At 41.1% G+C, this 72,089-nt stretch overlaps 1 protein-coding gene across 1 annotated transcript; it reads left to right on the top strand.

Annotated features, from left to right (window-relative positions):
* The first annotated feature begins 21,603 nt into the window (after positions 1 to 21,603).
* LOC118833231 (inner centromere protein-like) lies at positions 21,604 to 46,303 on the top strand. The gene is made up of 8 exons (XM_036740594.1): positions 21,604 to 21,682; positions 25,761 to 25,870; positions 25,995 to 26,100; positions 26,797 to 26,981; positions 30,915 to 30,969; positions 31,184 to 31,261; positions 43,111 to 43,225; positions 44,611 to 46,303. The coding sequence occupies exons 1-8, from the start codon at positions 21,674 to 21,676 to the stop codon at positions 44,763 to 44,765; spliced, it is 813 nt and encodes a 270-aa protein (XP_036596489.1). The 5' UTR covers positions 21,604 to 21,673; the 3' UTR covers positions 44,766 to 46,303.
* Positions 46,304 to 72,089: the final 25,786 nt, after the last annotated feature.

The raw sequence follows: 72,089 nt of genomic DNA, 5'->3' as shown, positions 1-72,089 counted from the left end.
GGAATATCATATTCCAGGCCCTTTAATCCTTTAATGTAGAAGCTGCTAAATCTTGTGTTATGGTGATTGTGTTTCCACAGAATTCAAATTGTTTCTTTCTGGCTGCTTGCAGTATTTTCTCCTTGATCTGGGAGCTCTGGAATTTGGCAACAATATTCCCAGGATTTTGCTTTTTGCGATCTTTTTCAAGAGGCGATCGGTGGATTCTATCAATTTATGTTTTACCCTCTGGTTCTAAAATATCAGGGCAGTTTTCCTTGATAATTTCTTGAAAGATGATGTCTAGGCTCTTTTTTCAATCATGGCTTTCAGGTAGTCCAATAATTTTTAAATTTTCCTTCCTGGATCTGTTCTCCAGGTCAGTGGTTTTTCCAATTAGATACTTCACATTGTCCTCCATTTTTTCATTCTTTTGGTTCTGTTTTATAATATCTTGATTTCTCATAAAGTCACTAGCTTCCACTTGCTCCAATCCAATTTTTAAGGTAGTATTTTCTTCAGTGGTCTTTTGGACCTCCTTTTCCATTTGGCTAATTCTGCCTTTCAAGGCATTCTTCTCCTCATTGGCTTTTTGGAGCTCTTTTGCCATTTGAGTTAGTCTGTTTTTTAAGGTGTTGTTTTCTTCAGTATATTTTTCAGTATTTTTTTGGGTCTCCTTTAGCAAGTCATTGACTTGTTTTTAATGGTTTCCTTGCATCACTGTCATTTCTGTTCCCAATTTTTCCTCTACTTCTCTAACTTGCTTTTCCAAATCCTTTTTGAGCTCTTCCATGGCCTGAGACCAATTCATATTTTTCTTGGAGGCTTTTTAAAATATATTTAGTTTTCAGCATTGATTTTCACAAGAGTTTTAATTACAAATTTTCTCCCCATTTCTACCCTCCCCCCAGTCCAAGATGGTGTATATTCTGGTTGCCCTTTTCCCCAGTCAGCCCACCCTTCTGTCACCCCACTCCCCTCCCATCCCCTTTTAACTTCCTTTCTTGTAGGGCAAGATAAATTTCCACGCCCCATTACCTGTGTATCTTATTTTCTAGTTGCATGCAAAAACTTTTTTTTTGTTTCTTTTTGAATATCTGTTTTTAAACAAAGTTTGAATCCACTGGATCCATGATATCATTGATATGGGTATTCCTAACTTTTCTCATCCTGTGCATTTCTTGACTTCATAAATTCCATAAATCTTCCACAGAGGTTCTACCCAACACACTTTTTTCCTGCTCCTCTAAGTCTATTATTATTCTCTGGGTAGTAGTATGGTACTTGGATATTGTCCTCTGATCCTTTGCTTTCAGTACATGACATACTTACCTCTTTTTTCTTCTCATACTATTACAGAGAACACCAGAAGAAATTTCAAATGTTTGTCCTGGAAGAGGAGACATAGGTGGATGTGGAACATTTGCTATCTTTAAATATTTGGAGGACAGTCATATAGAAGAAGGACTAGACTTTTTCTGCTTGGCCTCAGAGGGCCAAGCCCCCAAGTAGTGAGTAGAAGATATAGAGACTGATTTAGATTTGTTGTAATGAAAATTTCCCAGTAATTAGAAATATAAAGAAGTTGAATGGATTGCCTTAAGAGATAGAAGGCTTCCTTCACTTGTGTTCTTCAAGCTGGGTAACCACTCATTCAGGATGTCATAGAGGATATTTTGGTGAGGTACTCACAGATAGTAGCTGAGAAGTCCCTTTCTTCTCTGATTCTGTCCTGATTATTGGATATCTCTGCCTCTGTGTCCTACCGACTCCTCAAACTCAGCATGTTTAAAAGGGAATTGGGCTTCCTTTCCCCTGAGTTTACCTCTCTTCTAGCTTCTTGAAATGTATCAATCATATTGCTAACCTATCAATCATTTAATGCTCTGTTTCATGATATCATGAGGTTTCATTCTTCCTCATCCCTCAGTACCCTACCCAGTCATTTGCCAGGTACTGTTGATTCTACCTCCAAAATAACTTTTGCCTCTTATTTCTCTGCTCCAGCTGCTTGCACCCTGGATCATATAATCATCACATTTTAATGGTTATACTTTCCCAACTACTATTTCTCTCCTCTTCAATCCATCCTTTACACAACTGCCACAGTTCTTTTATGATTATCTTTAATGCTCAGGGTTGACCATATTAATTCCCTACTCAGAAACCTTCAGTACATATAATTTAATGCAAACTCCTTAGCTTGGCATATTTAAGACTTTCTGTAATTTGTTTCCATCTTACACTTTTCAGCTTGATTTCATGTTCATTGTCTTCAGGTACTCTATAGTCTAGCCAAACTGAAGTTGTAGCTATTCCCTGATCATATTCTCCTATTTATTAATTCCATTCTTTAGTACAGTCCTTTTCCTTTTCCTGGAGTGTCTGCTTATCTCTACTTGTCAAAGCCTTCTGTTTCTTCGAAGCCTCTTGGATGCCACCTGCTCTGTGAAGACTTCACTAATTCTCCTCCTTTCTTTGTGTCTCCCTTCCTGCCAGTTATCTCTCTCTCCTCAAGCTTTCCTAGAGCTCATTATTTTCATCTTGTCTTTGCCCCAGTTGCACCCTCTGTTGTATCATAATTACTTGTATGCTTGTGTGCTCCATTACTACTAGCACCAACCTGGCCAACCCTCCTGCCAGGTTTCTCCTCACCTTGAGTTCTCTATGTGGATGGAACTGCAGATGTGGTTTTAAAAAAGTCTCATCACCTGGTATAGTGTATGCACACAATTGCTTAGTCAGCATTTGTTTGAATTGAATTTTCAAGATGTGCCCATTCTCTATTTTGAGATACCCCAATAAACTTCTTCTGTTGACATGCAAATTAAAACATCATCAGAGTTATTTGACAGAAGTGTATTCTTCTTTCTTTGCTTTGACTTAGGTTTTGCAAATGGATGATGTCACAATAAAAATAAGTGCTCTCAAGGCAGTTTTGGACCAGCTGTTGTTGTTTGGGACTGAGCCACTTAAATCCAAAAAAATCAAGGACCTTGAGAGTGGAGAAGCAGAGATAACTGAAGGCGGTGATCCTGTCCATGAGCTAAAAATAAAAGCTGTGGAAGAAGAGACTACCTCCCCTAAGAACATCCTGAAGCTTCTGGCTGGTTTTTTAGACAGTGAGGCAAGGAACAATTGTCAGCCTGTTATGAAACATCCTTAGAAAGTATTGTTATTTTTTGTTTACATTTATATGTGGACTCTGAGTAACATGTGTATTTCCTGCATTGTAGAGTGTCTTTTAAACCAAATGTTATTTCCCCCCAATATTTTTGTGCTCTTATTTTCAGAGGAATGAATGATACCAAAGGATTTCTTCATTTCCCTTTCTCTTGCTTTTCGTTAATGTAATTTGACAATTTGGGGACACAGCCAGTGTTTCTTCCATATTCTTAGGTATTTAAATTGCTTTGGACACATTTCTGATCACCTCATTGTTCATAAATTGTTTTGGGCATGTGTGCATTGGTCTCATCTCCCCCAGAAGAATTATAAGCTTTTGAAGGACAGCAGTTATGTCAGATGGTCTTAGATCTCCCTCAAACCTAGTAAAGAGTTGAACACATTGCAAGCACTTAAGAAGTACTTATTGATTGCATGGTTTATTCACATTAATAACTTCATACTAGTAAGTACAGAAGGTCAAACATTTTGTTCTTCTTTTCTTCCAAGAGGAATTTCAACAAAATACAGATTGATTTGGTAATATCTCTTCCAAAGGATTATATTGTATGGTCATTCATTAATTTAGCAAGCATTTATTTAAAACCTCCTACATGCAAGATATTGTGTTAGGTACTGGAGAATTAAAAATAAAACTGAAACAGTTCCCACCCTCGAGGAGCTTATTGACTGGGAAAAATAACATGAACATAGGTATATAGAGAGTAAATATGTACAGAATAAACACAAAATAATTTCCATAGCTAATATAACAGTGAACACTATAGACTGAAAAAAAATATATTATTAGGAACTAACGGGGAAAATGGCTTTTGAATACTTTCTACTGTAAATTCTTTGGGAGTAGGGACCCTTGTCACTTACACAGTCTTCCTGAGTACTCGGCATAGCCCTGGTGAAGTCCAGGCAGGCTAGAGCCTTGGTTAACTTTAGCTACATTTTCCAAACCTCTTTTCAGGGAAGCAGTAAAGGTTGTAGAACTGATTAGTGGAGACTGTTTGATCTTGCCCAAAGGATATAAGAAAACAACATGGTGTAGTATAAAGGCCTGGATTCAAGTGTCACCTCTGACACTACCAGCCGAGACTCAGGACACATCATTGACCCCATTCTGCAAAATGCAGCAACTGAACTTGACCATCATTCATTTCCTCTTGCTCTTTCCTTCAACTCCTCTTTAAAGACTTATATCTGAAGCCCCACCTTCTACATGAAGCCTTTCCTAATCTCCTGTACTTCTAACCTTTTCCCTAAACTAACTTGTATTCATCTCGTATATATTATGATATTCTTCTGTAAGTCCATGTCTCCCTCAAGAATGTTAGATTTTTGAGACAGAGACTGTTTGAGTTTTTTTCTTTGAATCCTCCATCATGTAGCACAGTGCCTGGCATGTGGTGAACACTTAATAAATGTTTTTTGATTTGGTTGATTGACAAGCAGGATTGTTAAGACAAGCTGAAGAGTCACTCATAGGATCACAGATTTAGAGGTTGAAGGTAACACAAGTCACCTAGTCCAACCCCTTTGTTTTATAGATGAGGAAAGGAAGGCCCAAAGAAGTTGCCCAAAGTCACAGAGTAAGTAGCATAATCAATAACCACCGTCCTCTTTATCCAAATCCAGCACTCTTGGCCCTATAGCCATATGCTGCCTAGACCCCTTGTCTGTCAAACCTTGCTAGAAGTCCCGGTAGTTTAGTGGTCTTTATCTCTTCTATGCTAAGACTAAAAAAAAAGCTTCTCCAGTGAAAAAGCAGTTTCATGACATTGAAAAGAAAAACTCTTTAGTGCACAAGTTAGACTGCAGAGATTTACTAAATCTAAAGACTAAAGCACCAAAGGCTTCCTATACTAAAAATGGTTTGAGCTATAGTAGGTGGCTTCTGACATCAGTTTCAACTCCAAAGAATCTAGGATCTAGAATTTAGTTGTATTGTAAAGTAGGAAACTGAAAATTCTTATGATATATATATATATATGTATATATATATAGTCATTCCACAATTTTTCAAAATTTATACACCTACAAATATTGTCTTTGTCAGTATAGTTTGGATAGATATTCATGTATGAATTCATTTTCCAAATGATTTTGATCTCTTTGAGCTGCCAAAAAGATATTGCAAAGTTTGGAAACAATTTCTTCATTTTAAAAATAGGAATACTGATGCTCTTCATAGTAGTGGTATGAAGAAAACACTTTGTAAACTCTGACTCCAAAACTCCCGGTTTATACACAGCTGATCCAAGGTTATATTATGAGATGAAAAAAAAATTATCTTTTGTGCCCTTTTTTACACTTCATTTCCCATAACATGTTCTTTTAAAGAACTGCGTAGGTAGGTGGATATTGAACATTATCTTTAGATAGTAACAAGGTCAGAGATGACTCCTTGTCTATTTTAGAAGTAAGAAATAATTGCAAAAATATCTTCTCTGTCAGAAGGAATCACCAAACTGATGTTCTCTGGACGATTAGTTAGTAGCAGGCTTCTTTCTCATCTTGTCTTGTTGTGGTACAATCCTGTGACTGAAGAGGATGTTCAACTGTGACATTGTCTAGAGGTCTAGAGGTGTTCTTCCCCATATTTGCTTATGCAAACAGGTATTTGAATCAAATTAATATATTAAAATGTAATTGGAAATTGATTTAATTCATTATTTGAATTGTGAGCAAGATGAGGGAAAAGAAAGATACTATAAGCACTTAATTACTACTAACTTTATAGAATAAGTACATTTCAGCAGAGGCTGTTTTAGTCAATTTCTGTGAAATAAGTCATCATTTCCCTTATAAAATTAAATATATGCTCCCAATAAAATTATCACTAAATGAAATAAGAAATTTTAGTCAGGAATCTTAAAATAGCTGTAAGCAGAATGGCCTTTGTTTACTTTGAGTGACTCAGTTTATCTCATTGAGCCTTGCTGGGTGCTGGGCCCCAGGCCCAGAGCCCTGTTAGGTGTGGAACCTTGGTGGGGTAAGGCTAACTCCAGGGAGGGCCTATGTTGGATTAAAGTAAGCTTGTCAACCCCTTCACCTTGCTTCCCTTGGTTAAGCAGATCGAAAGAACCTGTGCTTTCCCAGTGTGCCGGCTACACCCCCACAGAAGCTGCTAGCTGGATGGTTAAAAACAGCTTCCGTTGGAGCCAGAGACAGCTACAGCTGAAGCTGAAGCAGGAGCTGCTGGTAGCAGAGCTGACCTACGTGTGGATCGAGGAGTGCTGAGCAAGGACTTGAGGCCAGTGGGTGATCTTTTTACCATAGATGGGAAGCATGTATATGATTTTGCTTTATACCATCATGCTTCTCTGTGGCCTCCTGGTTACTCTTGTGAGGCGGACTTATTGGGCCTGGAGGCTTTTGATCCAAATATCAAAATGGGAATGCTGGTTTGTGGGTCTGTTACTCTGGAGCTTAAATACATGCTTTAATTCTTCTGCCTCCTACCCTGAGAATTCCTTATATCCTGTGGTTCCGAACCTTTCAGACATATATATGATTCTCTTTGAAATTATAAATTCTGCCTTCGTATTACAATAGCTCAATAAGAATTTGAATGTTTTTCCTAGATATTAATTTTTCCTGTTTAACATTTTCCTAAAACCCATTTAAAGAAAGCTTGGTAAGACTAGTCAAAGTTATCCCAAGGCATTTAAGGACAAAAAAGATGGAAGGTAGAAAACATACTAGAAAAAAGAAAAATATTTATAAAAAATATTATATCAAATCATTTTCTCTGTCATGGAGCCAGCACTCTTGAACCCCTACATCATGGTCAAAGGTGTTTTTATAAGTGAGGTAGATATGGCATTGAAGAGAACAAAGATGGGAAAAGTAACTAGATGAGACCAAGGAGAAGAGATCTTTGTTGGGGCAACAATTTTGAAGGCATCAAAGGATCAGTATGAAAAGTATCTGAAAGAGGGTATGGTAGCAAAGATATGGGGGGAAAATTCAGGGAGAACATCAATCAAAATATTTGAATTATCTGTACATGAATTAAGGGTATTCTTGATGAGAGTTGGCAGGGACCAAGAAGGCTTTCCCAAGCTATTTACAGCACTAGAGGACATCTTTGCCATCTCAGTCTCCTGAAGGAAGTAGAAAATACAAGATCCCATTTTGCTTATTATTTTTTTGGAGGGGCGGGGTAAGGCAGGGCAATTGGGGTTAAGTGACTTACCCAAGGTGACACAGCTAGTGAGTGTGTCTAGTGTCTGAGGCCAGATTTGAACTCAGGTCCTCCTGATTCCAGGGCTGGTGTTCCACTCAGTGCACCACCTAGCTGCCCCATTTTTCTTATTTATTTGTTGATTATTAATAAGCACTTATTTTGGCAGAGCAAAAAGGTGACTTATAGGCTCTTTAAAAACAAAACACCTCCTCTCTATATACCAAAATTATTTGATTCATTGTTTAAATAATAATAGCTAATATATATTCACAATTTTTGCCCTGACAATCACCTAGGAGTTAAGTGCTATTATTCCTAAAGAGGGGCAAATTGGCCTAATTTGGAAATGGATTCGGTCAGAAACTCCTAAGGTAATTAGCAGTGGATTCATTACCACCTTCTGTACTTCCTGCTTGCCAAGGAGAGGGAGACCTGGTTAAAAAAAAACGCTACAAAAACCATGTTTATGAGAGAAGAAATTCAAAAAATATTTCAGTGACTGTTATTTTGTATAAGTAGTTGCCATCTACATTAATGACAAACATGATCATAATTGTTTTTCTTTTTTTTTTAATTCCTTCTACTAGTCTGATGGAAAAATATTTTTGTAAACCTTTGGGAGCAATTTCTCATTTAGTTTTTCTCCCTTCATTGAAGATAGTTAAATTCAGAGCACACTTATATAAGATTTATGAGTAACAAGGTTTGGATTTGAAAAATGACATTGTAATTAATAAAAAGAAAAATAAGAAATTACTTTTCAATACTCTTTTACTATAGGAAATGAAGAGCAGGATGCTCTCAGAGAAACCTGGAAATACTTATATGAGCTGATGCAAAGTGAAATGGAATGTGTACAAAGTAACAGCAACATTGTAGGGTAATCAGCTGTGAATGACTTAGCTATTCTCAGCAATACAACAATCCAAGACAACTCTGAAGGGCTTATGATGAGAAATGCTATCTACCCCAAAAGAAAGAAAAGATGGTGTCTAAATGCAGATTGGGGCATACTTTTTTTTTACTGTATTTTTCTTGAGTTTTTTTGTTTATGTTTCTTTCACAATATGACTATTATGGAACTCTTTGGCATAACTATGCATGTATAACTATATCGAATTGTTTGCCTTCTCAATGAGGGGGGTGGGGAGGGAGGAAGGGAGAAAATTTGGAACTCAAAGTTTTAAAAATGAATGTTAAAAAGTGTTTTTATATGTAACTGGGGAAAAATAAAATACTAAATAAATTTCTAAAAAAGAAAAAAAAATTACATTGGACATTAATCCAAAATGTTCACTTTACAGATGAGAAAATAGTCTCAGAGAGGTTAAGAGCTTACCTGAAGTTGCTCAGGCAGTAAATTATAGAGCTGAGATCCAACTAAAGGTTCCAAACTTTGCTCTTCTCATTGTACTGCACTGCTCCATTTTGTGTGGTCCATAACACCCTACCAATTTCAACTAAGCTCTTCATTTTTATTGAGGGGTGGTAGGCTCAGATAAAATGACCCTACCCAAGATGTTTAGATAATGTCAGACTAATTTATACATTACTTGAGTGAACTTTATAGGTAATATTTATTCATTTCATTTGGTTTTCTTCTGTTATTAAAAAACTTGAATTTTATAATATTTTAATAATGCCTCATAACTTTTTATAACAAGACTAATCAGGAGTGCTTTGAAGACACTTTTTTCCCAACTCTGAAAACGCTGCTTAATGCGCCTGCATCTTCTCCTTTAGCTGAAATAGATATTGCTAATGTAGCTGAACTACTTGTAGACTTGACAAGACCAAGTGATTGAACCCTCAAGCCAGAAATTCCCAGGACTACCAGGTAAATATGTTAGCACAGAGGGAGAAGGTTGGTAACTGATGCACTAATCAAGGTATACCTGTTCTGGTTATGGTACACTTTAGAGGCTTGGCCCTTATGGTCAAGACACAGAATTAAAAAAGGCCTGCAGAAATCAAGTTTGCCTCTGGTTCCATGTGAACTCCCTGAAGAAATTACGTTCAGATGTTTGCTAGCAGTCACTTTGGTTTGTTACATTGAGACCTTTGAGGAGATAACAAGTAAAGAAGGTCATAGATCTTGCCCTTCAGGAGCATAGAACTAGTATCATAAAATATAGGCCCTTTGAAGACTCTTGCTGATGGCTGTTCTGTTTGAGGATTAGAGGTGACATTACAGAGCCCCTGCACAGCAACCCTATGAGCAGGACAATTTTTTTAGCCATTTTACAAATGAGAAACCCGAGGCATCTAGTGGTAAAATGACTTTTCCCCAAGGTCACAGAGTCAAGAATTAAATCTAGTGCTTCTGACTTTAAGTCCAATGATCTTTACACTCTGCCACACTGTAAATTCAGCTTAAGGGTTCTGAAGTTGGACAAAATCAATTGGATCCTTTTATAGTTACCATGAAACATAGAAATTCAGATGTGAAATGTCAAGTGGTTAAGGTGAAATAAAGAATTCACACAGTAATCAGATATGTATTGAGTGCCTGCTGTGTGTAAGGCATTGTGCCAGTTGTCACTGGGTACTAAATTTATGAGGAGATAATAATGATAGACACTCAGAATTGAAAAGACCTGAAAGGTCTTTTTACCTTGCCCCTTTACAAATGGAAGGCCTGCTTCCTTAAGGAGTCAGTTCAGCCTTAGATAGCTGTAGTTGTTAGGAATTTTTCATTAAATTGAACTGAAATCTGCCTCCCTTCAGCTTCCCCTTATTGCTCCTAGTTCAGTCCCAAGACCAAGCAAAACAAGTATCTCCCTCTTCCATAGAACAGCTTTTCAGATAACTGAAAGTAGCAGTCAAGTCCTCCCTACATTTTTTCTTTTGCTACTTAAACATCCCTAGTTCTAAAACTCATCCTTTTATGGGATGCTTTCTGATTCCTTCATCATCCTGGTTGCCCTCCTCTGGGCCCACCTTCCCTGCTCTTCCTAGAATGGAATGGCCAAAACAGAGTCCATTCTTCCAGGTGTGACTCATGCAGAGTAGTAGCTTGTCACTTGTCTTGTTTTGGATATTGTGCCTATATTAATGTAGCTTATGACATCTATACCTGAAACTGCTATAAAAGGTGTAGTATAGGATTTGTGAGACACAAGTGATGCTGTTAAGTCCTGTGGGAATTCAGGCAGTGAGAGAGAGATCATTGCAACTGAGATGGGTAATGCAAATTTTTGGGAGGAAGGCATAGTACTCAGTTTGATATTTGAAGGATGGTTATTCCTCAGATAAATGGACAGAAGAAGAATGATGTTCTAAAAGGAAATATGCAAAGGAATAGAGGCAAGAATGTGCAAGTTTTTTTGAAACCCTGGCTGGGATTATTTGGGGGGAATAATGTGAGATATTGGAAAATTAAGTGGGATAGATTGTAGAGGGTACTGAAAGGCCTACTCAAGGAATTTGGACTTCATCTTGTGAGCAGAAAAAAAGTTGATGAGGAGAGTGTGATGGTAAAAAAAATATTTTATGGAAATTGATCTTCCTACACAGTGTAAAATAAATTGGAATTAGGAAGGCATTAGAAGAATCCAGAAGAGATATGAGAATCTGAACTAGGTAATGTAAACAGGAATCACCAATGAAGGAATGGATAAAGGTATAAAGAAAGACTTGATCACTAACTGTATACAAGGGGTCAGGGAAGCACAGAAGTGTGAAAACTGACTCAAAAGTTTGCGGTTTGTGGTTAGTAGAACAAGATGGTTGTTGACATGGTAAATCAGGATATGTTGACTTTAGAGCAGGGCTGTCCAAAATACGGCCCGCAGGCTGCATGCAGCCGGCCTGTGGGTTTTAACTTTCATGAGCGAAAAAATAAAATAATAATTTGTATGGAATGTGTAATAGATTTTTTAATTCCATCACTAATAAATAATCTCATTGATGTTAATTTTCTTTGGTGTTTTTCAGCAGTATTATGGACGGAACATATCACATGGAATTTTCAATCAATCTGTGGGATGCGTTCCGTCTATATGATGCAGACTAGTCAGTATGCACCTACCTTTATACTGTTGTGTTGTCACTTTGTTGTTTTGTTTTTGCTTTTGTGCTTCATGCCTTTGCCTGTCGCATTGATGATGCGCGTTCCACCACTTTCCATTAGTGTACTGTATTTTTTATTCTGGGTGCAGCTCTTGAATAATTATTTTGTTTTAATGCAGCCCTAAGATAACCTAAGGTTGAACAGCCCTGCTTTAGAGTGATAGCAGAACAAACGAGTAAATATTCAGCAGGCAGTTAAAGATTTGGATTAGACCTTGGGAGAGCTTCTCAGGCAAGTCAATCATACATGCATCTGATTTTCACATATACTTTTCTTTTGCTTTTCTAGGCTTCAACAGTACATGATAATTTAGCCATAAAAATTTGTAATGAAATCTTAATAAGTCCACGTGCACCAGAAATTTGCATTTATGTAAAAGCCTTGAATTCTTTAGAACTCAGTGACAGTTCTACAAAAGAACTTACTGTGTTATTGGATGAGATTCTTGAGGTGCATAAGTAAATTAAATGTCCCTTGTTGTAGCAATGTAAACATACATGTGGAAAATAAAATGTTTATCTTAAGGAATTTATATGTGTTGCTCCCTTTTAACCAATAGAATTCTTAACTGAGTACTATAGAATTAGATTTTGCTTTTGAGAAACAATTATTCCTCTGCTAAGGCATTTGGTTAAATTGAATATCATTTGGGAATATGATCACATAATTTGATGTCAATCCAATGTTATTTTTTTGAAGGAAGATTAAAAAATTTCAGTTAAGTTGTATTAATAATAATCCTCTAAATTACAGGAAGTAAAAGATAGAATATGTTTGAGAGCCTTAGAGAAAATCAAGATACAGTTGAGCAAAGGAAATAATGAACATGGTGACCAGTTTCCAAGAGCACAGGACTCTGATAGCGCTACCATGGACACTAATCAGAATGAGGAAAGTGATAATGAAATGAAAAGCTAGAGTAATTTCTGTCCTTTAAATATGGTTTTGCTTAGGAAGTAAATGGAATATTTTTCTAATCAGCTCATGTAAGTACAGTGTCTTTAACAATGTCAGAATCATAGAACTGGGAAGAACTTGTAGATGAGCTAGTCCAACTGCCTCATTTTATAAAAGAAGTAACTAAGACCCAGAGAAGGTGAGTAATGACTTGCCTCAGGTTGTATCTATCTGGTTTGTACACCCTGGTCTTCATCCTTTCCCCTGTTAGACTGAGCTCCTGGAGGACAGGGACTACCTACGTTTTGTCTTTCTTTACATCCTCAGTGCTTAGCATAGTGCCTAGCACACAGCAGGTGCTTAATAAATACTTGTTGACTGATAACAGAATAAATATAAAGTAAATAAATACCAGTGGATTCAGTCAAAGGGCTGCCCTTGAGGACCTAGAGGGTCACATGTGGCCTTGAGGCCACAGGTTCCCCACCTAGCCTAAATTCATTTCTTGCTAGCTTTCCATCTCCATGCCTTTTGCCTGGCTACCCCCGATGCCGAGAATGTGCTTCTTCCTCACCTCTACCTCTCAGGATCCCTAGTTACTTCCATACTTCAAGCATCACCTTCTGTACATGGCCTTTTCCTGTCTTTTCCCTTCTCTCCCCCAGATATTATTGCCTTCCCCTTCTTCCCCAAAAGTTACACTATATTCATTTTTACGTAATTTTATGTGTGTGTGGCTCCCACAATTGAATGTAAATTCCTTGAGGGTAGAGAATAGTTCATTTTTTTTCATTGTATTCTATAGGGTTTAGCATGGTGTGTGGCACAGAGCAGACACTTAAGAAATATTAGTTGATTTTTATGAGATATTGTTGAATAACATTTAGGATTATTTGCTCTTATACTGAAGAGTATATTTTTATATGTTAGTGAATACTCCATCAATTCTTAGATGCACCAGACAGGGTCTAGAATTTTGAAATCTTGGGAATACAAAAACCCCAGTGCTTAGAATTTGATAACTTCTCAGTATAAGTTATGGTTTGTATGTCATTTCTAGTTCAACAAAGATGATACTAATACTAAGGCCACATAAAGTAAGTACTTTAGAAGAATTTGATTTATCTTTTGCATTTCTTTAACAGAAAAGAATAAAGAAATGTTTCCTTTTATAACCAAAAGTAAAGCTACTGTACAGATTGATTTTTCTCACTGTGTATTTTGAAATAAAACATTAGTTGTTTTCAGTTACAGACTGTATATAACAAATATAATGTCATTTAATTTAGTATTTATTTTAAAATGTGCCAAAACATTTCATTTCTATTTAGGAATAAGAATTATAAAACATCTCTGAGAAAACTCCATTTTTTCCCCTCAGTCCCATAGTCAATATCAGTTTTTCTTAGTCCTAAAGTTATATAAGGGTAAAAATACCATTCATGTTATACTTTGCCTCCTTATCATAAATGAGTGAAAAATTATACATTGCCAAAAAGTTTGTGGATGTTTCAGCACTTTATTTAATTTTTGAGATATGTCAGCAAGCAGAAGTCTTGATTTTGATTTTAAAAACAACTCTAATTTGTAGGTGGCAATGAAGTAAGGTTTTGCTTTATTGCATCGAAATAATTTTCTTTCCCTCGTGCATAATCTGGCTTCTCACATGCTGGTGAGCTTGTGCCATAAGAACCTCGAAAGCTTTTTAAAGAATTGTGAATTCGGAATTTAATTTTTAAAGCAATAATATGTTTAGGTAGCACATGACAATTGCACCTACCTGGAAGTACCTTTTATCGTGATACTTAGGCCTACTCAGCTGTTTTCCTATAGTGGCAGCTTAAATACTACTAACACTTTTCACTGTGATTTCTGTGGTATCATATTGCTTGCCTTCACAGTGTGTGGGAGAGGGCCTGGAGAAAGGGAGAGTATTTGGAACTGAAAATTTTTTAAAAACTCCATTTTTCACAAGGAGATGGATTTGTATGTACCTCACTACTGGGGAGAATTCCGAGTACCTGTCTTGCTCCTTCTGATCCTTACTGATCCATGCTTATCAACTGTTTTGGTATATCATCTTCTGCTAGATGTCTCATTCTTTTCCACTAACATTAACAGAATCTTGAGATTTGTAAGGGTCCTTGTACTTTAGGGTACCTAGTCCTTCATTCCTTCTCTCTTCCTCAGACATTGTTCTTTCTGTGTGTAGGGCACTGTGCCAGGTGCCTGCAGAAATAAAAAGTTTATGGAGGACAGGATCTTGCTACATAAAATTTGGGGGGGCTAGGGATAAGATGTAAATATAGCTATAATACAGATACTATTGAATACATCCTCAAGTTGCCAAGTAATATGCTATGTGAGATCTAAGTAGGAAGGGATGGTTACTAGGACAATGAGATCCAAGAAGACTTTATGGAGGAGGCTTCATTTGAGTTGGGTTTTAGAGAAATTGGTAGGAATTTAATAGGGGAGGAAGGATACTCCATGCATAGAGAACAGTATGAACAAAAAACTAGAGTCTGGAAAGCAAAGGGCATGCTCAAAGTGAGAAAGCCCAGTTTAGCAGGAGAGAGGGACATCATATTGAGCATGAAATGTAGGGTCTCATTGGTACACAGTACTAGTAAGGCATGGTTTACTGTTAATTGATTTTTCTTAAAGGATGGAGAAAAGTCACAGCTACTTCAAGATCTGTGAACAGTAGACGTCAGAATGCTGAGACTAATTCTGGGCCTAGTTAGGTATTTTTGGGGGACTTATTATTATTGCTCTTGTTAAAAGTGTTGGCAGGCATATCTTTCCTTTGGTATGGTAAGGGAAGGACAATGAAATGAGAACTAACTTAAGGTTAAAATGATTGTACTCATTTTGGAAAAGTTAATGGAAGTGAATGGGAGAAAGAGAATGACTAAGAATACATTCAATGTATGAGAAGAAGAATTGGGAGCTTGGTGGCCATCGTGGTTTGCATGTGGTGTGGATATTAAAAAGGACCAATGAATCTATGAATGATAGGAGGGTTGCCCTGAATTATCTGGAAAATTGCCTCAAAGCTCCACTTCATTTACACATTTAGACATCTCCAAAATATAAATCCATAAAAAGAATGGAATCATGGATACAAATAAACTGAAAACCATCGTCATTTTGTCAGTTGGGTTTTGTTAATTGTTTTCCTGATGTAAGAGAAGCTTGCATGGTAAATAGGGGTATATTGGGAAATCATTCTGATATTTTAAAAGTCAAAAAATAAAAGAAAAATTTATTAATTGAAAATCACAAAAAAATAAAACATTTGATTTTTCCTTGAATGGTGCTTACATAAAAAAGAGTCATATTCATGATCTCATCTTAGAAGAACAATTTAAAAAATATGTAAAAGTCACAATTTTGGTGAAGAAAATTTAATCAAATGATTTAGGAAATCAAAGAAGCAATTCATTCTTCACATTTCAAAATGCAAAATAAACTGATATTTTTCTTTTATATTTGGAAAGGAACTTCCTGAGAAGTCTAATTGTCCAGGACACCTGTGATGATTTTGCCTGAGACTATGGCTGTAACCAAAACAAAACAAAATAAGATTTTAAACTCACTCTCATTCTTTAAAAAAATGCCTCATATGCCATGTAGTCCAGCATATATCTGAGTAGGAATCTTTCTCCAACATCCCTGACAAGCAATCACCCAACCTCTTTCTGAAGATCTCCAGCATTAGGTGTCTGCACGTCTGCTGCTGTCCAGAATCATCCCATTACAATTCAGCATAATTCCATGAAGATGGAGGTGGTTTCCTCACACACATTTGTTTATAGTTCTGACCTCGGAAACTAAACAGAACGTCTTTCTTCCCCATGATATCCCTTCAAACCTGCCCCTCCCCCTAAATTCTTCTTTTCTCATTGCTGAGGTCTTTCTGTTTCTTCATCTGGCTGTCATATGATGGTTCTGAGTAACTTCAGTATCCTGATTGCCCTTCTCTGCAGGCCTCCAGATCCTTTCTAAAATGTCCTACCCATAAGTAAATACATTATTCCATACTGGTCCGATGAGAAGAGAATAAAGTGGTAGTATTAGCGCCCTCCATTTAAAGAGTTGTAATTAATGTAGACAAAAAATCACTTAACAGAAAGATAATAACCTAAAGGACAAATAGAAAATTTTGTTACTCTTGTTGTTTCTCTGTCATTTGATTGTAGTGATTGAGACAATGGAAATTCTCTATAGTTTATCAAGGTTATCCTATATGACTGGGTTGGTTGTTGGAAAATCTTGACCTAGACCTCATGAAAGATAACATCCACAGAGCCCAATACATTTTGACTTTGTTTTTCTCACAGAAAAAAAAATCTTAGAAAAGCACTACTCAATGCTTGGGTCTGTTCAAATGGCAAATATGTGTTAAACAAGGTAGCAGTCACGGGATACACATTGTTATTCTGAAAGAGTCGCACTTAAAATGGGGGATTTATTCTCTAGTTGCAATTTGTTGTCATTTCTTCCAGAGTTGTTTTCCCTTGAGATGTAAAAGGATTTTGTTTCAGCAATTGCAATTTAATTCTTCATAATTAACAAGATTGCTGAATTTTCTCATATTTTTGACAGCATAAGATAGTCTGACAATAGGAAGAGTTTATAAAATGTGTTACTGTTTAAATATCTTATTAGGGAAATTGACCTGCCTCCAAGGCAGTTCAGTTTCCTACACTGTGACAAGACTAAGTTATGTTGACAGAAATAGGAAAAGGAAGCCTACACTTACAAATAAAAACAAGAAACCAGTTGAAAATTCAAAGTGAATTTAAAACCATTTCATAACCTAATTTGTTTTTGAAAGAGAATACTGATCAGGGCAAGCATGAGACTCAGATTTTTCTTCCCTTTGATATCTTTTTTTTGGAGCTACCAGGACTTTGATAGTCTTTGTTGCTTGGTATTAGAACCTATGCTGTTGCCTTTTATTGTGTATGAATATGATTTATTTTGAACTTAATCATTTGCATAACCTTAAAAATGAATTTCCTATAGGATTCTCCTTAACTTAAATATGGTAAAGAACCTACCAAATTTTCTTTTAATATGAAAGAATAATGAAATAAGAATATTTCATGGTTATATGTGATAATCCTACTTTAAAATACTTAGAAAACTGACTGCAACTTATTACTTTCAACTTTAGCAGTCACAGTCAGAAAATATAAGGAACAACAGGAAAGGGAAAGGGTACTACTCAAGACAAAGATTTGTTATTAAATTGAATCATAGAGAATTAAGTAGGGGATTTCCAGAAAATAGGAAATATAATGTTTCACTTTCTTGATCAATTTTCACCATACTAAAGGTAATCATCTCTAGTTGTTGAATGATTTCAAGCTAAGTTTCTAGAATTCCTTTGTTCACTCCCACAAAAAGAAAAAAAGAAGAGAGTGTAGGAGAGAAAGAGAAAATATGAGAAAGATAACAAGAGTTGGGAATGTCTCTACAATGTGATAGATCTCTGTAATGAGCTGAAAGCAATCAATTTCTTTCCCCCTCCCATTTGTAACTACTTTATTCAACTTTTGTGGCCCCTGACAGCTGGCAAAAAAAAATAATAAGGCAGGTATTAAAGTGCAATCAGCTGTAAAATTCATTAGTGAACATAGACAGGGAAAATTTCAAGTCACCACAGGAGTCCACAGAAATCATAAAAGGGGCTGACAGCGGATTCACCCTCCCCTCTGTAACGGCCTTGGCATCTCACTCTACGTCAAATAACATGACCCCAGTGGAAGTTGTGATGACGTTGGTCCTAATAAGAGATATGCCCTACTGGGCCGATCTGTTTAGGGAACTGGTGTTCTGCCCAAGGCACTCAACTCCAAGGAATTTGGGCAGCTTTGCAAGATTTCTGCCTGGCCACCTAGAGTTTCTTATCCTCCCCAGTGACATATAAATACCCTACACTGTAGCACAAGGCATCACACTCTTTACTTAAAGAAGAAGAAATAATGCCTTCTAATGGCCATGTTTCACTGATCATGCAAGGTTCCATGGAAATGACTATGAAGTTGCCAAGGAACAGCAGGAACGTTCCTTTGTTCACATACCTGTACATCATGCAGCTTTGTTAAATGGCAACTGACAAAGTTTAAAGCCTCAAGGCTTGGACCAGAATTTGAGAAAATGCATTATCAATAATTACAATACTTTCTTTAATTTGGCTGCAAATTCATCATAATGAGGTAATAGTCATAAGCATTTCTTCTGAGTCACTTTTAGAGGACAACTTTTTCACACACTCATACACACACACACACACACACACACCTTCTATTACTATAGGACTTCATAGTTTACAAAACATGCTCCTGGTAATAACTCTGGGATGTAGGTATTGCTGGTATTATCCCTTCTCCCCTTTACCCCAATTCAAAGATGGGAAAAATGAGGACCAGAGCAGTTTAATGCTTCTCCCATGGTTAAAGGGTTAGTCATTAGTAGAGATGAGACCCAAACATAGATCTCCTGACTCTAGGATTATTGCTCTTTTCTCTAAAAAGTGCTGGCTTCCCTGAATAAAAAAGACAGATTAATTCAGTTTTCCATTTTCTTTTGCCTGTTTCCTCTTAATGTAGGCGAAACCTCTCCTCAATAAGTGTTGTTTTTTCCCTCCATAGAATTTTGCAGATTTACAAAATCTCAGTGTTGAAAGAAACTTCATAAATCAACTACTCCAACTTAAATAAGAATCCATTCTCCAATACCCGTATCATAATTATACATGTGTAGCCTATATCGAATTGCATGCCATCTTGGGGAAGGGGGAAGGGAGGGAGGGAAAAAAAATGGAACTCAAAATCTTATAAAAGTCAACGTTGAAAACTAAAAAAAAAAAATTTCATTAAAAATTTTCAAAAAAAGAATCAGCACCAGGTCCTTTACCACACAAAAGATTAATGGCATTAAAAACTTCTTCAGTTGGAAATTTGGCTAGGGAGTGATTGACTTCAACCTGAGGTATATATGGTCAATGGCTTCCATATTAGTTGGTAATATTCTATAGAGAAGGCCATGGAAGTATATAGCCCCTCTTTCCAGGATCTTGTTCGTATCACTAATCAATATGGTTCCATCAGCACTGAGTAGTTGCAATGCAACATGGGTCTTTGGCCTATAAATAGCTGAACTATGAAACACTTCACATAAATAAAGTCAGATCTAAATAAATGGAAAGACATCAGTTGCTCATGGTTGGGCCTAGCTAATATAATAAAAATGATGATTTTACCTAAATTAATTTACTTATTCAGTGCCATACCAATCAAACTACCAAAAAATTATTTTATGGAGCTGGATAAAATAATGACAAAATTCCTCTGGACGAACAAGAGGTCCAGAATATCTAGGGAATTAAGGAAAAGAAATGCTAGGGACGGTGGCCTAGCCATACCAGATATTAAACTGTACTATACAGCAGCAGTCATCAAAACTACTTGGTACTGGCTAGGAAGCAGAGTAGTGCATCAGTGGAACAAGGTACACAAGACTCAGTAGGCAACGACTATAGCAATCTACTCTTTGATAAACCCAAAGAATCCACATTCTGGGCTAAGAATTCCCTATTTCACAAAAACTGCTGGGAAAATTGAAAAAAAGGTAGGGCAGAAACTGGACAAAGACCCATATCTTACACCGTATACCAAAATAAAGTCAAAATGGGCTCATGATTTAGGAATAAAGGCTGATACTATAAGCAATTTGGGAGAGCAAGCAATAGTTTACCTGTCAGATTTATGGGAAATGGAAGAATTCATCACCCAACAAAAGATAGACAGCATTACAAAATGCAAAATGGATAACTTTGATCATGTTAAATTGAAAAATTTTGTATAAACAAAGCCAATGCAACAAAGAGTAGGAGGGAAACAGAAAGTTGGGAGAAAATCTTTACAACTAGTGTCTCTGATAAAGGCCTCATCTCTAAAATATACAGGGAACTGAGCCAAATTTATGGGAATAGAAGGCATTCCCCAATTGAGAAATGGTTAAAGGATATGAACAGGCAATGTTCAGAGGAAGAAATTAGAGATATATATAGGCCTATGAAAAAATGCTCTAAATCACTATTGATCAGAGAAATGCATATCAAAACAACTCTTAGGTACCACATCTCTACTATCAGATTGGCCAGTATGACAAAGCAGGAAAATGATAAATTCTGGAGAGGATATGGGGAAATTGGAACACGGTTACATTGTTGTTGGAATTGTGAACTGATCCACCCATTCTGGAGAGCAATTTGGAACTATGCCCAAAGGGCTATAAAAATGTGCGTACCCTTTGACCCAACAATACCACTTCTAGGGCTGTATCACAAAGAGATTGCACAAGTTGGAAAGGGACCCGTATGTACAAAAATATGTATAGTGGCTCCTTTTGTGGTAGCAAAGAATTGGACATCAAGGGGATGCCCATCAACCGGGGAATGGCTGAACAAATTGCAGTATATGAAGATAATGGAATACTATCGCGTTATAAGAAATAGGGAAGATACAGACTTCATAACAACCTGGAAAAATCTCCATATGAGGCTCAGTGACCAGGAGAACATTTTACACAACCACAGACATTGATCCTGTGATGACTTTACCTTGATAGACAACTCACTACTTGACAAAAATTGCTGGGAAAATTGAAAAACAGTTTGGCCCAAAACTAGGTGAAGATCAGCATCCTGCAAAATGTTGCTGTCTGTCCTTTTTTTTTTTTTTTTTTGAAGAGGACCATGACATCAGGGAGGTGATGCTGTTGTTGATGTTTAGGGGTCCTGCGATCCCAAAATAGGGACACAGCCATCCTACCCCAATGAATCCAGCTCAAGCCTTCTTTAAGCCAAAGAAAAACAAGGTCTATTAAAGGTCCGCAGTATTGGCCAGACTCTTGAGGAACCTGAACATTCCTAAGGCTAATGCAAGTGGGCCAGATTGAGTCCCAGCAGCTCCATGGAGACTGAGAGGGATCTTATACACAGAAAGGATTTGGGAGGGATCGAGGGGTGGCCAGTAGGCTGGGGTGACTGGAGGAGAGGTCTAAGGAGGATATCGATGGATGCCGGTGACCAGTAGGCTGGGGGGGACTGGAGGTCGGAACCAAGAGAATGGCATCTGAGATAGGATCCAGGGAGGCCTTGCCGCGGCTCCTCCAATGAGCGTTGACTGACAGCCCCGGTGGCCAATAGGCGCTCGGCAGCTGGAGATGGGCGGGGCACGCGGCTGCGTCTCTGATGATGGGTCACGCCTTTGGTTCCCCACCCCTCACCGCTGGCAGCTGGAGAGTCCACGCAGCTGCTCCTCTCCTGGTGTCTTCTCCAGATGCAGCAGGTGGGGGGGGGGCGGAGGAGCGGCGGGTGGGGGGGCCCGGAGGAGCGACAGGTGGGGGTGGCCTCTCCAGAGGCAACAGTGAGGAGGCCGAGGAGCGGCTGGCGGGGGCGGGGGGCCTCGGAAGAGTGGCGGGTGAGGGGGCCCAGAGGAGCCGTGGGCAGGGGTGGGGGGGCGGAGGAGCGGCGGGTTGGGGAGGCTTCTCCAGAGGCAGCAGGTGAGGGGCCGGAGGAGCGGTGGGGGGATGGCTAGAGGAGTGCGGTTGAGGGGGCGGAGGAGCGGCGGGGTGGGGGGGTGGTGGTGGTGGTGCAGAGAATAGGCAGTTGGGTGGGTGGGGGCAGCGGGCCCATTCCTTTGGGCCCAGCCTGGTCCCATCCCCCCCGACGAGGGGCACCTCTCCCTCCTCTTCCTCCTCTGCCTGCGCAGTCTCCTCACTGCCTGACTACACTGGAGAGGAGCCTCGAAACAGGCAGGCCCTTGCACTCTCAGTTTCCCAGCCTATCAAAGGAGGCGTCCTCTTTATCTGGAGTGGAGAATCTCGGCCCAGGCCCTCCTCCAGTGCGGCTTTGGCCATTTTACAGGCCGGGATCTGAGGGCAGGGAGGGGGGAGTAGCGGCTGTTGATGCTGGAGCCCCCAGAAGGAGACACCCCACCCCAGGCTGTGTCCAGGTCATGGTCAGGGGTGTCTGTGCAGTGGAAGGAATGAATGAAAAGACCTCTTCCCCTCGGGCCCATTTTGATTTGCATTTCTCCAATCAATAGTGAGCTGGAGTGTTTTTTCATATGGCTATAGATAGCTTCCATTATTTCATCTGAAAACTGACCATATCTTTTGAGCACTTAGTTGGAGAATGGCTCTTATTTTCATAAATTGGACTCAGTTCTCTATATGTTTGAGAAATGAAGTCTTTATCAGAAAAACTTGCTTCAATTTTTTTCAGTTACTAACTGTATTTCCCTCCCTCCTATCCCCCACGTTTATTCTATTCTCTCTCCTTTCCCCCAGTCCCTCTTTAAAAGTGTTTTCCTTCTGATTACCCCCTCCCCTCTATCACCCCCCTATCTCGTTCCCTTCCTACTTTCCTGTAGGATAAGATAGATTTCTGTACCCAATTGAGTGTGCATGTTATTCCCTCTTTTCGCCAATTTTTATGAGAATAAAGTTCGTTCACACCCCGTCACCCCCCCTTCCCCTCCACTGTAAAACCTTTTTCTTACCTCTTTTATGTGAGATAATTTACCCCATTCAACCTCTCCCTATATTCCTCTTTCACACCGTAATTTTAGTTTTTTGACATCATGCCTTCATATCCCTCACATCTCTACCTTCTGTCTATATATACGCCTTCTAACTACCCTAATAATGAGAAACGTCTTATGAGTTACAAATATCTCCCCATGTAGGAATGTGAACAGTTTCACCTTATTAAGTCCTTTACCATTTTCCTCTCCTGTTTACCTTTTTATGCTTCTCTAGATCCTTGTCTCTGACAGTCAGATTTTCTATTCAGCTCTGGCCTAGTCGTTAAAAATGCTTGAAAGTCCTCTATCTCATTGAATGTCTATTTTTCCCCTGAAGATTACACTCAGTTTTGCTGGATTGGTGATTCTTTGTTGTGATCATAGCTCTTTTGCCCTCCAGAATATTGTATTACATGCCTTCTGATCCTTTAATGTAGAAGCTGCTAAATCTTATGTTCTCCCTATTCTGTTTCCACCATAGTTGAATTCTTTCTTTCTGCCTGCCTGCAATATTTTTTCTTTGACCTGGGAACTCTGGAATTTGGCTACCATATTCCTGGGAGTTTTCATTTTGGGATCTCTTTCAGGAGGCGATTGGTAGATTCTTTCAATTTCTGCTTTATTCTCTGGTTCTAGAATATCAGGGCAGTTTTCCTTGATAATTTCTTGAAAGATGATGTCTAGGCTCTTTTTTGGATAATGGCTTTCAGGCAGTCCAATAATTTTTAGATTATCTCTCCTGGATCTGTGTTCCAGGTCAGTTGTTTTTCCAATGATATATTTCATATTGCATTCTTTTTTTTCATTCTTTTGGGTTTGTTTTATTGTTTCTTGATTTCCCATAAAGTCATTAGATTTCATTTGATCATTCTAATTTTTGAGGAACTATTTTCTTCAGTGAGCTTTTGTACCTTTCAATATGGCCATTTCTACTTTTTAAGGGAGTGTATTTTTTTTTCTTCAGTTAATTTTTGTGCCTCTTTTTCCATTTGCCTAGTATTTTTGTGCTATTATTTTCTTCAGTAATTTTTTGTGTCTCCTTTAGCAAGCTGTTGACTTGTTTTTCATGATTTTCTTGCGTCACTCCTTTTTCTTCCCAGTTTTTCCTCTGCTCCTCTAATTTGACTTTCAAACTCTTTTTTGAGCTCTTCCATGGCCTTAGAATAATTCATCTTTTTCTTGGAGGCTTTGGATGTAGGAACTTTGACTTTGTTCTCTTCTTCTGAGTGTGTGTTTTTATCTTGTCACCAAAGTAAGTTTCTATAGTCTGAGTTTTTTTCTGTTGTTTACTCTTTCTCAGCCTATTACTTGACTTTAACTCAAAGTAAGGCTCTGCTTCCAGGGTGGAGGGTGTCTTGTCCTGGCCTGCAGGGGTATTATGCAGCTGTTGTCAGAGACCCTTCTAGGCACCTGTAAGTTTTCAGTTCTTCTGGAGTGGTATGATCTCAGGAGTGGTATTTACCCCTTTCCTGGCCTGTGCTCTGGTCTGTGAATGACCTCAAGCACTCTTTCCTGCCCAATGGGAGGGAAGGAAAGGGGATAGGAGCTGAGTTCCTGGCACGACATTTCTGGAGTGGGCTCTCTCACTGGAGAAATGGGGAGGAAATGCCCCCTGGCAGCAGCAGCCACTCCCTTGTAGGCTCTTTCCTTGCCCCATCCTTAGAACCTTGGGGACTTGGCAGTGATGTCCTTGTGGAAAACCTTGGGTTCCCCTGCCACTCTGGGGGGAGTGATCCCTTGCTGGTGTCTCTGGGGTGAGTGGACTGCAGGAGACCCCTCAGAGCTGAAGGGGTTGCCAGCCCTAAGTTCTGTCAGAGGGAGGCATTTCCTCTGTAGCATCCTGACAGGTGGTTGTCTGTCTAGCCTTTACTGGAACACCTCAGAGCATGACGAGCTCACTACTTCACAAGACAGTTTGTTACATTTTTTAATAGGTTTAACTGTTTGTAAAAGTGTGGGTGGCTCTGATCGTCGGCATAATGCTCACCCACGGTCGACCCCAAGTAAATGTGCATTGAGTTAAATCAGAAAGCTCCGTTTTGTGCTCCTGTTGACCTCTGCCTGATTTCCATCCCTTCTGGTCCTGCTCTCTGAGGCCAAGCAGAGCACAGCTAAGTTGTGGGGCTGCCTCCCCCTCAGGCTGGCGGGCTCAGTTATTCATGGGTCCCTGGGACTGACCATTTGGCTACACCACCAGACAAGACTCTGCCCATAGCTTTTCGGGGGTCTGAACACTGGCTTGCTTTGTCCTGCATATGTGGTCCTGGCTAAGCCCCTTCCCCCTCTGGATCATGGTGCCCTGATGTCACCTGGGATGCCTCCACCATGTCCATCAAGAGAAGCCGAGGCAGACCCCAAGCTTGGACTCTGAGCGTTCCAGGATGGCTTCTGTACAACTACCGTGGAAGGGATGTAGGTGAAGGACAATGAGCCCATTTTACAGATGATGGGTCTTGGATCTCAGAGATGGGGAGCAGGGGTCCAAGCCCCCCTGGCCAGTTACTTAGTGGCCGTGGCAGTCCTGGGAGGCCACGCTGACAAGAGGCAGGGCAGGGCGCCCACTGTGCCTGCAGCACCGGCCATGGGCAGTGACCTCTTCCTTTGGCCCCGTTCATGTCAATATCATTTGTTACAGCATGTGGAAAGACAGCTGACCTCAGACCCGGGTTCAAGTCCTGCCTGGGACACACCCCCGTTGTGTTCCAGGCAGTTGGGGTGGGGGGATGGTGGGCCTCCTACGGGAAGGGGGAGGGAATAAGGGAGGCTGGGGGACCCAGGCCTCTGCTGGTGTCTGCCTGTCCCTTGCTCACTCTCAGCTGGGCGGCTCTTCCCTCCTCAGGAGAAAGAGCGGCCCCTGAAGGAGGAGGAGGAGGCGCCTCTGCTGGGAAAGCAGAAGGTGGAGGAGGACCAGGAGGAGGACAAATGCTGTCACCCCGAGAAAGTGAAGATGTGAGTGTCTGCCCCCTGGCCCGGCCCCTCCTGCTCCCTGGCCCTGTGGAGGAGGGACTGAAGGTGGATGGAGGGGGTTCTCCAAGCCCAAGAGGTGTCCTGTCCATTCCTCCTTGTCCCCCAGGGAGCAGGAAGAGCATCTTGAGAAGGTCCTGCAGGCCTGTGAGGGAGTGGAACAGCTGGAGGTGGAGAAGCAGCAGCAGCAGGCTCAGCTGGAGGAGGAGCCGGAGGTCAGGGTGGCCCTGGTTCTTGGGCTGGGACATTCCAGGAAGCCCCTGGGTAGGGGAGGGGTTGGAGTCCCAGGGAGGCAGGAGCAGAGCTGTCCATCTTCATTCCCCACAGGATAAGGGCTAAGAAAGGCCCCTTGTGCTGGGTCTTAAGTCTGGAGGACCCAAATTCAGATCCACCTCAACACTTAGTGGCCGTGCAGCCCTGGGCTAGTCACTTAACGGCTGCCTGCCTCAGTTTCCTCTTCTGCAAAATTCCACTTGGATCCTAGAATTGTTGGTAAGGAGCCAATGAGGTGACCCAAGCCAAGCACCGTAGAAATGTGGTTGTCACCATCATTCTTCCTTGGCATGGGGCAAAGGGGGAGGGCATGGATAGAGAAAGACTCCTGGCAGCTCTCCGCCCTTCCCCCGTGGACAGCAGGAAGAGGTGGCTTCTATCTGGAATGAGTGCTCCCCCACTGTCCTGTTCCTTTCTGGGGGCCAAGCCCAATTGTTCTTTACCCAGAATATTCATTCCACACTCAGACATGGGGTATTTTGGAAATTTGGATTCCACAAGGAAGGCTCATGTACTGTCATTGACTTAGAGCTGGAAGGGCCGGAGTTGGCTCTACTCTGCCTGCTTCACCCCCAACCTGGCCTGCACCCCCTCTCCCCGGCCTGCCTGACCGGGTGCCCTCTCTGTCCCACCTCCAGGAGGAGGAAGAGGGAAAGAAGCAGGAGCAGCTGCAAAAGGAGGAGAACAAGGAGGAAGAAGAAAAGAAAAAGGAGGAGAAGAAAGAGGAGCTTCTGCAGAAGGGGGCTGAGGCCCAAGGGACCAGGGAACAGCAGGAGCAGCAGCCGGCCCTTGAGGGGGAGCAGGAGAGGCGGCAGGGCAAGTGGTGAGGTCCCGCCTTCCCTGCCTATGGGCGTGTGTGTGTGTGTGGGCGCGAGCAAGAGAGAGAGACTGTGATTGTGAGATTGTGAGTATGCGTGTAAGAGAAACTGTGTGTGTGTGTGAGTATGTGACTGTGAGTGTGTGTGTGAGAGAGAGAGAGGCAGGCTGTGAGATTGTGAATGTGTGTGAAAGGGACTGGGTATGTATGTGACTGAGAGAGACTGAGTGTGGATGAGATCCCAGCAGACCCTCGGGGGCTTTGCCAAACTCTACCTGGGCAGGGGGCGTGTGGGGGATGTTCTGGACTGCAGTGAGTTCTAGGCCTGTGTCTTGGCTCCATCATTTACTCTCAGTATGGCCTGGAGCCCATATCTTGCCTCCTCCAAGACTCACTTTCTTTTCCTGAAAAGTGGGGGTGATACTTGGGCTCTGTCATGAGGCTCGCGGTGTCATGCTGGGCCCTGTTCCATAGTTGCCCACCGCTTTGGGGGACCACGAGGTCGTACTTTGCTGGCAGAGTGAAGCTATGGAGACGATGGATTTTCAGCTCAGGGAGCAGTTGGGGTCATAGAGGATCTGCACGATGCCCCAGACAGACCCTGTTCTGCTTCATTCTTCCTTCATCGTTCTGGGCCCAGCTCGTCATCTTCCCCTGACAGGCCATCTCTCCGTAGTTCTTAGAACTCTCTCCTTAGTTCTTAGAACTCCAGGGAGCCCCTTGATCCCTCGCACTCAGTACAGAGCAGATGCAAAGTCAAGGCCTTTTTCCTTCATTTGTGTATGTACCCACTGGGGTCACTATCCATCTGTATGGATGGGATCCTGGGGCAGGATGGATTCTTCATGTACTTTGTTTTCCAGTGTAGGCAGCTAGGCCCATCTTTTTTAATGTCTCGCAACAATTTTGAGAGTGTATGTTTGCAGGTATTATCCCCACCTTGCAGATAAGGAAAGAGGCCTGGATTATTTAAAAGACTTGCTTATAACATGGGTAGTAATTGTTGGCAGAAATATTGAAGCCAAAGGAAGTGTTTATTTTTATTTATGTATTTTAAAAGTAAGTTTTATTAATGTCTGACAGATATGCTCCCCTTCCTCCACCCATTGCATTCTTCCTTGTGTGAAGGAAAGATAGGCTACTCAGACTCCATGTGGGCAGCATCGTGCCCTCCACCTCCCTGCAGCAAAGGGTGAATCCTGGAACAAGAGGGATCATCAGTGTGGCGGTTCAGTCCTTTACTTAGACTTTCCAGCTGACACTGCTCTGTCATGGTGGCCTATCTTCTCCTGGCTCTCCTCCTCTCGGTACCAGGTCATAGGAGCCCTCCCATGTCTTCCTGAATGTCTCATTGGTAATTTCTTGCTGCATGATCATATTCCCATAGATCACAATTGGATCAGCCTTCCCCAGTCAGCTTGTTCCCTCTTTGGTAGATGCTCCCACCATGTCAGTGTGGCTCCAACCTCTCCCCTTGTATCTGTGGCCTCTCATTGTGGCTGAGAGCCCTCTCTACCTCCTCAGGTAGAGACCCAAGAAGTTAAAGACTTAAAAAAAAGTCGCTAGAGAAATCAGTAAATCTTTTCCATTTTTTCCATCTGTTTGATGTCCTAGTTCCAGCCTTAGTTGCTTTCAGGATGATCTGCTTACTTGGGGTCTCCAGCGACATCTGGTATAAGCTTATTTTCCTGCTGCTTTCTGAGGAAGCCCTGCTCTTAATTAACCTTCCACCTTGGTCCTCCATGAGGCTTTATACATCACTTTGTATTTTTAGCTGACATCTCTCCACTTGGAGAGGAGATCAAGTGTAGAATTGGGTTCCTTTTACAGCAAAACTTATGTAGGAAAATTCTGGTCTTTTCCACTTTGCACTTTTTTTCTGAGTTACTAGCTTATTTAAGAGAGAATTGCTTCAATTTTGTGCCATCTCTTCAACAAGTGGGTCTGACTGTATCCTGGCAGAGGCATCTCCAGGCCTGTCACATACATCAGTCAATAACCCCTTGTTTTCTTGCCTTTCTAGGTTTCTCTCGACTCCTGCGTTTGCATTTCAAAGTTGATACTCAGCTTTGGGATTTTCATCAAGAACATTTGAAAGTCCTCCATTCTATTCCAGGTCCATTTTTTCCCTCTATAGGAATAATAATTTTTTTTTTGACATGCAACTGGGGTTTTTTTTGGATTTTTTTAATTTTTATTTATCATTGTTGGTTTTTAGCGCTGATTTTCACAAGAGTTTGAATTACAAATTTTCTCCCCGTTTCAACCCTCCCCTCTACGCCAAGATGGCATATATTCTGATTGCCCTGTTCCCCAGTCAGCCCTCCCTTCTGTCACCCCACTCCCACCCATCCCCTTCTCCCTTTCTTGTAGGGCAATATACATTTCTATGCCCCATTGCCTGTATATCTTATTTCCTAGTTGCACGCAAAAACTTTTTTTTCAACATGTTTTAAAATTTTGAGTTCCAAATTCTCTCCCCTCTTCCCTCCCCACTCACCCTCCCTAAGAAAGCAAGCAATTCAATAGAGGCCACATGTTTATCATTATGTAAAACTCTTCCACAATACTCATGCTGTGAAAAACTAACTATATTTTGCTCCTTCCTATCCTATCCCCCTTTGTTCAATTTTCTCCCTTGACCCTGTCCCTTTTCAAAAGTGTTTGCTTTTGATCACTTCCTCCACCTATCTCCTTCCTCCTTCTTTCCTGTGGGGTAAGATACCCAGTTGAGTATGTATGTTATTCCCTCCTGAGGTCAAATCCAATGAGAGCAAGATTTCCTCATTCCCCCTCACCTGCCCCTTCTTCCCTTCCAACAGAACTGCTTTTTCTTGCCACTTTTATACAAGATAATTTACCCCATTCTATCTCTCCCTTTCTTCCTCTCTCAGTATATTCCTCTCTCATCCCTTAATTTGATTTTATTTTTTTAGATATCATCCCTTCATATTCAACTCACCCTGTGCCATCTATTTATACATACATATGTGTGTGTGTGTGTGTGTGTGTATACATATGTATATGTATATTCCCTTCAGCTACCCTAATACTAAGGTCTCATGAATTATACACATCTTTCCATGTAGGAATGTAAACAAAACAGTTCAGCTTTAGAAAGTCCCTCATGATTTCTCTTTCTGGTTTACCTTTTCATGCTTCTTGATTCTTGTGTTTGAAAGTCAAATTTTCTATTCAGCTCTGGCCTTTTCACTGAGAAAGCTTGAAAGTCCTCTGTTTTATTGAAAATCCATATTTTGCCTTGGAGCATGATACTCAGTTTTGCTATGTAGTTGATTCTTGATTTTAATCCTACCTCCTTTGACCTCCAGAATATCGTCTCCCAAGCCCTTCATTCCCTTGACATAGAAGCTGCTAGATCTTGTGTTATGCTGATTGTGTTTCCACAATACACAAATTGTTTCTTTCTAGCTGCTTGCAGTATTTTCTCCTTGACCTGGGATCTCTGGAATTTGGCAACAATGTTCATAGGAGTTTTCTTTTTGGCATCTTTTTCAGGAGGCAATCGGTAGATTCTTTCAATTTCTATTGAAGGGCTTAGACACTTACATTCCACTTCTCTGGCAGAACAGTATTTGCAAATGTCCTTGGAAAAGACAGAACAGAAAAAGCAGTTCAATTCATTGAGCATTTATTAAGTGCCTACTACATACAAGACACTGTTTCTAGGTACTAGGGTGCAGAGACAGGAACAAACCAGGCCCTGCCATCTGGGACCTCATGTTCTACTGGCTTCCTTCCTGATGCTGTTTCTCCTCTTTAAAATCCTGAGTCCTATTTCCAACAGCAGGTTGAGAGTGATATGTTGAGCCCTGGGGATAGTGGCAGGTGGTGCTGTGGGGTGGGCTTCAGGTCAGGATCACTCCTCTGGGCCCCCTTCCTGCTGGTGACTTACGAGATTGGGCTCTTGGTTTTCAGGGTGCGGCAAGAGAAGGAGAGATTACTGAGTGAACCAGAGGAGAAAAGGAGGAAGGTGAGGCACTGGGGGAACCTGGGGTGGTCCTTTGTCTCCTCATCTGTGCACTGACATGACCTTGGTTGTGGCTGCAGCCATGCCCCTTCTCCCCATGGCCCATTCAGAGGCTACTGCCCCTGGTGTCTCAGGGCTTTTCTAGGAACGGGGCAGGAGGTGGAGAGTAGTGCCTTGGAGGGGTTTCCATGGCTCACACGTGCTGTGTTGGCCCCAGGAGGATTGTCAGCACCAGGAGCAGAAGGAGCTGACAGAGGAGGAGGAGAAGGCCAAGGATGTTGCAGCTGCTGCCGGGGTCAGTAACAGTTTGGTGTGTGTGTGTGTGTGTGTGTGTGTTTATTTACAAATTGGTTTATTTATTTTTAGTTTTCAACATTCACTTCCATAAGATTTTGAATTCCATGTTTTCTCACCGTCTCTCCCCTCCTTCCACCCGAAGATGGCATGTAATCGGATATAGGCTCTACGTATATATTCATATCGAACCTATTTTCACATTAGTCATGTTGTAAAGAAATAGAACCAATGGGAGAAACTATGAGAAAGAAGAAACAAAACAAAACAACAAAAAAAAATCCAGCGAATAGTTTGCTTCCCTCTGCATTCAGACTCCCAAGTTCTTTCTCTGGATGTGGATAGCATTTCATAATGTTCTCTGTCTCTTGTTTGGTCATAAATTCCTCCTTTCTCCATAGATGTGACAGGTAAACTATTCCTTGCTCTCTTAATTTGCTTATAATATCAGCCTCTACATCTAAATCATGTACACATTTTGACTTTATTTTGGTGTATGGTATAAGATGTTGGTCTATACCCAGTTTCTACCATACTATTTTCCAGTTTTCCCAGCAGTTGTTGTCAAATAGTGAGTTCTTATCCCAGAATCTGGAGTCATTGGGTTTATCAAACAGTAGATTACTATAATCATTGACTTCTGTGTCTTGTGTACCTAAACTATTCCACTGATCTACCCCTCTATTTCTTAGCCAGTACCAAGTAATCTTGATGACTGCTGCTTTATAATACACTTTAAGATCTGGTATGGCTAGGTCGTCTTCCCTTGCATTTCGTTTCATTAATTGGCTTGAGATTCTGGATCTTGTTCTTCCAGATGAATTTTGTTATTTTTTTTCTAGCTATATAAAATAATTTCATTGGTAGTTTGATTGTATGGCACTGAATAAGTAAATTGATTTAGGTAGTAGAGTCATTTTTGTTATATTGACTCAGCCTACCCCCGAGAAACTGATGTTTCTCCACTTATTTAGCTCTGACTTTATTAATGTGAAAAGTGTTTTGTAATTATGTTCATATAGGCCCTGGGTTTGACTTGGCAGGTAGATTTTTTAATCAGGCAAATATTTTATGATGGCTACAGTAACTCTAAATGGGATTTGTCTTCCTATCTCTTGCTGTTGGGCTTTCTTAGTATTATATAGATGTACTGATGATTTGTGTGGGTCTATTTTATATCCTGAAACTTTGCTGAAGTTGTTTATTATTTCAAATAGTTTATTTTTCATCTTTTTATTAATTAATTAATTTATTTTTAGTTTTCAACATTCACTTCTATAAGATTTTGAGTTCCAGATTTTCTCCCCATCTCTCCCCTCCCCTTACCACAATATGGCATGCATTCTCATTACAACTTTTCCCAATCTGCCCTCCCTTCTATCACCGCCTCTCCCCCTTATCCCCTTCCCTTCTATTTTCCTATAAGGCAAGATAGGTTTCTATATACCATTGCCTGTATATCTTATTTCCCAGTTGCATGTAAAAACAATTTTTAACATTTGTTTTTAAAACTCTGAGTTTCCCATTCCCACCCTTCCTCCCTCCCCACCCACCCTCATTGAGAAAGCAAGCAATTGGAAATAGGTCATACATGTGTAGTCATGTAAAACACTTCTGTAACAGTCATGTTGTGAAAGGCTAACTATATTTCCCTCCATCCTATCCCACTCCCCATTTATTCTGTTTTCTCCTTTGACCTTGTCCCTCCTCAAAAGTGTTTGCTTCTGATTACCCCCTCCTCCCATTTGTCCTCCCTTCTATCATGCCAACCTCTCTTATCCCCTTCCCCACTACTTTCTGGTAGGGTAAGATAGACTTCCATACCCAATTGAGTGTGTATGTTATTCCCTCCTTAAGCAAAATCCGATGAGAGTAAGGTTCACTCGTTCCCTCTCACCTCCCCCCTTCTTCCCTTCCATTGTAAGAGCTTTTTCTTGCCTCTTTTATATTTCAAGTAGTTTTCACTTGATTCTCTAGGATTGTCTAAGTATATCATCATATCATCTGCAAAGAGGGATGGCTTCGTTTCTTCTTTGCCTATTCTAATTCCTTCAATTTCTTTTTCTTCTCTTATTGCTAAAGCTAAAGTTTCTAGTACTATGTTGAATAACAGTGGTGATAATGGACATCCGTGTTTCACCCCTTATCTTATTGGAAATGCTTCTAGCTTGTCCCCATTACATATAAGACTTGCTGATGGTTTTAGGTAGATGCTACTTATAATTTTTTTTTTTAGAAAAAATAATTTATTTTATTGATATCTTGTTTTTGCATCAACTACATTTCCCAATGTATCTGTTCCCCTCACTTTCCAAGAGAGCCAGCTCTCATAAGAAATAAAAAGAGAAAAAAGCAGGTCAGCAAAACTATCCAACACATTAAAAAAGTTTGGAATTATATTTCTTTTATTTGTTTATTTATTTATCTAGTCATTTAATTATTTATTTATTTATTTATTTATGGTTTTTTTTTAATTAATTAACTTATTTATTTTTAGTTTGCCACACACGGTTCTACATAATTTTGAGTTCCAGATTTTCTCCCCTCCCTCCCCGCTCCCTCCCCAAGACGGCCTGGAATCTCATATAACTACCATGTATAACTTCGCATTGAATTAATATATACACTAGTCAAGTTGTGGAGAAGAATTATGACCAATGGAATGAATCATGAGAAAAAAGAAACAGAACCAAAAAAAAAACCCAAAAACAAAAACAAAAGAGAAGCAAAATAGGCGAGCATGTAGTGCGCCTCAGTCTGTATTCCAACTTCACAGTTCTTTCTCTGGATGAAGATAGGATTCTCCATCGTGAGTCCTTTGGAGTTGTCCTTGCACCTTACGTTGCTGAGAAGAGTGAAGTATGTCAGGGTTGGTCCTCACGGAGTCCATCTATCTGTGGTTGTGTACAATGTTCTCCTGGCTCTGCTCCGCTTACTCAGCATTATGTCGTGTAGGTTTTTCCAGGTTGTTACGAAGTCCATATCATCCCCATTTCTTATGGCACAATAGTATTCTATTACCTTAATATACCACAGCTTGTTCAGCCATTCCCCAATTGATGGGCATCCCTTTGATTTCCAATTCTTGGCTACCACAAAAAGAGCCGCTATAAATATCCTTGTACATATGGGTCCTTTTCCCGCTTGTGTGATTTCTTTGGGATACAACCCTAGAAGTGGTAATGCTGGGTCAAAGGGTATGAACATTTTTATAGCACTTTGGGCATAGTTCCAAATTGCACTCCAAAATGGCTGGAGCAGCTCACAACTCCACCAGCAATGTAACAATGTTCCAATTTCCCCACATCCTTTCCAGCATTTATCATTTTCCTGTTTTGTTATTTTAGCCAATCTGACAGGAGAGATGTGGTATCTAAGAGTTGTTTTGATTTGCATTTCTCTAATCAGTAGTGATCCAGAGCATTTTTTCATATGCCTATAGATAGCTTTAATTTCTTCCTCTGAAAACTGCCTGTTCATATCCTTTGACCATTTCTCAGTTGGGGAATGGCTTGTGGTCCTATATATTTGGCTCAGTTCCCTGAATATTTTAGAAATGAGGCCTTTATGAGAGATACTAGTTGCAAAGATTTTCTCCCAATTTTCTGCTTCCCTCCTAATTCTTGTTGCATTGGCTTTTTTTGTACAAAACATTTCAATTTGACATAATCAAAATTATCCATTTTGCATTTTGTAATGCTCTCTATCTTTTGTTCGTTCATGAATTCTTTTCTTTTCCATAAATCTGATAAATAGACTATTCCTTGCTCTCCCAAATTACTTATACTATCAGCTTTTACTCCTAAATCATGAACCCATTTTGACTTTATTTTTGTATATGGTGTAAGATATTGGTCAATGCCCAGTTTTTGCCCTACCATTTTCCAATTTTCCCAACAGGTTTTGTGAAATAATGAATTATTAGCCCAGAAGCTGGCCCTTTGGGTTTATCAAAGAGTAGATTGCAAAACTTGTTGATTTCTCCTACTTGTGTACCTATCCTATTCCACTGATCCACACCCCTATTTCTTAACCAGTACCAGGCAGTTTTGATGACTGCTGCTCTGTAGTACAGTTCAATATCTGGTATCGCTGGGCCACCTTCTCTAGCATTTCTTTTCATTAATACCCTAGATATTCTAGACCTCTTGTTTTTCCAGATGAATTTTGTTATTATTTTGTCCAGCTCAGTAAAATAATTTTTTGGTAGTTTGATAATTTCTTCAAAGATATTGTCAAGGCTCTTTTTTTCATCGTGGTTTTCCAGTAGACCAATACCTCTTAAATTGTCTCTCCTGGATCTATTTTCCAGGTCAGTTGTTTTGCCAATCAGATATTTCACATTTTTTTCTATTTTTTCATTCTTTACATTTTGTTTTACTACTTCTTGGTGCCTCATAGATTCATTAGCTTCCACTTGCTCAACTCTAATTTTTAATGAGTTAGTGTTTTCATTTTGCTTTTGAGTCTCCTTTTCCAATTGGTTGATTTTGCCTCTCAGGGTGTCATTTTCTCTCTCTAGATTCTGAATCTCCGTAGCCATTTCGCCAATCTTATTCTTTAGGGACTTTTCCATTTTTTCCATGTTTTCTTTTACCTCCCTAATTTTGTTTTTAAAATCGGCTGGAAACCAGTTCATATTACCTTTTGAGGTATCTTATGTATCTACAGTATCGTTACTTCCCTCTTCCATATTGATATTTTGATCCTGCCTGTCTCCATAAAAAGAATCTATTGTCCTCGGTTTTTTTGTGTTCTTCTTCTTGTTGGTTTGCCTTTTGCTGTCTTTACAACGAATTTCTACCTTTGGGCCTCAGGGCTTTCTGTCCCAGCTTTCTTATTCTGGGGATTGTGAGTCTAGAATTATAAACTTCAGTTTCCTGAGGTGTGGGGAGGGGTCTGGTTCCCTGGCGTCTCACTCCCTATGGGTGCTCTCCAGCGCTTGCTTTTCAGCAATGGTGTCAGCTGTTTGATGTTTGAGCTGATCTCTGGCACTTCCCCTGGGGGAGCAAGCTACGTCTGGGCTCCTGGTGTTCACCCCTTCTGATTCTGCCCCTCTGGGACTAATGAGCTTCTACTATTTGTCCTGTGAGGCCCCACTACTTTCTCTTCCGTTTCAGCTTTCTTTTTTTTTTTCCCCGAGGAATTCTCTGAGTGAGGCAGGGAGGGGTTAGAGCCGTTTACCTGGCCATTGTGACTCCCGGAAGTTCAAGAAGCCAAGTTCCTGGGCTGCAAGCGTCAGGAGTTGGTGTTTTCCCGGTCGGTGGCATTGCGCTGCCTGTCGTCGCTCCCACAGACTGCCGTCCTTTGTTGGGAGTCCTGGGGATCACTGCCGGTTTCGGGCTCCCAGCTTTCTCCCAGCCTGACTCCCCCGTGGATTTCCCGGCCGGGCATTCCGCTTTGGTCTGGAGCAGCTCCGCACGCCACACTCCGAGCCCTGTCCGAGCCTACAGGTTCGTGCCTTTGGCCTTTCAGACTCTCCCGGCTCGGAAATTTGCCCCACGCAGACTGCTCGCGGTTTCTGACTCTCTCAAATCTGCTCCAATTCACTTTTTTATAGGAATCTGACAGACCTTGTGAGAGAGCTCTGGTAAGATGCTGCCTTCATGCGGCCATCTTGGCTCCGCCCTGCTGCTACTTATAATTTTAAGGAAGGCTCCATTTATTCTTATGCTCTCTAGTCTTTTTTTTTTTAATAAGAATGAGTGTTGTATTTTGTCAAAAGCTTTTTCTGCATCTGTTGAGATAATCATGGTTTCTCTTAGTTTTATTGTTGATAGGATCAATTATGCTGATAGTTTTCCTAATACTGAACCACCCTGCATTCCTGGTATAAATCCTACCTGGTTAAAGTGTATTATTCTCTTGTAAGTTGCTGCAGTCTTTTTGGTAATATTTTATTTAAAATTTTGGCATCTATGATCATTGGGGAAATTGGTCTATAATTTTCTTTCTCTATTTTGCCTCTTCCCGGTTTAGTTATCAATACCATATTTGTATCCTAAAAATAGTTTAGTAAGAATCCTTCTTTGCCTATTTTCCCAATTATTCCATACAGTATTGGAATTAATTGTTCTTTAAATGTTTGATAGAATTCACTTTTAAATCTATCTGGCCCTGGAGATTTTTTCCTAGGGAGTTCATTGAGGGCTTGTTCAATTTCTTTTTTCTGAGATGGAGGTCTTGAAGTATTTTACTGCCTCTTAAGTTAATCTGGGCAGTTTATATTTTTGTGAATATTCATCCATTTCACTAAGATTGTCAAATTTATTGGCAAAATAGTTCCTAATTACTGTTTTAATTTCCTCTTTATTGGTGGTGAATTCACCCTTTCCATTTTTGATACTGGTAATTTGGTTTTTTCCTTTCTTTTTTTAAATCAAATTAATCAAAGGTTTATCAGTTTTATTGGATTTTTCATAAAAGCAGCTCTTGGTTTCATTTATTAGTTCGATAGTTTTCTTGATTCCAATTTTATTAATCTCTCCTTTGGTTTTCAGTATTTCTAATTTGGTATTGAATTGGCAGTTTTTAATTTTTTTTTCCTACCTTTTTTAGTTGTATCCCAGTTCATTGATCTGCATCCCATAAGTTTTGGTATGTTGTCTCATTATTGCCCTTCTCTTGGATGAAGTTTTTGATTGTATCTGTGATTTGTTATTTTACCCAATCATTCTTTAGGATTAGATTATTTCGTTTCTGATTACGTTTTAATCTGTCTTCCCACGGCCCTTTATTACATGTAATTTTTATTGCACCATGATCTGAAAAGGATGCATTTAATATTTCTGCCTTTCTGCATTGGATTGTGAGGTTTCTATGCCATAGTACGTGGTCAATTTTTGTTTGGTGCCATGTACTGCTGAGAAAAAGGTATATTCCTTTCTATCCCCATTCAATTTTCTCAAGAGGTCTACCATATCTAACTTAGTATCTATCTATCGATCTATCTATCTATTTTAGTTTACAAGATTCAGTTCCACAATCTTCTGAGTTTTACATTTTCTCCCTCTCCCCTCCGCCTTCCCCAAGACAGCATGCAATCTGGTATGGGCGCTATGTATACGTTCGTATTAAACATATTTTCATATCAGTCATGTGGTAAAGAAAAATTATAACCAATGGAATGAACTATGGGAAAGAAAAGAAAAGAGAGCAAATAGTATGCTTCCATCCTCATTCAGACTCCAAAGTTCTTTCTGTTGATGTGGATAGCAATTTCCATTGTGAGTCTTTGGGAGTTGTTTTAGATTTTTGTATTGCTGAGAGAGCTAAGTCTCAAAATCATTCTTTGCACAGTGCATTTGTAATTGTGTACAATATTCTCCTGGTTGTGCTCCCCTCACCCAGCATCAGTTCATGTAAGTCTTTCCGGGTTTTTCTGAAGGTTTCCTGCTCATAATTTCTTATAGCACGACAGTATTCCATTGCATTCATATACCACAACTTGTTCAGCCATTCCCCAACTGATGGGCATTCCCTCAATTTCCAATTCTTGGCCACCACATAAAAGCTGCTATAAATATTTTTGTACATACAGGTCCTTTTCTCATTTTTATGGTCTCTTCGGGATACAGCCCTAGAAATGGTGTTGCTTTTTCAAAGGGTATGCACGTTTTTATAACCCTTTCTGCATAGTTCCAAATTCTTCTCCAAAATGGTTGGATCAGTTCACCACTCCACCAAGCATGCAGTAGCGTTCCAGTTTCCCCACATCTTTTCCACCATTTATCAGTTTCCTGTTTTGTCATGTTAGCCAATCTGATAGGTATGATGTGGTACCTAAGAGTTGTTTTGATTTGCATTTCTCTAATCAATAGGATTTAGAGTATTTTCTCATATTACTATAGATATGTTTAATTTCTTCCTCAGAAAACTGCCTGTTCAAATCCTTTAACCATTTATCAATTGGGGAAATATCTAACTTTTCTGAACTTCTGTTCACCTTCTTAACTTCTTTCTTCCTAATTTTATGATTAGATTTATCTAGTTAAGAAAGAGGTTGGTTGAAGTCCCCCACTAGTATGGTTTTGTTGTCGGTTTCTTCCTGTTACTCCCTTCACTTCTCTTAAGAATTTGTATGCTATACTATTTGGTGCATATATGTTTAGTAATGATATTGCTTCATTTTCTATGGTGCCTTTTAGTATGATGTAGTTTCTTTCCTTATCTCTTTTAATTACATCTGTTTTTGCTTTTGCTTTGTCTGAGATCCGGATTGTTACCTCTCATTTTTTTACTTCGACTGAAGCATAATATATTCTACTCCAGTCTTTTATCTTTACCCTGTGTGTGTCCTGATCTGTTTCTAATGTGTTTTTTGTAAACAACATATTGTAAGATTATGATTTTTAATCCACTCTGATATCGGCTTCTGTTTTATGGGAGAGTTCCTCCCATTCGCATTCACAGTTATGATTACTATGTGTTTCTTTCTCCGACCTATTCCGCCCCCCCCATTCATGCTTTTCTATCTGCTTTCTGCCATCCTCTCTATCAGCCCCCTCCCTTTTCTTTCCCTTTTCCTTTACTACTTATTTCCTCTATTCTATCCCCTCCTTTTCTTCCTCCTTTCCCCTCCTACTGCCTATAAGTCAAGTTAGATTTCTGTGCCTAACTATGTTGCTCCTTCCTTGTGCTAATTCCAATAAGAGTAAGGTTAAACAGTGCTCGTCACCCTCCCTTTTTTACCTCTACTGTAATAGGTCTTTGTGCTTCATTGTATGATGTAATTTACCCTTTTCTGCCTCCTCTTTTACTCTTTTTCCATTACAATCCGTTTTCATCACTTAATTCATTTTTTTTTAATCATCACATCAAAGTCCACTTAAACCCACCCCCTCTGTCTATGTATTTCCCTTCTGGACATGACAATAAAGGTACAGTTCTCAAGAGTTGATACATAGGTATCATCTTGCCATGTAGGTCTCTAAACAGTTTGCCCTAATTGAATAACATGTTTTTTTTTCCTTTTTCTTTCTTGGAAGATGGTCTCTAGGCTCTTTTTTCATCATGGCTTTCCAGTAGACCAATAATTCTTAAATTGTCTCTCCTGGATCTGTTTTCCAGGTCAGTTATTTTTCCAGCGAAATGTTTTGTGTTTTCTTCTATTTTTTCATTCTTTTAATTTTATTTGACTGATTGTCGATGTCTATAATTATAGAGTCATTAGCTTCCAGTTACCCAATTCTAATTTTTAACAGATTGTTTTCTTCAGTTAGCTTTTGTACTTCCTTTTCCATTTGGCCATTTCTCCTTTTTAAGGAGTTGTTTTCTTCAGTGTACCTTTTTTCATTTTGCCGGTTGTATTTTTAAAGGAATTGTTCAATTTTTCTTCTACCTCCCTTATTTGACTTTTAAACTCCTTCTTGAGCTCTTCCAAGAAGACTTTTTGGGCTTGAGACCAATTCATATTCCTCTTTGAGGTTTCTGATGTAGGTATATTCACCATGTTGTCCTCTCCTGAATTTGTGTTTTGATCTTCCCTGTCACCAAGACACTTCTCTATGGTCATTTTTTTTTTCTTGCTTGCTTTTTGCTCATGTTCTTTGCCTTTTTTCTGGCTTTTAAAGTTGATCTATGCTTCTGGGGCACAGGGGCACTGTCCCAGGCTGTATACTAGGGGCCTGGTTACTGGCTTTGTGTGCTGGGGCCTTAGGTGCTGGCAGCTGGAGGCTGTAAGGGTCTGCTAGCTTACCTGGTGCTGAGCTGGAGCTGGTGGTGGTGGCTGGTGTGTGCCTGGTGTTGGCGCTTGCCTTCTCCTCCACCGTGGGGCTCAGGATCTCCCATTCATCCTGAGGTGGGGGTTCCTGCTGGCTTGCCAGGACACCTCCCATCCTGTACTCACCCCCTTTGGCTACAGCAAGAGGGACCTTTTCCATTAATCCCCCTAGCCTCCCAAGCTAAATGCCTGCTTCACCCCATTTTTGCGTTGGATCCACTGTTCCAGGATTTTTCCTGAGGCGATAATCTATGGGTTTTTCAAGGTCAGTGATGGAGGGTGAGAGCGATTTCCTGCTTACTTTGCCGCCTTGGCTCCTGGAAGTCCTCAGTAACAAATTCTTGAATGTAACAGCGGGTATACAGGTGAGGCCCAATCTGCGGCTTCCTTGCTCCCCCTTCTTACCTGGTAAGTCCATAGAGGTGCTAGGAGGTGTGACCTGCTCAGAGCTATAGAAAGGCAGCAGGCTCCTGGGAGGCTCTTAGGCCACTAGCCAAGCCCACCCTGAGTCCTTTTCCAGTGTTGGTACAAATGGTCATCTGCTTGAGTACCTCCCAGGATCAGGGAAACCCTTTAGTTGCTAAGCCAGCCCATTGTGTTTTTGGACAGTTCTGGGTGTCAGGAGGCGCCCAGATGCCCCTAACTCTGCCCTTAGTGGCCTCTTCTGAGTGCTCACCCTGCACGGACATGAAGAGACAGGCCCAGTGTGTTGCCTCTCAGTCTTCTCTCCTCTTGGCTCAGTGGTCCCAGGTCCTTTGGCATTGTATTGCCCTTGTCTGGGGACTGTCCAGCTTATCAACGTCAAGCTTCTGGGTGTAGCCTGAGTTTGGGAGGGGGGCAGAGGCCAGATGCACCAGTGCCTCCTCCTTATTTTTATAAGCCCTGCCCACTGGCCTCTCTTGGCACATTGTTGGCTCTCTGCCTGGCTTTCTGGGGTGCTGTGTCATTGAGTTGACCCACCCTGAGCCTTCTGTCCCCTACAAGCCCCAGGTCCTTTTCATGTGAGCTACTGTTTAGCCACACCTCACACCCTTCAAAGTTGGATTGGTTGATGGGTTGGCATGGTCAGCACCATGATCAGTACAGCCCAAGGCAGTGTCTGAGACCAATGGGAGCCAATGACAAAACAGTGAGAGAACACTGAATTTGGGTTCAGCCATCAGCGTGGAGCATCCACCATGTGATCTCTTAGCTTCTCTGGGCCCCAGGGGTCTCTTCTGCAAAATGGGGCGGGGGGATGAACTTAATGACCTCCAAAGTATTTTCCAGCTCTAAAACTCTGAACCTCCACAACCTTCTGTGACCCAGGAGGAAGAGCAGGGAAAGAAGGCCTTGGGAGCACTCTGCAAGAGGAGCTCCGGGAGGAGGGAAAGCCTCCATTCTGGACCAGCCTGGGCAGCCATTGGCTCCCCGCCAGCTGCCACATTCACCAAGCTCTGCAGGCTTGCCTCAGCCTGGGCCATGCCTCAGCTCCCACTACACATGGGAGCCAGGACCAGACTCCGGTTTCCATGCCCTGTACTGATGGTCAGCTTTTTTTAGTCAGCAGACGGACAAGGCCAAGGGCTCCGTGCCCCTCAGAAATGTTATCTGGGGTTTAGCTACTCACATTGAGATGAGCCTGTTTCCCTCTTCCTCCCCCATTGTCCTCAGTGATCGGTTACTTGGTCCATGAGGAGATGACGATGCCCCACTCACCCAGGGCCACCTTATAGAGGAGAGGTCCACACATTCCCAGAAAACGAGCCTTTGGACTCTGTCAGGCACAAGACAGACTCCTCACAAACAGTAACTTCTGCTGCCATAATTGTCTCTGTAAACATCCTCTCTGAGTCTCCTGGAAACCTTGTGCTAGAGGCAGTGTGTGGATTATCCATATTTTACAAGTCAAGAAACTGAGCCTCAGAGAGGGGGAGACATATCCCAAGTCTTAGTCCTGGCCTGTGGCCACTCTGGACCTCAGTTTCCCTCATCAGTCTGGTGGGGTGGGGCGAGGTTTGGACGGGATCATCTCAAAGGGTCCTTTCAGCTCTGGCAGCCCAAGGTGCCCTCCAGTGTGCCAGGAAGTGCTAGAGGTCTCCTTTCTTCTTTGGAGTCTAGTTTGCAATTCTTGTGAAATGACCCCACAGGACTCCAAGGGGGGCCCCAAGATCAATCCGGACAACTACGGGCTGGATCTGAATAGTGAGAACTCCACAAATGATAAGTCCCGGGCCGAAAAGCGTGTTCCTGTTTTGTTCGAAGGTAAGTGTGTACCCCCACCTCTTTACAAACGACTTACCCATTAGATTGGACCAGAGTATACTGAAGGAGAGCAACGTCTAACAAGTCTAGAAAGGTAGGCTGGGGGCAAGTTGTGAAGCTTGGGCATTACATGCCAACAGAAGCTTTTATTTGATCTATAGGCCAAGGAGGGGAGGGATGTTGTCAGCCCTGCTGGTCTTTAGAAAAATCCCTTTGTAGTCATGTGGAGGATGGGTGGCAGTGGGGAGAGGCTGGAGGCAGGGGACAATTTGGGAGGGTGCTGCACTAGTGCAAGTGAGAGGCAGCCAAGGCAGGTTCGATGTCAGATAAGGTGGAAATGGAAAGTATAATGTGTGGCTATTGATGGGCCATGTGGGATGAGAAGGAGGGAGGAGTCAGGTAACACTGAGGTCGTGAGCAATGTGGCAGTGACCTCAGCAGTAAGAGGGAAGTGTAGACGAGGGGAGAGAGAATTCTGGATGTTGGATATTCTGAGTTTGAGGTGTCTATGGGGCATCCAGTTTGAAATATCCAGTTTGCAGTTGGTGATTTGGGGCTGGCACTCAGGAGAGAGGTGAGGGCTGGAGACATAGCTTTGGGAGTGATCCCAGTAGAGTGGCAGTTGAACTCCTGAAAGCTGAGGAGGTCACCCAAGGAGATCCTACAGAGGAAAGGAGAAGAGGGCCCAGGACAGAGCCCTGGGGGTACCCATGGTTAGTGGGCATGATCTGGACATAGACTCAACAGAGAAGGCTGAAATGGAGAAGCAGGGCAGGAGAAGGTGCCTAGTAGCACTCTTAGCGGCAGAGAGGTCAGGAGGGATGTGGGTCAGGGAAGGATTGCTTGGTTTGGCTGTTAGGATGTTCCTGGGGGCAGCTGCGGTTCATCGATGAGTTGGAAAGCAGATTGCAAGAGCTGAGGAGAGGAAGGGGGCAGTGACAGTCTGGCTTTTTAAAGGAGTTGGGCAGAGGGAGGGGAAGAGAGATATAGCAGGATGGGCTCTCCTGAGGTTCCTTCCCGATAAGGGAGACCAGGGAAGCAGCCCCACTGGAGAGGGGAAAAGACTAGTGAAGAGGGGCTGAGATCAGGGCCCCTGGAGAGGGCTTGGCCTTACAGAGTGGGAGGACCACCTCCTCATGGGAGATGGGAGGACAGGAGAGCCTGGGGCCTGAGGTCAGGGGCCTTAGAAGGGGAGAAGGGTAACTTGGGGAGGAGGAGGAAGAAGGTTCTCAGCTGTGAAGTTTGGAGTTATGGGTGTGATGTGGGAGGCTTGAGGAGAGAAGGGAAGGTTTGGAATAACCTTGAAGGGGGAGTCATCAGGACTTGGGTGGCATCTCCCTGTGAGCCTCCTTCTCTGGCATAACCCCTGACTCTCTCCTGCCCAGTGCCCCAACTCAGCCCGGAGCTCATCAGGCAGTTGTGCCAGCCTCTTCCCCCTAACCCGTACTTCGAGAGCTTCCGCAGTCGAAGGGCCCAGGATGTATTCGACAAGAGTAAACTGCAGGATCAAACACCTAAAACAACTCCAAAAGACTCATAATTGAAGCAGACTGTTGACAGTTTTGTTGTGTTGTGGTTTGTTTTTTCTTTCTCATGTTTCCTCCCATTCATTCTAATTCTTCTATACAACATGACTAATGTGAAAATCTCTTTAATAAGAATGTATCTGAGAGCCTACATAGGATTGCACGCCATGTTGGGGAGGAGGTAGGGGAGGGAGGTGGAGAAAAATTAAACCTTATCGATGTTGTCAACCTGAAAGTTTGGTTAAAGTAGGCAAACAAGCTAGGTGATATGTAAATTCATGATGTTTATTCCCTTAAAGCTAGAGAAGCTAGCGTACTTGTACATAGAAGGAGCCAGAGCTTAAGTTCTGACTGCCTGAACAAAGGAATGAGAAGGTTTAAATACATTTTTTGTCTCAACTCAGCATGCCTGCGTTACTCAATTTTATGATTCCCATGTATGTTTAACCACGATACAAGAAAAGGATTTTCCTTAATGGAGTAGGTTGTAAATACAATGAGTCAAGGTAGTTGACAAAGTGTCAATTGAAATTACAACCCAGGATCTCTGTGTTTAATTTACCATTAACATGCCCTAACATAGTATATGCCCATAATATGTTAAGATAAGAAAAAGTCACATTATTCAAGATAGTTTCTCAGGTTAAAGGTCTCATCCTTAATGGCTAATAGACAGGGAAAAGAATCCTTTTAAGTCAGCCAGATCTGGCCTTGTTGACATAGGAGGAGGTATTCTCTGAGTTTACTCAGAGAACAAAGAAGCTTAGGTTCAGACTCTTCTTCTGGTTAATCAGTTCAGTCTCTTCCTCTAGTTAATCAGTTCAGGCTTTGACCCTTATTGAAGTTACTAATTTGATTTTAAATGATTATCATTTCCTCCTTTTGGTCAAAGGCAAGCTGAAACCTTTGCCTTTAGACCAAGGAAGATATGGAAAAACCTCTCTCTTCCTCAGGGGTGAAATTCTAAAAATCCTTATCCAGGTGCATTCGAGTTTTTTTTTTCCTGTGGTTGGACATCCCCAGAGATGAGCAGTCACTGCAAAGTAATTGTAAACAAGCAGAAGGAGCAAGTTGCAAGGCGGTCAGGGTAGGGAGCATAATGGGAAAAATAGAGCAGCTAAGTAAAATAAGCTAAAGATACCAAAGATATAGGTAACCAGTCTTGGAAATGGAAAGGACTCAGAAAAGGGAGCTGTTCTTCATGCAGGTCTGGTCCTGACCCTTGGGAAAGCTGTCTATGTCTGACGTCATCTTTTTCAGACCCCTTTGAAACCAGAGGGCCAGGTTTCCTATGAGTTTAGATGTCCACTCGGGAGCAGGGGCAATCATCAGATGTGACAGAGGGATCAAGGGGTCCATATTCACAAGTTGGCAGCTATAGGAGTAGTCAGACCTGACAGGGGCTCCCAGAACACGTATGATTTGATAATTGAGAGAAAAAAAAAACAGCATAACATAGATCCTTGACCAAAGGCGCATAGAAATGGTTCAGTTTCCCAGCCACACAGGGCTAAGTTCAAACAGTGTAATAAATGGTTCAGTATCTGTAGTAACAATCTTGCTAGCTGCTGCCGTGGGGGTGTAAGATCTACCAACAACCAGCACCCAGAGAGCTGCCATCACAGGTTCTTTTGATCTGCTTTACTAAGGAAAGTAGCATTAAGGGGTTAATCTTATTTCAAAACAAAACACAAATATCATTCACTTAGTTCAGGGGAAAAAGCCAGAACCCTGAACTTCAGAGCAAATACAAACAAATTACAAACGTCAACAGGCAGACCTTGTGTGATTCAAATCAAAACACATAGTTACCAGAGAAGAACCAACATCTGAGTTGTAAATCTGGGCGGGGGGGGGGAATTGCAGCTTACCCAGAGTCTCAACACTCTTTTCATGAGTGTGCCCCTCAAACGTCAAACACCAAGCTGTCCTCAATTGTGTCCTGTTCAGAGCTCTGAGGGTTCTGACCTCACCCAGGCTAAGTGTGGGAAAGTTCCCCATCCCCAATATCACATCATATACAAATGACTCCTAATTGTCTCTGTGCTGAGAAATAACCAAGACAAAAAGATCCCACTTCATATGCCCCATTCAGACAAAGGCCAGAATCGTTAGCATTGTGTTTACAAAACTTCTTGATAATATAAATTTGCTGTAAAAGAAAAAGAGGTACAATAGCATATATCTTAACAAAAGGAAAGAACTTCAAACAGGGTCAAGTAGAGATAAGATAAATTTTTGCAATTGGAACAAAGAGGTGTGGAGTTTGCCCGGAGCAGTTTTTCAATGATGATACTTCTTGAAGGCAGTTTTTCCCACTAACATTCTCTGTTGTCTTTGGTGTTTGTGGGTTGAGAAGTCTGGTGTCTGCCACAGTTCACTGATTCAGGGCACTAGGGCCTGTTTTGCCCACCTCCTGGTCTGGTTGGTCCGGGCGCACCCCACACCGGGCTCTGCTACGTTCCACTCTACTCCCAGCTCCATGATATAGACCTTACCCAGCGACCATCCAGGCTGTCCTGGGCTGGAGCCCTGCTTCCCTCTGCTATTTTGTGGGTTCTGCAGTTCTAGAATTTGTTCAGAGCCATTTTTTATTGGTGTTTGGAGGGTCCTGGGGGAGAGCCCTAGGCAAATCCCTGCTTTCCAGCCACCATCTTGGCTCTGCCCCAGGTTAATCTATTTTTAAGGAGTTATTTTCTTCAGTATTTTTTGGGGTCTCCTTTAGCAAGCTGTTGACTCATTTTTCATGATTTTCCTGCTTCACTCTCATTCCTCTTCCCAATTTTTCTTCTACTTCTCTTACTTGATTATCCAAATCCTTTTTGAGCCCTTCCATGGCCTGAGATCAATTAACATTTTTCTTGGAGGCTTTCAATGTAGGATCTTTGACTTTGTTACCTTCTTCTGGCAGTATGAAATGTAGTCATGTCCTTCCAACTAGCTCTTGATTATTTCAAAATGGATGTCCCATGGTGTAAGGATAAATGAAAGATCTTTCCCACCCATTGAATAGGCCTTTGGTGGGGCCAACAAAGGGAGGCCTGATTAGAGGCAGGCCAACACCCTTTCACTAACTAAGTGTGAGGCCCCAGGCCCACACCCTTTTGCTGGTTAAGCCAAGGTGGGCATGAAGCCCTCAGGGCCCAAAGGGGAGTTGCTAAGGCCAGAGCCTTTGTATGTGCCTTTGACTCTTTCCTTTGTTTGAATCAAGAGTCTTTGAAGACCTGCTCAAATCACAAGAAAGTCTAAGTCACATGAGTTTCAGTCATATGGTTGTGACACCTTCTGTTGGGCTGACTGAAGAAGTGTATATATACTCTGAGGTTTGCATTTTGCTTTGGGGCTCACTCATTGGAAGAGTGTTTGTGTGATTTGGCCATAGGAGACTCTGGGTAGCCATTAAGGAGCCCCCCAGCCTTGAAAACCCAGATGCTGGTGCTTCTCTCCAGTAACTATGTATGTATTGTGATTTGGTCGGACAGATAAAAGCCTGTATGTTGATGTATTTGTAATTTCTGTTTGTATTTGCTCTTAAGTTCAGGGTGCTGGCTTTTGCCCCTGAACTAGATGAATGGTATATGTATGTTTAATTAAAGTAAGATTGTTAACTCCTTCAAGTTGCTTTCTTTAGAAAAGCAGATCAAAGGACCTATGCTAGTAGCCCTACTGTGTGTTCTTGTTGTTGGTCTTGTTGTTGGTCTTTCACCTCCACAGCAGCTGCTAGCAACATTGCTGTTACACGTGGTTCATTCCATTTGTTATAATTCTTCTTTACAACTTGAGTATCGTGAAAATATGTTTAACGTGAAGGTATATGTAGAATCTGTATTGGATTACATGCTGTCTTGGGTGGGAAGGGGGGAGAAAAGGGAGGGGGAGAAAATTTGAAACTCAAAAATTTCTGGAACTGAATGTTGTAAACTAAAAATAAATAAATTTAAAGGGACAAAGAATAAAAACCTACTTTTTGCAGAAGGTGCTTCCCATTGCCCCCAGATGCTAATGCCTTCACTTTTCACATTATCTTCCATCTACCCTGTATATATCTTGTTCATTCCCAGTCATTTACATGCTTTCTCCCCCATTAGCATATATGATCCTTGAGGCCCAATCTGTCTTTTTCTCTTTTTTGAAAATTGTACACCACTATTATTCAATCTCTTACTGGAAATGTTAGCTTTGGTGATAAGAGAAGAAAAAGAAATTGAAGGAATTAGAATAGGCTATGAAGAAACAAAGCTATCACTCTTTGCAAAGGGTATACTTTGAGAACCCTAAAAAATCAACTAAAATACTTGAAATAATTAACAACTTTAGCAAAGTTGCAGGATATAAAATAAACTCATATAAATCATCAACATTTCTGTATATTGCCAACAAAGACCAGCAGTAAGAGATAGAGAAATTCCATTTAAAATGATTGTAGATGATTGTAGGGAGTTAGTGCCGACCCTGGGGCTGCTCGGACCCTAGTGCTTGGCCTGTTTCCTGGGTAATACCAGACAGGCTTAGTAGGAGTTGGAATGGTAGGTGCCGGGAGGAAAGACTTCCGTCCCTAGCAGCCCCCCTAACAGCACCCCCCTCCTGCTCTGATAGCCATCCTTTCTCATGCAGGCAGAGTCCATTCACCAAGGACTCACAAGCCCAGAAGGAGGAACACAGCTGGCCACTACCTAATGCTCTTGAACCAGTGCCTAATGCAAACATGCTTTAATTAATGGGAACTTCTTGGATACTTTACAAAGGCATCCTGCCCCGTGCCTCACATAGCTCATACAGTAGTGATACCAGCCTGTATCCTGGCCGAGCCTTCCCATGCCTCATTAGATACTGTAGAAACAGCACTCCCCTCCTGTTGTCAGCCTTCCCTGTCACTGTAGAATAGCACTCCCCTCCTGTTCCCATACTCCTATGGAAACCACCTTACCACAGCCCTAGTTTTTCCCATACGCTTGTAGGAAACATAGTTTACAACAATCCAGATTCTTCCCACCATATATCGATCTTCCCATGCTCTCATCTCTTTACCCCTTGAACACCTGCTTCTGCTTATGTAGTGTGAAACCCTATAAAACTGGATAATGGCTTCCAATAAATCAGAGTTATAACCATCGTTGCTCCCCCCTCATCATTATGTACTGAGATAGGGCTACTTGCTGGTCAAGACCCTAACAGATGATATTAAATACTTGAAAGCCTACCTGCCATTACAAACTGAGGAGCTATATGAATACAATTAGAAAACACTTTTCACACACATAAAGTCAGATATAAACAATCGAGAAAATATCAATTGCTCATGGGTAGGCTGAGCCATATGACAATTCTACATTAATTAATCAATTGGTACAGTGCCATACCAATCAAACTATCAAAAATTATGTTTAGAGTTAGAAAAAATAATAACAAAATTCATCTAGAAGAACAAAAGGTCAAGGATATCAAGAGAATCAATAAAAAAAAAACATGTGAAGGATGGTGGTCTAGCCATACTAGATTTCAACCTGTTCTATAAAGTGGTTGGACAAATGCTCTGAAGGAGATTTCAGGGTTCCCTTTGCTGGCATTGGGAGCAGGGCTCTGTTGCTTTGCCCATACTCCGTTCTGTGTCACAGTCCTGGGTGGCAATCGCAAAATGATAAGGAGGAATAGTGCACCAGAGCTCACAGCTACAAGGGAACAAGCACCTAGTCACAGTTTCAGGGCAGAAAAGAGTGCTTATGGTCACTCACAGACCACAGCACAGGCCAAAATAGTGGTAAACACACCTCTCCTTAGATCACACCACCTTGCAAGAAGCGACAGCTTACAGACTTCAAGAACTAGTTGTGAAAATAGCTGCACAAAAATTTTAAAGTTTGGGAAAGTGAACCCTCTAACCCAGAAGCAGAGCCCCACATTAACACAGAGTTAAAAGTCAAGAAATAGACTGGAAAATAAGAAAATAACAGAAATAAATTCTGACTATAGAAAGTTACTATGGTGACAAGGAAGATAAAATATACACTCAGAAGACAAAAATGTCAAAATGGCTATAGCAAAAGCCTCAAAGAAAAATATGAATTGGTTTCAGGTCATGGAAGAACTCTAAAAGGATTTTAAAAACCAAGTAGGAGAGAAAGTGAAAGAGGAGAAGAAATGGAAAGAGAAATAAGAATGATGCAAGAAAACAATGAAAAAGAGAAAACACCCTGGGAGGAAGCAAAAAAATAACACCCTAATAAACAGAACAAGCCAAAGCCTAAAAGAGCTTGTAATAACAATGTTGCTAGCAGCTCCATACTTTCCTTTAAACTGCAGGTCCTGCCATGAGTACACCATTTTGTAACGAAAATATTGCTAGCAGCTGCTGTGGCTGTTTAAAACCAACAGGAAGAGCAAACAGAAGGGCTGCCAACACAGTTTCTTTGATCAACTTTTCTAAGGAAAGCAACTTTAAGGGGTTAACAACCTCAGTTTAATTAAACAAACATATATCATTCACTTAGTTCAGGGAGAAAAGATCAGATCCCCAAACTTCAGGGCAAATGCAAACAGAAATTACAAGCACACATTATAAACAGAACAAATCACACAAACCAGTCTATCCATAGCAATACATAGTTACCAGAGAAGCACCAACAACTGGGTTTTCTATCAAAGCCGGGGTGGGGGGCTCTTTCAGTAGCTTGCCTAGAGTTTCATCACTCTTTCAATGAGTGTACCCCCAAAAGTCAAACAATATCTTTCTAGTACATGTACCCTGTTCAGGACCCTGAGGGCTCAAGGGCTCAGAGTGTGGGAAAGCACCACATCATATACAAATCAACGACTCTCCAACACCCTAGTGCTGAGAAGCATTCCAAGACAAAAGATCCCACTTTACCTGCCCCATTCAAATAACAGCCAGACTCATTGAAGGCACTGGATAGCAAAAAATCCTGCCTTGATTACCATTACAGAGGTACAAAAATCCAATGAAAAGAAGAATGCTTTGAAAAGCAGAATTGACCAAATGGAAAAAGATGAACAAAATTTTTATAAGGTTTTTTAATTTAATATATTTAGATTTCAGCATTGATTTCCACAAGAGTTTGAATTACAAATTTTCTCCCCATTTCTATCCTCCTGCCCACTCCAAGATGGCATATATTCTGCTTGCCCTGTTCCCTAGTCAACCCTCCCTTATGTCCCCCAACTCCCTTCCCATCCCCTTTTCCCTTACTTTCTTATAAGGCAAGATAAATTTCTATGCCCCATTGCCTGTGGATCTTATGTCCTAGTTGCAAGCAAAAATTTTTTTTGTTGTTTTTGAACACCTGTTTTTAAAAATTTGAGTTCCTAATTCTCTCCCCTCTTCCCTCCCCACCCACCCTCCCTAAGAAGGCAAGCAATTCAACATAGGCCACATGCGTATCATGCAAAACCCTTCCAAAATACTCTTGTTGTGAAAGACTAACTATATTTCCCTCTCTCCTATCCAGTCCCCCTTTATTCAATTTTCTCCCTTGACCCTGTGCCTTTTCGAAAGTGTTTGTTTTTGATCACCTTCTCCATCCATCTGCCCTCCCTTCTATCGTGCCCCCTTTTTATCTCTTTCCTCCTTCTTTCCTGTGGGGTAAGATACCCAATTAAGTATGTATGGTATTCCCTCCTCAGGTCAAATCTGATGTGAGCAAGATTCACTCATTCCCTCTCACCTGCCCCTTCTTCCCCACTTCCTACAGAACTGCTTTTTCTTGCCAGTTTTATGAGAGATAATTTACCCCAATTCAATCTCTCCCTTTCTCCCTCTTTCAATATGTTCCTCTCTCATCCCTTAATTTGATTTTATTTTTTTAGATATCATCCCTTCATATACAACTCACCCTGTGCCCTCTCTCTATATATGTATATGTATATGTATATGTGTGTATATATATATATATATATATATATATATATATATATATATATATATACACACACACACACACACACATACATACACACACGTATATATTCCCTTCACCTACCCTAATACTGAGGTCTCATGAATCATACGCATCATCTTTCCATGTAGGAATGTAAACAACACAGTTCAACTTTAGTAAGTCCCTTAGGATTTCTCCTTCTTGTTTACCTTTTCATGCTTCTCTTGATTCTTGTGTTTGGAAGTCAAATTTTCTATTCAGCTCTGGTCCTTTCGCTGAGAAAGCTTGAAAGCCCTCTATTTTATTGAAAATCCATATTTTGCCTTGGAGCATGATACTCAGTTTTTCTGGGTAGGTGATTCTTGGTTGTAATCCTAGCTCCATTGACCACCAGTATATCATATCCCAAGCCCTTCGATCCCTTAATTTAGAAGCTGCTAGATCTTGAGTTATTACGATTGTATTTCCACAATACTCAAATTGTTTTCTTCTGGCTGCTTGCAGTATTTTCTCCTTGATCTGGGAGCTCTGGAATTTGGCGACAATATTCCTAGGAGTTTTCTTTTAGGGATTTTTTTGAGGAGGCAATCTGTGGATTCTTTCAATTTCTATTTTACCCTCTGGCTCTAGAATGTCAGGGAAGTTCTCCTTGATAATTTCTTGAAAAATGATATCTAGGCTCCTTTTTTGATCATGGCTTTCAGGTAGTCCAATAATTTTTAAATAATGTCTCCTGGATCTATTTTCCAGGTCAGTGGTTTTTCTAATGAGATATTTCATATTGTCTTCCAGTTTTTCATTCCTTTGGTTCTGTTTTATAACATCTTGATTTCTCATAAAGTCACTAGCTTCCCCTTGCTCCAATCTAAATTTTAAGGTAGTATTTTCTTCAGTGGTCTTTTGGACCTCCTTTTCCATTTGGCTAATTCTGCCTTTCAAGGCATTTATCTCCTCATTGGCTTTTTGGAACTCTTTTGCCATTTGAGTTAGTCCATTTTTTAAGGTTTTAAGGTTTTGTTTTCTTCAGTATTTTTTTCAGTAGTTTTTGGGTCTCCTTTAGGAAATCATTGACTTCTTTTTCATGGTTTTCTCGCAGCATTCTCATTTCTCTTCCCAATTTTTCCTCTACTTCTCTACCTTGCTTTTCCAAATCCTTTTTGAGCTCTTCCATGGCCTGACACCAGTTCATGTTTTTCTTGGACGCTTTTGATGTAGGCTCTTTGACTTTGTTGACTTCTTCTGGCTCTATGTTTTGGTCTTCTTTGTCACCAAAGAAAGATTCCAAAGTCTGAGACTGAATCTGAGTCCGTTTTCACTGCCTGGCCACGTTCCCAGCCAACTTACTTGACTCTTGATTTTTTCGTGGGGGTATGACTGCTTGTAGAGTAAAGAACACTTTGTTTCAAGCTTGAGCCGATGTGCTGTTGTTTTCAGAGCTATTTCTATACAGCCAGCTCTGCCACAGCAGCATTCCTCCTCCCCCAACAACCGCCAACCTGAACCTGACTCAGATCTTAAGCAGGCTCTGCAGTCCTGCTCGGATCTGCCACTTAATTCCACCCACCAGGTGGACCTGAGGCCAGAAGCAACTGCAGCTGTAGTTCTGTAGCTGCACCACCCCTGCTGTCCCCAGGGCAGTGAATGAACCGTGAACTCCTTCACTCTGTCCCTCTGCAGCTTTTCCCACTAACCTTCTCTGTTGTCTTTGGTGTTTGTGGGTTGAGAAGTCTGGTGTCTGCCACAACGCACTGAACACTGAACACTGAACAGGCTGTAAGGCCTGTTCCCCCCGGGTCCTGGTCTGGTTGGCGCGTGCACACCCCATGCTGGGCTTTGCTCCTTTCTGCTCCCAGCTCCATGCGCAATAGACCTCACCCAGCGACCATCCAGGCTGTCCTCGGCTGGAGCCCTGCTTCCCTCTGCTATTTTGTGGGTTCTGCAGTTCTAGAGTTTGTTCAGAGCCATTTTTATGGGTTTTTGGAGGGACCTGGCAGGGAGGTCACAGAAGTCCCTGTTTTCCAGTTGCCATCTTGGCTCCAATAAACAAAAATTTGCTGAAGAAGAAAACTCTTTAAAAAGTAGAACTGGCCAAATGGAAAAGGTTGTACAAAAGATCACAGAAGAAAATAATTTCTTAAAAAATAGAATTGGATAAGTGGAAGTTAATGGCTTTATGAGGCACCAAGGAACAACAAAACAAAACCAAAAGATTGAAAATATAAGAAAATGTGAAGTATCACATTGGAAAAAACATCTGACCTGGAAAAACAGATCCAGGAGGGATAAATTTAAAATTATTGGACTACCTGAGAGACATGTTTAAAAAAAGCCTAGACATCCTTTTTCAAGAAATTATAAAAAAAAAGTCCTTCCTTTATATTCTAGAGCCAGAGGATGAAATAGAAATTAAAAGAAACTACCAATCACTTCCTGAAAGAGATCCCAAAATGTAATCTCCCAGGAATATTATACCCGTATTCCAGAGCTCCCAGATAAGGGGAAAGTATTGCAAGGAGCCAGAAGGAAACAATTCAAATAACATGGAGCCACAGTCAAAATAACAGGAGATTTAGCATTTCTACATTAAAGCATCAGAGGGTTTGAAATATGATATCCCAGAAAGCAAAGGAGTAAGGAGTACAACCAAGAATGACCTACTCAGAAAATTGAATATAATAATTCGGTGTGTGGGGGCGGGGGGGTGGAATGGGCATTCTAGAGAGCAATTTGGAACTATGCCCAGAGAGCAATCAAGCTGTGCGTACCCTTTGATCCATTAACGCCACTATGAGATCTTTATCAAAAAGAGATCACGAAAAAGGGGGATGGGACCTGCATGCGTATTCAAAAATATTTGTAGCAGCTCTTTTTGTGGTGGGAAAGAACTGGAAATTGAGAGGGTGTCCATCAGTTAGGAAATGGCTGAACAAATTGTGGTAAATGAATGTAATGGAATACTATTGTGCTATACAAAATGAAGACCAGATGTATTTCAGAAAATAAAACCTGGGAAGACTTACATGGACTGATGCAAAGTGAAGTGAGCAGAACTAAGAGAACATTGTACACAGTAACAGCAACATTATGCAATGATCAACTGTGATTGACTGAGTCTTCTCAGCAATACAATGATCCAAGAGAATTCCAAAAGACTCATCCTGGAAAATTCTATCCATATCCAGAGAAAGAACTATGGAGTCTGAATGCAGATCAAAGCATACTATCTTCACTTTCTTTATTTCAGTCATGTTTTTCCCCCTTTTGGACTCTTCTTTCACAACATGACTAGTATGGAATGTTTTAGATGATTGCACGCATATAACCAAATTGTTTACCATCTTAGAGATGGGGAAGAGGAGGGAGGGAGAAAATTTGGAACTCAAATTTTTATTTAAAAAAATGAATGAAAAAAAGAAAAGTGGAGTATTTTTCTGCTCCCAATCCTTTGTCTTTTGCCTTTATTACTCAAAGATCAAAGGGGGGGAGGGACTAAGCTTTTATTTTTTTTTAACATTCGCATTTAGCCTTTATTGTAAACCTTAGGTTGTCTTAAGCCTTTTTAGTCTTCCTGACACTGTGCCTGAAATCTGAGACATTAAATTCCCCTTTATCTTGCATGAAACTAAGACAAGCTACACCACTATTTCCTGGGCCATTTCCAAACTTTTCTCACCCTTTCACTTACACTCCCTTTTTAGATACCCTTTATGTGTTGCCTTCCCCCATTAGAATGAAAGTTCCTGGATGAAAGGGATTACCTTGATTGCTTTCATATTATTTGTATTCCCCCCCACCACAATAAAAAAAACTCAGCACTTATCCTGACATATAGTAAATGCTAATAAATTATTTTTAATTTATTCATTCATACCATTTAGCTTTTCAAGTCTTAGCCCATGATGATAAAACCTATCTGGCACACATCCTACACTTAAAGTGAGAAGATTCCAAAGAGTTCTAAGATATAATTGTAGAAAAAAGGTCATTTAGAAACAATCCTCCATTTCACACCCTTTTTCATTTATGTAAAGGGAGTCTCTAAGCTAGCTAGCAAAGTAAGCCTGGGCAAATGAAGCAGTAGGAATGTATGGGAACTGGCTATGCCCATAGCAAATCAGTCAATTAAATGCAGCCTGGAAGATATCTAATCTAATATCAAAGAGACTGTTATGGGATTGGCTCCCAGAGTTTAGGGTTAATGAGGTAGTTCGTGGCAGTTTGGCCAGGAGCAGAAAACATGAAACTGCACCAAAGGGTACTAAAAAATAAAAGAACAAATAATAACAATAATTGTATTAATGGTTCACATTTACCTAGAGCTTCACTGTTTACTAAGGCTCCTTCCTCACAACCTTATGAGATAGAACATGTAAAAGTTTGGATTTTATTGTTCCTTTTTAGCTAAAAAGGAAACTGAGGCTCAGAGAAACTTGAGTGGCTTGTCACTGAGTGCCAGTGTGTCACACACTAGTAAGCAGAAGAACTAAAAATCAATCCTGTCTTGTCACTGCAAATAAAGGGCTCTGCCCCTTGAAACATGCTACTTCTTAGTTTGAGAAAAATTCCTGGGGGACTTTATCCAATTTTGCTAATCATTTTCTTACACTGATAGCACCAAAGGCACATCTGTATTATGAGGGCAGAATTTATAATTTCAAAAAGAATCATATATATATATATATATATATATATATGAAAGGTTCGGAACTGCAGGATATACGGGAATTCTCAAGGTAGGAGGCAGAAGAATCAAAGCATGTATTTAAACTCCAAAGTAACAGACCCATGAACCAGGATCCCCATTTTGATATTTTGATCAAAAGCTTCCAGGCCCAATAAGTCCGCCTCACAAGGGTAACCAGGAGGCCACAGAGAAGCATGATAGTATAAAGCAAAATCATATGCACACTTCCCCTCTATGGTAAAAAGATTACCCACTGGCCTCAAGTCCTTGTTCAGCACTCCTCAATCCACACGTAGGTCAGCTCTGCTAGTGGCAGCTCCTGCTTCATCTTCCGCTGTAGCTGTCTCTGGCTCCATCCGGCTAGCAGCTTCTACAGGGGTTTAAGGTACGCCGGGGAAAGCACAGGTTTTTTCGATCTGCTTAACCAAGGGAAGCAAGGTGAAGAGGTTGACTGAGAAAGCGCAGGTTCTTTCAATCTGCTTAATCAAGGGAAGCAAGGTGAAGGGGCCAACAAGCTTACTCCAATACAACATACAGATAGCATTCAGTTAGTTCAGGGGAAAAAGTCAAACTATTCAAGGGCACTTGTTGACTAAGTGCTAAGGAGCCCATTTTTGGTTACCAACACACTCCACCCCTTGTTCTAGGATACATAATCTAATCAGCCATGTATCCTAGAACATACATTGTGATCCAAATCCAAAGGAAACTAAAACATATCATTCATAATAAAGCAAAACATATTATTCAGTGACATTCCCAAATATTGGTTTACGATTCAAATGTGACCCACCCCTAGGTCCCAGCAAGATAATCTCTTCAATCAATCATCCCCAAAATAATTGTTAATAATTCAAATGTCCACCCCTAGATCTTTGTATCCATTACATAGGATCAATAATATCATAACTATAAAACAATATAGCAAGGATAATACAAAATAAGTACACAGAACAGTATCATCATTACCGCCCCCAAATGATTGGGGCTCAAAATCTTGGGGTAAGGGGTTAAAGTCTCATCTTCCATAGCTTCTTCTTGCTGAAATTGGACGTCGAGCTGTACCTGTCCCGAGAGTCCCATTGCAGAGGTCAGTTCTTTAGCAAGCTTGCAGGAATTCCAAGAATGCTACATGCTTAGGCAGTCACCGGAAAGTGTAGGGTGCTTAAGCCTAAAGGAGACAGAACTAGCAACAAGGTTAACCAAAAGAAAGAACAAAAAGAGTAGGCAAGTATGGGCTATTATCCTTCTAATAAAATCATCTCCAGTTTGGTTGAGATTTCAGTTATGCAAAGATCTAATATCAGAGCCAAACTCAGGTGGGAAATGTTTCCTTTCAAAAGGAATGCAATGAGGAAGCCAAGAGGATCCCATCCTAGATAGAGACTAAGATTGTCCTCCCAGCCTTTCCCCAAATGTACAAGGGAACACAATGGGAAGACTAAACCAAGAGGATCCCATCCTAGATAGAGACTAGGATTGTCCTCCCAGCCTTTCCCCAGATGTACAAGCTTTCACCCGTTAAATCACACATCTGTAGTGTTTGCACGAGCAGTTCTTATTTCCCTATCTCTTCTGTTATCGAGTCCTTTATTATTCTGTACAATTCATTGGTTGGAATGCCATCTATCATTTCAAAACCTACCCCTGCTCTCAATAGAGCAGTGAACATTTCTTTTCTTGTCACTCCATTTTGGCGCCAAGTTTGCTGGATATTCACCCTTCTCTCTCGAGGAGATCTATCCCTTCCCCAGTCTCCTAAGTCATATAACTGTAAAATCTTATTTATCACCGTTGTAAGATGGTTCCCTACTTCCCCAAGTAACAGATTCAAAATTCGTTGTTTATAAGCAGGGGAAGTTGTCCTAATTATTAAATTCCTATGAGGGAGTCTCATGGGATCATTGTAATATTTGTGTGCAGTTCCTATCATGACAGCAGTCTTCATTACCTCATCCTTTATTCTCGTGATACAATCTTTAAGTGGATACCAGGGTCCGTGCTCAGTGGGCCACGTAGAATCAGTAGCATATCACTTATTGCATCCCGCAACGGCTAACGCCAACAGAGTAGTCTTGCTATCACCATCTCCTCGCTGATGATGTTCCCTAAAAGCTTGCTGAACTAGAGGATCGTGGCTGATACCTATGAATCTCATACAGTTTGTCCTATCTACTGATATTCCACTGGCCCCTTGATCACTGAGTCTTACCATCCAAGATATTAATGGTTCTCCTATTCTTTGCCTGAATCTATTCAAAATATCTGTGACCTCTTGCTGTGAGAAATCTTCCTGAATTTCCCTCGCAACTGAATTGTCACCTTGGGTTTCTGTCTTCCTCCTTTGTATGGGACGAACGCTTGTCTGAGTATTTAACCATCTCCCATTCTCTATGTGAGGGACGTCCTGAACCCTAGTAGCATTTTGTGCCTCAGCCCGTAACGTTGTCTCATTTTCCCCCCACTCGCTTCCCCTGCCACCATGGCAAGGACAAAGCAAGCAGTCAGGCTCAGTCTGGGCTGGGTTGGAATGCACTCTTGCCTTATTTGGCCTCCTGTTGCTCATAGCCACACTAATAGAAAAGTTATCATTTGAGTCAGTAGACTCTTGAGCAGCAGTTTGTCCTCCTGCTATCTGAGATTCCCCTTCTTGCCGTGGGGTAGGATTGCCCCCATGTCTTTCACTTAATCTCAATCTTTCGTATACTAGCCGGTAGGCTGATAACACTATCCAGCTTTGACTAGATAGTGATGCCCCTGAGTGAATCCCAACCTCTTGTAAACACCTTTCCAAATCCCTAGGATCTCCTCTCCGTAGCCTTGGTTCCCAATTTTCACAGGGTCTGGCATTTTTAGCCAATTCCTTTGCTAGGGAGGAATAAAATGAATCCCTCCACCCTGGGATATTCATCTCTTCCTCTGAAGTTCTTCTGTTTCTAAATAGAGATCTTATACCTAGCAATCCCATCCATCTCATCGCCAAATGTAATATGAGGGCAGAATTTATAATTTCAAAAAGAGTAATATATATCTGAAAGGTTCGGAACCGCAGGATATAAGGAATTCTCAAGGTAGGAGGCAGAAGAATCAAAGCATGTATTTAAACTCCAAAGTAACAGACCCATGAACCAGCATTCCCATTTTGATATTTTGATCAAAAGCTTCCAGGCCCAATAAGTCCGCCTCACAAGAGTAACCAGGAGGCCACAGAGAAGCATGATAGTATAAAGCAAAATCATATACATGCTTCCCCTCTATGGTAAAAAGATTACCCACTGGCCTCAAGTCCTTGTTCAGCACTCCTCAATCTACACGTAGGTCAGCTCTGCTACTGGCAGCTCCTACTTCAGCTTCGGCTGTAGCTGTAGCTGTCTCTGGCTCCAATGGAAGCTGTTTTTAATCATCCGGCTAGCAGCTTCTGCAGGGGTGTAAGGTATGCCAGGGAAAGCACAGGTTCTTTCAATCTGCTTAATCAAGGGAAGCAAGGTGAAGGGGCTGACAAGCTTACTCCAGTGCAACATACAGACAGCATTCAGTTAGTTCAGGGGAAAAAGCCAAACTATTCAAGGGTACTTGTTGACTAAGTGCTAAGGAGCCCATTTTTGGTTACCAACACACTACATCATGATTATTTGAAGAAACAACCCACTTATATATGATAACCTTTACAAAATTAATTATGGTCTTTAAAATGGCCTAAATTCTGATGAACTCTGTTTACTCTTCTTTCTTTTCTCCTCCTTCTCATTTACTTTGTGAACTCTGTTCTAGTTATCTCTTGGGATTGGCCCAATAATTAACACATTTTGTAGACAAGCTGTACTGAGATAGAGTCCCCAGACTCCCTTTAAACTTTTAACCAATGGTGAGCTCTGACTTGTCTTTAACAGCTTGAGGTGTTTCAGAATCAATGAAGATAAAGCCAAATTATGCAAAGGAAATAGGAGATAGAAACACCTTAACCTCTGCTGGAATTATTCTCATTGATGAACAGCTTGATGATAGAGTAGTTATAGGCCCTTTGGAAGAGGAAATAAAAACTGTAGTGTGCCTCAAAGCTGTCATGGAATCCATATCAATACTTAGCTCTTGATGGGCCTGAAAATAATAGTGAGAAGGGACTAAACGTTTCTCTTTTGGGGAGATGCATTAACTCTCCTAGGACATCACTCAATAACCTGGAAGAACCAGTTTACTAAGTGGTACATTGTTGACCTGGAAAAACTAATATGCCTTTAAAAATTAGACATTCCCTCCTAAGAGAAAAAGCCCAACTCCATTTATAGAGGTCCGTGTCACTAGTTTTGCTACTAACAGAATTGTCGGTTTGTTTTTTACATGGAGAAAAATCATTGGATATCATATAATCTAGCTTTTACATTTACAAGTATGGAAATCGACTATCTGTGTATGGCATAACTCTTTTTTATTTTATTTCCTCCAATTAAACGCAAAATCCTTGAGTATAGGGACAGCTTTTTTGTTTTTGTCATTTGTCTCTGTAGTCCCAGTGCCACCATAGTACCAGGTACATAGAAACGCTTGTTGAATTAATGAACAACTTTTTCTGAGGCAAAGATCACATAGATGGCAAAACTGAGACTAGATCAGGGGGTCCTAAACTGAAGTCCAGAAACTTTTTTTTAAATATTGTAATAACTATACTTCATTGTGGTTGGTTTCTGCTATAATTCTATGTCTTTTACTGTATGCATTTAAAAACATTATTCTGAGCAAGGATCCACAGGTTTCACCAGGCTGCAAAAGAAGTCTATTACACAAAAAGGTTCAGGACTCCTGGACTAGATGGTAGGTCTCCTGACTCATATTCCAACCCTCTTTTTGCTATGCTTTAGGTAGTGTATTCTTTACCAGAATCCATGTATAAGATAAATAGTTCAGATCTTTTTTTACAGATGTGGTTACTTAGATCCAGAGGGAAGAAGTCAGCTCATAGTACAGAATAAAAATGTGCTTCTCCTTAGTTTTATATATCCATTGCCTAGAGAGGCTAGAAATCATGATGGATCCCATAAGACAATAGGCAGCAATGGGATTTTGCACATTAGCATAAGAAATCCCTGAGCACAGTGAATTTTAACTATGGAAATAGCATATAAACCACAAATATCGGAGGGGAGTTAAACACCAAGGGAAACCAACGAATAATGAATAAAAATAACCCCATTGAGGCACAATCAAAGCATATCTACAAGACTCAGTATCACAAACTGAAACCTGACCCCAGAAGATTTTGTGTGTGTGATTACCGTAAAGTAGTTTTACAATAATGAGATCAATGTAAAAATATGCCTGTTCTGTTTCTGCTCTTGTATTTAGTGACTGATCATATAATGCAGCATTCCTAAATAGGACCATATGTACATTTTCTTGGTACGAAATGGCTTAGATTAGAACTTTCTTACAAACTCAACGTCCTTCAGGTCTTCTACATTACCAACCACTACTGGCAATCACAATTATCATTCAGGTATGCAGTGCACCTTAAGAAAGTGGAAATGTCAACCATTCTGGAGAACCATTTGCAACTATGTCAAAAAGGTTATGAAACTGTGCAAACTCTTTGACCCAGTAATATTATATCTGTACCCCAAATGGATCAAAGAAAAAGGAAAAGGATCCATATGTACAAAAATATTTATAGCAGCTCTTTTTGTGGTGGCAAATAAATAGAAATTGAAGGAATGTCCATCAACGAGTTGTGATATATGATTATAATGGAATACTGTTGTGCTAGAAGAAATGATGATGAGGATGACTTCAGGAAAACCTGAGGAAATTATATGAACCGATTCAAAGTGAAGTTAGCAGAAACAGGGGAACATTGTGCAAAATAATATCAATATGGTAACAGTAATCCGCTGTGAAGGACTTAGCTACTCTGATCAATACGATGACCCATAATTCAAAAAGACCATGATGACCAATGTTATCCTCTTCCAGAGACTGAACTGATGACAAATGAGTGTAGATTGAAGCATATTTTTTGCTTTATTTTTCTTGCTCTATTTTTTTTTTTTTTTGCAACATGGCTAATACACGGGGAGGGCGATAGATGTGATAGCTGACCCCACTTCCTGATCGGAAAATCCATGTGTAAACACATCTTGTGCTAAATTGTTTGTTTCTTTTTCTTCACTTATATCAAGACAGTGTTTACCTCTGCAGCTTCAACCCATTGGTTCCAGTGGTGCTCTCCAAGGCTGGGCAGAACAACTCTAATCTCTCCAACATATAACAGCCCTTCAATGATATAACAATTCTCCTGTGCCCCTTAAGTCTAATCTTCAGGCTAACTTGTCAATATTTTAGGATGTGTAGGGTACAGTCTGAAATAATTTGGCTGCATGTACCAACTCAAGAAAGAGCCATTCATTACTCTATGGAAGTCTATTTAAAAAAAGATAAGACCATAACTCTGCACCTGGAGGGAAATTTGCAAGATCATCATCTGGTTCAACCTCCTCATTTTACTTCCTCAGGAAAATGAATCACAGAGGTGAAAGCCTCATCAAACATTACATAGGTAAGAAAGTGGCAGAGCTGACTTTTGAATTCAGGTCTTTTGACTCCAGTTCCCTTTCAACTACATTACTGGTTTCCTGGGAAACAGATACATTCCCTGGTACACACATTGAGAGTTTAAAGTTCCCTAAGAACAGAACTGCCCTTATTTTCTTTTTTTGTTTGTTTTTGTTTGTTTTTTTTTTTACTTAATATTTATTTAATATTTTTAGTTTTCAGCATTAATTTTCAAAAGAGTTTGAATTTCAAATTTTCTCCCCATTTCTACCCTCCCCCCCACTCCAAGATGACATATATTCTGATTGCCCGATTCCCCAGTCAGCCCTCCCTTCTGTCACCCCACTCCCCCCCATCTCCTTTTCCCTTACTTTCTTGTAGGACAAGATAGATGTTTATGCCCCATTGCCTGTATATCTTATTTCTTAGTTGCATACAAAAACTTTTTTTTGAACATCTTCTTTTAAAACTTTGAGTTCCAAATTTTCTCCCCTTTCCCTCCCCACCCACCCTCCCTAAGAATGCAAGCAATTCAACATAGGCCACACATGTATCATTATGCAAAACCCTTCTACAATACTCATATTGTAAAACACTAACTATATTTTGCTCCTTCCTATCCTGTCCCACTTTATCCAAATTTCTCCCTTGACCCTCTCCCTTTTCAAAAATCTTTGCTTTTAATTACCTCCTCCCCCTATCTGCCCTCCCTTCTATCGTCCCCCCTTTTGATCTCCTTCCTCCTTCTTTCCTGTGGGGTAAGATACCCAACTGAGTGTGTATGGTATTCCCTCCTCAGGTCAAATCTGATGAGAGCAGGATTCACTCATTCCCCCCTCACCTGCCCCCTCTTCTCTCCCAAGAGAATTGCTATTTCTTGCCACTTTTATGTGAGATAATATACCCCATTCTATCTCTCCCTTTCTCCCTCTCTCAATATATTCCTCACTCATCCCTTAATTTGATTTTATTTTTTAGATATCATCCCTTAATATTCAACTCACCCTGTGCCCTCTCTCTATATATACATACATACTTACATACATATACACATATATGTATATTCCCTTCAGCTACCCTAATACTGAAGTCTCATGAATTATACACATCATCTTTCCATGTAGGAATGTGAACAACAGGGTTCAACTTTAATAAGTCTGTTGGGGGCGGGAACACTTAGAGCTAGCTTGCTGAAATTGCCATATTAGGATATATAGTAGGACTCAGCCTGTGATTGGACGATAGAGCTCGCATAGGGAGGGGTAAGGATATAAGAGCACTCGCTTCAGGGAAGTGCGGCGTTCCGGGATGTAGTCGCGACAGAATAAAGAGCTCCCTGATTACCTCAGGTGTTCTGTCTGGTTTTTCCTCCGCGAGGGTCGTGGAGGCCGGTGGCGCCCCGAAGACTCATCATGCTGCGACTTGGTGAGTGAGAGGACGGGCTAGCAGTGGGGGGGACAGTAGTGCGAGTGCTGTAGTCAAAGCACTCCGCATAAGTCCCTTGTGATTTCTCTTTCTTGTTTACCTTTTCATGCTTCTCTTGATTCTTGTGTTTGAAAGTCAAATTTTCTATTCAGTTCTGGTCTTTTCACTGAGAAAGCTTGAAAGTCCTCTATTTTGTTGAAAATCCATATTTTTCCTTGGAGCATGATACTCAGTTTTGCTGGGTAGGTAATTCTTGGTTTTAATCCTAGCTCCATTGACCTCTGGGATATCACATGCAAAGCCCTTCGATCCCTTAATGTAGAAGCTGCTAGATCTTGTGTTATTCTGATTGTGTTTCCACAATACTGAAATTGTTTCTTTCTAGCTGCTTGCAATATTTTCTCCTTGATCTGGGAACACTGGAATTTGGCAACAATATTCCTAGGAGTTTTCTTTTGGGGATCTTTTTCAGGAGGCAACCAGTGGATTCTTTCAATTTCTATTTTACCCTCTGGCTCTAGAATATCAGGGCAGTTCTCCTTGATAGTTTCTTGAAAGATAATATCTAGGCTCTTTTTTGACCATGGCTTTCAGGTAGTCCAATAATTTTTAAATTATCTCTCCTGGTTCTATTTTCCGGGTCAGTGGTTTTTCCATTGAGATATTTCACATTATCTTCCAGTTTTTCATTCCTTTGGTTCTGTTTTATAATATCCTGGTTTCTCATAAAGTCACTAGCTTCCACTTGCTCCAGTCTAATTTTTAAGGTAGTATTTTCTTCAGTGGTCCTTTGGACCTCCTTTTCCATTTGGCTAATTCTGCCTTTCAAGGCATTCTTCTCCTCATTGGCTTTTTGGAGCTCTTCTGCCATTTGAGTTAGTCTATTTTTTAAGGTTTTCTTTTCTTCAGTACTTTTTTGAGTCTCCTTTAGCAAGTCATTGACTTGTTTTTCATGGTTTTCTTGAATCATTCTCATTTCTCCTCCAAAGTTTTCCTCTACTTCTCTAACTTGCTTTTCCAAATCCTTTTTGAGCTCTTCCATGGCCTAAGACCAGATCACGTTTTTACTTGGAGGCTTTTTATGTAGGCTCTTTGACTTTGTTGACTTCTTCTAGCTGTATGTTTTGGTCTTCTTTGTCACCAAAGAAAGATTCCAAAGTCTGAGTCTGAATCTGAGTCCGTTTTTGCTGCCTGGCCATGTTCCCAGCCAAGTTACTTGACCCTTGAGTTTTTTGTCAGGGTATGAATGCATATAGACTAGAGAGTACTTTGTTCCAAGCTTTAGCGGCTGTGCTGTTCTTTTCAGAGCTCTTTCTATACAGCTAGCTCTGCCACACCAGTGCTTCTCCTCCCCCAAGAACCACCAACCAGGACTGGACTCAGATCTTAAGCAGGCTCTGCAGTCCTGCTCTGATCCACCACTTAATTTCTCCCACCAGGTGGGCCTGGAGCCAGAAGCAACTGCAGCTGTAGTTCTGTAGCTGCACCACCCCTGCTGCTCCCGGGGCAGTGGCTGAACCGTGATCTCCTTCACTCTGTCCCCTGTAGCTTTACCCACCAGCCTTCTCTGTTGTCTTTGGTGTTTGTGGATTGAGAAGTCTGCTAACTGCCACAGCTCACTGATTAAGGGCACTGGGGCTTGTTCTACCCGGCTCCTGGTCTGTTTGGTGCGTGCGCACCTCATGCTGTGCTCTGCTCCTTTCTGCTCCCAGCTCCGTGTGTGATAAACCTTACCCAGTGACCATCTAGGCTGTCCTGGGCTGGAGCCCTGCTTCCCTCTGCTCTTTCGCGGGTTCTGCAGTTCTAGAATTTGTTCAGAACCATTTTTATAGGTTTTTGGAGAGACCTAGCGGGGAGCTCATGCAAGTCCTTGCTTTCCAGCCCAGGACTGTCCTTATTTTCATCACTAAGACAGATATCTATGGACTGTATGTCCCTTGCCCCCTTCAGCCAATGCAAAAACGTACAATTGAAAATCAATTTTTTCTACCATCTCCCAAATGTTAGGTAGAGGATGACTCACTTCTTTCTCAAAAATAACTAAGAAGGGGGGAGAAAACCCTCTAAGTAATAAAGTTTCCCCAACTCTGTTTGTTGCTTCTATTGGTGGCTTCAAGTAGGCATCTACAGAAGTGACTTCCTTTGGCTTCTCCCATCATATCCCTGATGTCATTTACTTATAAAAGTCTGGGTTCTCAATTACTCAAAAATAACACCAACAAAGGACACCCCATAATTGCAGTTATGGTGCTCCAGAATGCCTTCAAAAGAAAGGACATTTTAATTAACTTATTCAGAGTCCTCTATAGTTGACATAATCAAGCCACCCCAACATTGCCCAAGTCAATATGTTTCAATTCAACAAGCATCTGTTAAGTACCTGCTTTGGGGAGAGAGAGAGAGAGAGAGAGAGAGAGAGAGAGAGAGAGAGAGAGAGAGAGAGAGAGAGCAAATAAATATGAAATAATTACAAGATAACTTAGGGAGGGTGGGAGGAATGTGCAAATAAATGTGGTGCAGGGCCCATGTACACAGGAGACATTTTTAAGTTTAATCAATATTATTAACATTTTTTCCATAATTTTCTTAGATTTAGACAATCAACAAAACAGCCCTGGTTTTTAGTTTGCTGGTTTCTAAAGTGTAAATATTCACATTGAAAATTTGTTCTTAAGAATAATATAAGCCAGGTCCAGCATGACCCCACAGGGAGGGTACTAATAATTAAAAAGATTTCCTCATTGGAATTCTCATACATCAATGAAATCCCATGCCCCCTGTAAAACAAACAAATGAATAAATAAATAGGTGAATGAATGAATAGATGAATAAATAAATGCATACAGCATTGCACTAGATGCTAGAGGAGAAACAAAAAAGGTGTCTTACCTGTCCTCACTGAGCTTATAGTGCAACAAAGTCATACTTCAGAGTGCTCTATCTTAAGACAGGACAGAGCCACTGACACTCCTCTGAATCCCAATGAGTTCCCGCAGGGGATCTCATAATGAAGCCTCTCACTCTCCACTCCACACCCACCAGGGTCTAAACAGTGTTACCTGGGGAGTTCAGCAAAACCTCCAAATTCCTTTTTATATGTCTCTCTAGCAAAGAGGCATCTATGTAAGTTGAATCTTGAGAATAGTCCTGAGAATCCCACAGTTCCCTGAGAATGATATAAAAACTGTACTCTCCTTTTGACCCTGGGGTCACTTAATTGTAATTATGCACAATTGTTCCTTTTCTTAGTATTCTGACAAGAGTTATGCTGGCCCCACCTCCTATTAGCTTGTGAGAGCTGATTGTTAAATTTCCAATGTGTCTCAGGACTAAGTTTAGAAAATCAAAAAAAAAACAATAAATCAAGCCATGATTTGAAGTATTTGCTGATTTAATAAATTTGCTGATTTTCTAAACTTAAGGAAGTGATGGAGAAGTTATTAATAATACAGACAAGACACAAAATTATATCATGATTTGATAGCCAGTTGTTAAATATGAACCAGTTTCCTGTGACTTTACAACCTTAAATATGTCAGGGGCCACAAGTAGTAGAGTTGAACCACAAACAGGATGGAAGAAGAGGTTAGATGTTCTATGAAGCTCTAGATAAAGCATAATGTAAAATATTAATTAAAAGCAATCTATTTGGCAACACATACCACCTTGGGTATAAAAACCAGGATATCAAAATGTAAAGGGTGCTTGTCCATCATTCAAAATTCTTGATTGGGGGGGCGGAGCCAAGATGGCTGCATGAAAGCAGCTTCTTACCGGAGCTCTCTCACAAGGTCTGTCAGATTCCCATAAAAAAGTGAATTTGAGCAGATTCGAGAGAGTCAGAAACCGCGAGCAGTCTGCGTGGGGCAAATTTCCGAGCCGGGAGAGTTTGAAAGGCCGGAGGAACGAACCTGCAGGCTCGGAGAGTGCTCGGTGCGGAGCTGCTCCAGACCAAGGCGGAAGCGGCTGGCCGGGAAATCCACGTGGGAGACAGGCTGGGAGAAAGCTGGGCGCCGGAAACCGGCAGAGATCCCCAGGCCTCCCAACACAGGACGGCAGTCTCTGGGAGCGACGAGAGGCAGCGCAACGCCACCAGCCGAGAAAACACCCAGCCCTGACGCCTGCAAAACCCAGGAACTCGGCTTCTTGAACTTCCGGAAGACTCAATGGCCAGGTAACCGGCTCTAACCCCTCCCCCCCTCACCCAGAGAATTCCTCGGGAAAAAAAAAAGAGAACTGAAACAGAGGAGAGAGTAGCGGGGCTTCACAGGACAAATACTAGAAGCTCATTAGTCCCAGAGGGGAAGAGTCGGCAGGGGGCCAAGCCAGGAGCCCAGACGTAATCTTGCTCCCCCAGGGGAAGCGCCAGTCATCAGCTCAAACAACAAACAGCTGAGACCATTGCTGAAAAGCAAGTGCTGGAGAGCACCCACAGGGAGTGAGACGCCAGGGAGCCAGACCCCTCCCCCACACCTCAGGAAACTGAAGGTTATAATTCTAGACTCACAACCCCCAGAATAAGAAAGCTGGGACAGAAAGCCCTGAGATCCACAGATAGAAATTCGTTGTAAAGCCAGCAAAAGGCAAACCAACATGAAGAAGAACACAAAAAAACCGAGGACAATAGATTCTTTTTATGGAGACAGGCAGGATCAAAATATCGACATAGAAAATTCTTGATTGCCCTACCAAACACCCAAAATACCATTAGTGCTACAGTTTCACTCTAACCCCAGGTATCAAGTGTTGGCTAAGTTTTCTTTTGAAGTGTTGCATTATTTGTTGAGTGAGAGAGGTGATCTGCATTGACTTTCCTAAGTCCATAGTACTTTCAATTAATGGTGTGATTTCTAAAATAATTTTGTATATGATATGAATACTCCAATGAACCTGTGATTTTTATCAATGTGTGCATTCCTTCCAATGATGCAGATTGCAAACCATCTATGCTAAACCTGTGTGACTTTCATCCGTATACTTCCATAGATTTACCAGATATGGACCAATGAACATACTGGCCCTCACTCAGGATTGCTAGCATTGTGTTGATACCACTTCTACTACACTACAGAACTATTGTTTTATTCACATATTTCTCTAATAACAGCCTTTATTACAAATTTCCTGCATCTCATTTGTAATGCATTGTAGCATATCTATGACTCCCAAACAACCTTCAGTTTCTCAGAGCATATAGTATTTCTTGACTTGAAACCATACAATGTTACGGGCCAAGTTGGAGCCAAGCCCTATCCTCCTCGGACCTCCAGGCCCAGGGGCCTGCTGAGATAAACTCAGGGCTTTGGGATGTGGGTGGAGCCAGGAGGAGGGGTCTCGCCTTTGTTGCCTCCCTGGCAATTCCAGGTCTTTGCCCGTGCCCGGACCTGCCTGACCACGTGGAACTTCCGGCTCTCTGGCAGAGCATGTGGAACTTCCGGTTCTTTGCTGGACTGCCTGCCCGCAGGGAGCTTCGGGTAGCGCGGGAAGAGAAGGGGAGGAGAGTAGGCAGAGTTGGGGCAGTCCTAGGACCCAGGTGTATTGAATTTTCACCTGTCCTTCACCCACGTAACCAAAGAATGTACCTACGTCACTAAAGGTATAAATGTGCTGCTTGCTGAAATAATAAACGGAGTCATTTCACCATCTTTCTCGGCTCCCACCCCGTACATTGTCCACGAGATCAGGTCCTTTGCTTAGGCAGAGGCCTGGGGCTTGGGGGGAACCCCGAGCATAGTTAGGAGGCTTCGAAAGCTCGTAACAAGTGGCGTCCAACGTGGGGCGGTTACACGGGTGCGGCCACGCCTGTGTGCTCCTGCGGTACCCAAGGTGCCTCCTTCGGGGAACAAGAAGGAGACAATCAGGAGGGAAGACTACGCGTGCACGCACAGCCTTGGTCCAGGTTCAACACTCAGCGAGAAACGCTTTATCTTCTCATCTCCGGGGACAACTGAGTTTCATAACCACAACTCAACAAAGCTGATGAGGTAGGAGATCTATCTTCTTATCATGGGGCAGTGTGCATCCTTTACAGACTCTAAGGACTTAGAGACATTCTGTAGAATACTTCACAAGCCTAGCAAGAAGCAAGGATGCATGATTTATTTGAGAAAAGTTAGGGGCATCGCATCACAGCAGCAGCTGCAGACACTGAAGTTCCTCAAAACAAAAGTTTTACAGACTTTTGGGGCTATTGGAACAGAGCAAGAGGAGGGACTTGCAAACTTGGCAGACTTAAAGGACAAGATACCAGAAAAAGGCAACTTAGACTGTGATCCGGAGGAAAGAATGAAATCTCCTTCGGCCCCTCCCCCAACTTCTCTACATAAATTCAATCCGTGCATTTGGGAACTCAAAATACATTACAGGAAAGTTCGGAAGAAGCTAGTAAGGGAAAAATATCTCCTAAACAACTGGAAGAGACCAACCCAACGGGGATTTGCCCCAGTGAAGCATGGCACCTGGCCTCTGTTACGTCAGAGGGCCAAGTATTTTGTGTGTAGGATTCAAACAAATCCTCCCTGTGTCTCTGCGTCTCTGTGTCTGTGTCTCTGTGTGAGTGTGTAATCAGCCACCCTGTAATCTTCCTTATCTCTTTCTCTCCCTTCCTGACCCCAGGCTCTTCGGAGCAGCGGGAGGGGTGGGGGAGAGAGAAAGAGAGAGAAAAGTAGTTTTGGAAAATTGCTGGAAAATAATGCTCTTCCTTTTTCACTTCATTCCTTCAAATGTGGCCAGTTTGAAGGATCTGAAGAGAGAAAAGAAAGAAAGCAGGAACTTTTCCCTTAAAATTTAAGTGG

Source organism: Trichosurus vulpecula, assembly GCF_011100635.1.
Source record: "Trichosurus vulpecula isolate mTriVul1 chromosome X unlocalized genomic scaffold, mTriVul1.pri SUPER_X_unloc_5, whole genome shotgun sequence".
Lineage (NCBI taxonomy): Eukaryota > Metazoa > Chordata > Mammalia > Diprotodontia > Phalangeridae > Trichosurus > Trichosurus vulpecula.
Note: the sequence above shows the minus strand (reverse complement) of the source record. Positions and strands in the feature narration are given on the sequence as shown.

Bases quoted from the DNA above. Each gene is read 5' to 3' on its own strand.
- LOC118833231 (XM_036740594.1), top strand. The intron at 26,982-30,914 runs GTGAGGTCCCGC...CTTGGTTTTCAG, and splicing joins GAGAGGCGGCAGGGCAAGTG to GGTGCGGCAAGAGAAGGAGA. The intron at 31,262-43,110 runs GTCAGTAACAGT...ATGACCCCACAG, and splicing joins ATGTTGCAGCTGCTGCCGGG to GACTCCAAGGGGGGCCCCAA.